The 57,455-nt window shown below is 35.6% G+C and overlaps 3 protein-coding genes across 4 annotated transcripts; 1 reads left to right on the top strand and 2 right to left on the bottom strand.

The window, feature by feature from the left end:
* Positions 1-13,373: 13,373 nt before the first annotated feature.
* On the bottom strand, positions 13,374-15,206 carry LOC126708285 (uncharacterized). The gene is made up of 2 exons (XM_050408087.1): positions 14,277-15,206; positions 13,374-14,174 (listed from the first exon to the last, which is right to left on the bottom strand). Exons 1-2 carry the CDS (start codon positions 15,204-15,206, stop codon positions 13,374-13,376), a joined length of 1,731 nt encoding a protein of 576 aa, XP_050264044.1.
* Positions 15,207-37,240: 22,034 nt separating this feature from the next.
* LOC126708284 (probable WRKY transcription factor 33) lies at positions 37,241-37,903 on the top strand. The gene has a single exon (XM_050408085.1). The coding sequence runs from the start codon at positions 37,241-37,243 to the stop codon at positions 37,901-37,903; it is 663 nt and encodes a 220-aa protein (XP_050264042.1).
* A 7,935-nt stretch (positions 37,904-45,838) lies between these two features.
* Positions 45,839-54,687, bottom strand: LOC126710012 (ent-copalyl diphosphate synthase 1). 2 transcript variants are annotated; one of them, XM_050410396.1, is made up of 15 exons: positions 54,478-54,679; positions 53,463-53,549; positions 53,007-53,098; positions 52,532-52,835; positions 52,237-52,423; positions 51,852-52,066; positions 51,580-51,700; positions 51,337-51,449; positions 50,765-50,991; positions 50,092-50,207; positions 49,059-49,157; positions 48,723-48,962; positions 46,976-47,099; positions 46,565-46,759; positions 45,839-46,194 (listed from the first exon to the last, which is right to left on the bottom strand). In XM_050410396.1, the coding sequence occupies exons 1-15, from the start codon at positions 54,602-54,604 to the stop codon at positions 45,958-45,960; spliced, it is 2,484 nt and encodes an 827-aa protein (XP_050266353.1). In that variant the 5' UTR covers positions 54,605-54,679; the 3' UTR covers positions 45,839-45,957. The 2 variants fall into 2 exon arrangements, with proteins under 2 accessions (XP_050266353.1, XP_050266352.1); XM_050410395.1 differs by lacking the exon at positions 45,839-46,194 and having other exon boundaries at positions 46,215-46,759; positions 54,478-54,687.
* Between the last annotated feature and the right edge of the window lie 2,768 nt (positions 54,688-57,455).

Genomic DNA, 57,455 nt, shown 5'->3' with positions numbered 1-57,455 from the left:
AATTTTCGGTCAGGGGCACTCGTTTTCTCTCCATCATCTCAGGTTTACCTAACTCATTCTCTTCTTTGAAATACATTGAGAATTTTATTATTGTGTTGGTAAACATAGTTGTAGATATTATAAAAATTTATCAATCATAATGTATGTTTTTTGTTAGAGTATAATTTTCATTTAATAATTTGTATTACTTATGCTTTGGTATTTTCTTGAATGAGTGTTATGTGTATTTTCTTGAATGGTATTTTAGAGGTATATTAGTTGTTTGGTGTTGTTTGATGTTACAAGAAACGTACAATAAGCTATAGAAATGGTGATAAATGTTATGTGTGTACATTGGGTTATATTGCGTGTTATGTGTGTAATGCTTATGGTAAAATTTGAGTGTTAGTATTTAATTTTTAGCATGTAATAGTACACAAATTGATGAATGTCTTTGTCATGTACCGGAGGCGGAGCCGGGGGGGGGGGGGGGGGGAGGAGAGGGGGGCAAGTGCCCCCCTTGACTTGTCCAAAAATATTCCATATGTACTACTATTAGGGAATATTTAGAATGCTTTACCCTCCTTGATGCAGAAAATAAACACAAATCAGGAAAAAAGCTTCTTGGCCATGCTGAAATAGAGGGAAAATGACAAGCTTACCTAAGTCAATGACACCGTGTAAGGAAAAAAAATAGGAAACAAGGAAAAAGTTTTGTGACAAAAGCAAAAATAATTAGAAGAATTTTCGTTAGGCACAATAACACACACCAAGAGCTTTAACTTGTTAGCTGTTAGCTTTTAATTATCATGCACTTAAGCCTAGCATAATAATAATGCATTGTAGTGTCTTTCTTATGTCAATCGATAGTCCTATATTGTACACAATTTTTTTTTTTTTGTTTTTTGGTCCTCAATTTGTTGACATTTCAGTTTTAAATTGTGGGTTTATGCTATGAACTAAAATTTTAATTAGTTTGTAAAATAAAAAGAAAGTCGAACTTTTCCTATAGTTTCAAAAACAATCAAGAAAAGATAGTGAGATGTGTATACAACTTTGCAAGTAAATTGCTATATTTTAAATATTTTTAAAATTTATTTATTTCCACAATTTATTTTATAGTATTAACTTAAATGTGTAAATATAGTTTACATAGTTTTTGTATGACACTTATAGTTGTTTTTATAATTTTTTTGAATATATATATATAATTTTTTTTTTGTTAATATTGACTTCTAAGCTTGCCCCCCCTGAATTGAAATCCTACCTTCGCCACTGTCATGTACCATCTTATGCAGCATTACATTATTTACCAACAATTGATGCACACTATTAACTTGATCAGTTGATGTTATTGTATTCAGTGTCAATGTCTGGTTCTGGCAACCCACAACTCTATAGGCCTCACGATATGTTCACTGTTATGGGTCGTTGCTGAGTATTGGAAGATGAGTTTAGCTATCCAATCAATCCAAATCTGCGAAATAGTGTTTATGTTTACAATACCATGAGACAGGAGTGGGATTGGTTATTTCGTGAACAACAAATGTTTTATGATGAGTTGACTGGTTTTAAGTTGCCAGTGCCTCGGCGACTCGCATCGCAGATGCCTAGAGACACGATTGACGAACTTCGTAAAGCATTGAACCGCATAAGAGAAGAAAATAATCGAATGAAGATACGTCTTAATCGATATCGGATCCAAGTCGAGATTCGAGAGTCAGTGGAGGGAGGGTGGTATGAGCACGCACAATTCATGCAATCACTTCTTGCTGATCCCATTTATCAGTCAGATGTGGAGATGTCAGATGAAGACTAATCATGTCGTGGTGTAATTAGACTTTGTTATTTAACTATTTTTGTTAACTATGTTTTAAATGTATGTGGGTCACTGTTGTTGCATTTGTATTATGTAAACCTTATTATTAATTGTGAGGACCATGCACATTATTCGTAATCTAGTTTATTCCCACAGAACGCATAAAAGTCAAATATTCCCACACATGATTGATGTTTTTCAATAAGCACCTAGAACATAACAATAAGCACCTACAACATAACACAGAAAACTTAAAGTAACTTACACGATGTCACCAATATGCATGCATTGCATATTGAACACTAATGCTACTAACATTATTGACTTAACCTAGACATAACACACATACCACATAGGCATTCACTCTGACAGGTAGTCCTCGTAGTTGAGGACATTGTTACGTTCCGTCGGAGTGAGTTGCCGGTTCGTGGCGGCGGCCAGCTCTTCCGCTAGCTGTAGCATGTGATACCTGGACCTACGCAGTATCATCAGATTATTCTCTTTTTTTTTTTTTTTTTTTTTTTTTTTTTTTTTTTTTTTGTCACTGCACGCTCATATTGATGCATATTTTGTCGTGATAGTGTGAGTGAGACACGATCAACAAGAGGCGCTCCGATTCGCACGAGATCATTGTGTAGAGTGTTGGACTCGTTCACACGAAAGTCCCACTCCCGCCGCAGTTCGGCATAGTATTCCCTCTCGTCGGAATCTCTCTCCCTTCTATAGTTATCTGGAAAACGAGGTAGCATCCAATTGCGCATTGACATTGGAAAATGTGACTTATGATCGGTATCTGTAGATGTTTTGTAAGGGTAGATGTAAATGGGAGTGGGACTTTATATAGGAGTTTTGCAAGGGTAGATGTAAATGGGACTAGGACTTTATATAGGAGTTTTGCAAGGGTAAATATTCACGTGGATGTGATTATATGTAAGGGTAAGTATTTACGTGAATAAAGATGATATGTCTCGACATTGTATTGTTTAGTGAGGTGTTGAGGAGCACATACTAATTGCGAACATGACTTGGCTATACAGTGGCACCTGTTGGTGCACGTGGTTCGCTGAGGCAACTGTTTGATATGGCTATAGCTTATGCTACAGTAGAAGGCAGGTGATGTGTACTGCAAAGGAGGTTGTGTGTTTATTCACGTGAAGACTATTCAGCATTCCTATGCTTCATCTGACATGACTTGACGAGACAGTGCTGAGTTGCATTAAATGTTTCATAAACTTTTCAAGGATGCTCTGCATCATTGAAAACGGTGCATTGCAAAAATCTGCATATTTGTGTATTGACGAGCGTGTAGGTGATATGACTGGATAGGGTTCACGTGAAGACTATTCAGCATTCCTATGCCTCGTCTGACATGACTTGACGAGACAGTGCCGAGCTTTATTAAATGTATCATAAACTTTTCAGGAATGCTCTGCATCCTTGAAAACGGTGCATTGCGAAAGGATGCATATCTGTGTGCGCATATGCGTGTAAGTGATATGACTGGATAGGGTTCAACAATGTGACGCACTGTTGAGCAGCACATGCAGCACTGCAAAGTGTATAAGTAGAAATGGTGGACAACTCACCCCCAAAATTAATGCATAAACTTTGAAGGGATGCTCTGTATTTTCACGTGAGTGTGGATGGGTACTTGTGGTCAGGGTTCAACAGTGCTAAGCTATCCATGGTAGCTACACTCATTGTTCCCTATGGTGGTATTTGGCAAGTGGGATTGAAGAAAGTTGATAACAACATTTGGTTTTGTAATGGTTGGCAGGATTTCGTTGAATACCATTCTATCTGTTATGTTTATTTTCTAGTTTTCAGATGTGAAGGAAAATCAAGCTTCCATGTTCTTATATTTGATAAGACTACCACTGAGATTCAATATCCACCCAATAACAACTGTAAATTGGAAGATCATCAGCTATAAATAATAGACTTATATGAAGATGATAGAAACATATCCCTTAGCTGATTTGCCCATAAAACATGAAGCCAGAAAAAAGTTTGTTACGAAAGTAACAAAAAACTTTCTTCTACATAAAGAGGAAGATAGAATGAGTGGTTGGCCTGGTTTGGATGAGTCTGTATGTAATGTATTTATATAAAGTAGGACAGTTGTAGAACTAAGATACACGAATTCGGGTATATGATACAGCAACTGATGGTGTCATATATATGAATTATTTGTATTATTGAATCATATGTGTGGTTAGTATGTGTGGTTTGGATGAGTCTGTATGTATTGGATCTATTAAATTTTCCTACAAGTAATGTGCAATAAATCTAAGTTGGGTGATGAGTGTTATGTGGGTAACATTTCAATTTACACAGAGAGAATATTGGAAACATCAACATATCTAAGCAGAGGACATTTTCCAACCAAAGCACAAGAATCATATGTAGCAACAAAGAACAACAGGGAAAGAATGAATTACCAACCTACTACACTTAGCTAATCCACTGAAAACATTGCAACATACTGACATAACAATGTAATATAGTACCAGTTTCACGGAATGCATGTTGGAAGGGAGTATTATCTTGAACAAATGTGTGTTTTTACACCTCGCCGGTGATGGTCTCAGTTGGGCCCTACTCTACTTCGGTGAGTCCTTGCTTTAGGAACCATATGGTTTTTCTGTGAAAGAGTGGTTGGTGTGTGTGGTTTGGAAGAGTCTGTATTGTAGAATGTATGAAATTTTCAGTTTAAATTTTCATATGTAGCAACAAAGAACAACAGGTAAAAAATGATAAACTGATTTCATTTAAACTTAGCGAAAACTAATGAATAGTTTCTCTTTAGTAATGCAAAAGTTGAACGTACATAATCATCATTTGTTAGACGTTAAGAACAACATTTTGTATTGCACAGAATGTGTAGACATTAACAACAACGTCTAATGTTCGTAGGTAGAAATTTCTGGAAGTCATCATTGCTTGAATCTGAGAAGTCTGAAATATCTCTTTCATCATCTAACGCAGTAATTTCATTAATAGACTTCATGGCTCGCTCTTGTGCCTTCCCCTTTAGATGCTTCCTAGCTTTTTGGATTGCGTGAAAACGGTCTAGTCGTCTTTGCATTTGATTGTTCTCTTGTTCAAGACGCGCAAGTATGTTGGCAGGTTCATCTCTAGGTAACTCGACTGAGCGTGCCTTAGGAACTCGTAACCCGTGCCATCGACAATACACCTCCAACTCACACCTCTTCTCGTATAGGGTTGACCATGGTGGTTCTGCTACGGTGAACTCTATTGCGGTTGTATCTGTACTTAGTTTTGTGGGTTTGCCGACCATGATGTGTCCGACGCTTCCAAGACTCTCGTACGTGTATATTGGCATATTAATGAAATCTCTCTTCTTTCCGACCCATTTCCCTCCATAGTGGTCTGTGTATGTCTGTAGTTGTTGATCTGCTGGAGCTTCTGATGATCCATATGTTGAAGTAGATCCAAACTTGTTTCGCATTTTACGCTTTGACATTGAGACGCTGCGACTCATAGCTTACTCAATCTACGAATTTAGTGGGAGTAGAAAGAAATTCATTATTGTGGTGCATTTATAACCTCATTTCATGGTTCAAGCATTACAATCAAAATTTAGTAGAGCTTGTCATGTCAATACAGGCTAGAAAAACACTGTATGAAGAGGGTCATAATTGTTACCATTGTCATGTGTCTAGATTCTTGTGGGGACGACACTAATTTAAATATGAAATTGGTGTCTAATTTTCCTCCATTTGTCTAAATTTAATTGGGATCAATTGTAATTACGCTACTATTATTGATAGAAGTTAGGTGAAAGTTAGCTGTGCTCCTTTTTTATTTATTTTTTTTCCCCCACACGCGTGTATTTTCAGGTTCACCTCTCCTTCTACAATAATCAAAACCCAAGATTGTTCCTCTCCTACTCAACTAACGGTGCATGGTCGCAGTTACCACACTGATTACGCCACCTTAACATACAGCTCCCCTATTTTTCAATGAATGTTATTTATGTATCTTATATAGGAAGAGGTTCTCCATCTATTCCGATTTTACTTTTCTTTACAACTTTAATGGTCCTGGTTTATGCTCTGCAAAACCAATTCCAACCATTCCTAAGGTTTGATTACTCATTTCTTTAATATGCCTAAACTTTCGTTCCTTTTTGTCAAAAAATTTTGTTGTCTAATTATATAATTTGATTGTTTTTCTATGATTGATGTTCTATGTTTATTTTCCGTTTCATAACAAGTTGTAAGGAAACTGATAATTTTAATGGTCCTGGTTTATGCTTCCTAAGGTTTGATTACTTCTTCCTTTCATCTGCCTATGCTTTCGTTCGCTGTTGTGAAAAAATTATATTGTTTAATTGTATAATTTATTTGTTTTCCTAGCATTGATGTTGCATGTTTATTTCCTATTTCATAGGAAGTTGCAAGGAAACTTAGAATTTAACTGCTCCTGGTTTATGCTATGCAGAACGAATTCCAACCATTTCTAAGGTTTGATTACTCTTTTCGTTCATCTGCCTATGGTTTCCTTCCTCTTGGTGAAGAATGTTTATTCTGTAATTATATAATTATTTTCTTTCCTATGATTTATGTTGCATGTATATTTTCTGTTTCATAACAAGTTGCGAAGAAACTGTAGTAGTGTTTGAATTGAAATTGAGAGTTCTGATAATGCATTAATATTTCCATGATGTATTTCAAAAAACTTGTTTAGAAAATGAATTTCAAAACAGATTTGGTTCAACATCTTCTTCTTCCCCTAATTGCGTAATAGTATATTTACAGTTTTATGTGTGTACATGCCCGGTAACTTATATGATAAAGGGTCTTTACACAGCTTATTGTCTCAACAAAGGTCGTCATCAATGTTTTTACACTTTATGGAAAACTCTGTTGCCAATTAACTGAGGCTTTTTAACTACTTATTTCCTTACCAAAGGCTACCTCTTTGTTATTGGTCAATTATTCCTATGCCTTATGTGACAAGTAGTTAGTTGTGATTTTCCATAGTACCTGCTTATTTTGTTAACAAAGGTCAATTTTTTCCCCTGTTTATGTTGTGATTGCAGTGTGGTTAGTATTTAACCCTAATAATGTATAACAAATTTCTTATTCTCTTGAAAAAGGTTAGCTACTTTTTTACTGATACTATTGTTATTATTATTCGTAAATTATATGACTTCTTGTTAATACGATTTTCGTTAGAGCTTTTAACATATTCGTTTTTTATGGTATTGACAAACTACCAGAACTTTGTATTTTCCCAGTTATTTAATTTTCAAGTAACTAACAAATTTGGTGAGTGGTTAGCGGTAATGTTGTGTTACTGGTTCGATAATTATGGAACAAGTATATTATTTGAGATAGTTATGGACGAAGCACGAGCTAGAAGGTCAAAAAGGCGTTTGATTTAAAAAAAAGAAAAAAAAAAAGAAAAAAAAAAAGAGGTATCCGAATTCAAGTAGAGATGTGTTGTAGAAGTGAAGTGGACCCTGGCAACCTATTTGATGGAGGCATTGTGTTCATCATTGGCCAATTTGGTGTTTGGTTTTAAGGGAATTAGGCTGCTTGAAGTGGTAATTTACGCTACTTTTTCCCTAAAGTAATTTACACTACTCTTATTTAGAGGGTATTATGTAAACAAGTTTTCCATGTAATTTACGGTATTTTTTTTTAAAATGTAATTTATGCCACTTTATTTTAGAGGGTATTATTATATTATATATTTGAGAATCAATATTATTTTACCCAATTTAACCCTCACCTAAAGTGGTTGTTATCTAAGAAATTGTTGTAAACATATTTCTTTTGTAACATAAATTATATTTATCATTTGTATAATTGTATGTGAAATTCAATTTACATTTCCTCTTTTATAGACTATTACTTTACTGCTCCATTAACAATGTTACGTGCATTTTCTCAGTTTTAAGGGTAATTGATATCTTTGAAATCTAATCTCTTTTTAAGTTTTGTTATGGGGGTGTAGTAAGTGGCTAACCATTATTGATTCCTTCACCGGTGAAATAAGTATATTTCGAATTTCAACTCTTTTTCACTTTTGTTATGGATGTGTAGTAAGTGGGATTTTTTAAAACGTGTAGTTTTCCTTATTTTCATAAACTTTTAAATAAGGATAGGGTCACACGAATTCCCCACTGTAATCTTAAAATTTTCCCTAAATATAAGGATATGGATGGAGAAGTGGAAACACAAAACAAATCAGTGATCGGAAACAGGAAACATAGGTATTAATTATGAAAAAAAATGTATATAACATTCATCGAAAAAGTATAAACGTGTATGAGTACGGCATAGGAAATGTAATCAAATACAACTATAAACTAGGCTTTTAGCACGCGCGTGCTCAGAGTCTCTTCAATTTTTTGGGTAAGGGTTAATTTACAGCATTTATTGTTATATTGGATTATTATATTTTCCAATCATAAAAAAAAAAAAAATGAAACAAATAAAAAAAACCCTAAAGGGTGTGATGAGTATTATGTGCGGTGAATCACAATGCCGTACTTTTTTTTTGTTTGGAAAATGTAGTAATCCCAAATTATGATCAATGCTTTAAATTAATCCTTATCCATAAAATTAGAACAACCTCTGTGCACGTGCGTGCTCAGAGGCTAGTATGTGCTTAATCTACTTTTATGATCTCTTTTTATTTTTTTGGTGTAGCCATTGCATAACTAATCGATAATGCATATAACGAGGTAGGTTCCTTTCTGTTATCATTTCAATGATTGTAGTTTTTCTTCAAATATGCATATCAACATTCCAGTTGAAGGAAAAAAAGAAAGAAAGCAAATGATCATTCAATATAAAAGTCATCACACATTGTGAATATGGTCATATTATCATAAAATTAAAACCATGTTTGTGGACCTTGAAGAGTACATATAATAATATACAAATACTTGAGAATCACATAAAAAACTTTCATACAATGTATGGAAGCTACAAATTAACCCTAAAGCTCCTACGCTACAATCCCTACTTCCCCTGTCTGTTATGTATTGCCAAAGGCAATCATCAAGAGTCAGACGGTGGTGGAGGTGGAAAAGCATCGCTGTACTCTGAAAAATCTGCTCTCAACGCAGCAACCTCAGCAATAAGGCCATCTAAAAGCTGTCCATGAGCTGCTTGAGTCATCATAATGGTCTCCATCATAGCACGAAGAGATAGGGGAGGAGGAACGGTGGGGTCTGCAGCTGTGCTGTGAGCATGTACCCCATCGTCACTAATGTCAGCAACGGTACCTGTAGGATCAATAGGACTCTGCTCAGCATGATCGTCTCCAGTGGTGGACTGTACTCGTGGCCTTTTTGATGACCCAACACTCGGTCCAACACTCCTCTTTTGTGCAGTCCGCTGTTTGAGAAAGGTGGCTCCTATAGGGGCTGTGATGTGGATCAACTCTAGGGAAGGAAAATTCTGTACCCCTACATAGCATAGAACCCTATAGATGAAAACTGGGAAGAATAGACCATGCTTCTTACTCTTACTCCTATGCACCCGAACAAGCGTTTCATAGAAAAGGGAAGCAAAACAAATGGACGCATCAGTGACGAGGGCATACAAAAAGAAACACCTCTCTCTAGGAATAGTATGGACATGGGAGATGGGGAAGATGTTGTGACAAGCTATCCTAAATAAGATATAATTAAGCTCGGTTAAGTAACTCGAGTTAATTCTTGGCTCAAATCCCAATGTCATTGATCTTCCGCAAAGAAGAGTCATAACATCAGAGATTTCAGGACGGTTCGAGTATGAGTATGGATAAGTAGGTGTTCTAACACAAGGTACATCAAGAGCATTGGATATATCATTCTTAGTTATGACAAAGTATCGACCTCGAATCCAAGTAGCCAAATCATTATCAGAACAAATTTCGAGATTGGCATAGAACTCTCTAATCAGTGCAACTGGAGGGGGTTGTAAACCTTTACATAGAGACAACCAGTTCCTACACTGTAGATTCCTATGGACAGCAAGTGGTAATTCATCTAGATTGATTTCTCGTTCTGGCCAAATTGTCCAATACTGAATTACATTTTCAAACCTTTGCGCCTTCGTAACCGTTTCAAACGTTGTTTCATCAAACACAATTGCGGGCTTAGATGAGGAGGTATACACTTTTTTGGCAGGCTTAGATGAGGAGGCAGACACTCTTTTGGCTTTGGTTTTAATGGTTTTAGACTTCTTAGGAGCCATAACTACGATGTACAAGTGGGAATGAAAGCACAACAGAAAACCAATATTTAGAACTGCGTTAGAGACACATAAACACAATGTACATATGCATGACAAAAAGACTGCATGATATTGATGCACAATAAGCGTCAATGAATGAATGCATTGAAATGAAAAATTTTCTGTATGTACATGAACATTGACCCATACAGTCAAGTTATTTGAGAACCATGCAAACCCACAGTGTACATGGTGCAACGGGTGTAAAACCAGTCACTACCATCCATCAATGTCTTACCATGTGGTCAATTTCAGGCAATTATACCCAATTCAACAAAACCCCAACTTCCACGAAGAACAAGATTGGCAAATGAACCAACATGCATACCAAGATGTGAAAATTTTGAATATAAACGATAGAGAACATCTCGCCAACATGCATACACAGCAACCCATGAACCAGTTCAGATCAAGGGCCAAGTAATCAATCAAAATCCCGAAATTCCCAATATGAAGACATGAACTCTAATTTTTCATTTCTCACAAATCATGCGTTCTTTGCAATTAAAGGGTAGAAAACGTGTGTACAACATCCATACAAAAAAACCCATTACCTATTTCATGTCAAAACACCAACACCCATGAAAATCCCCAAATTCCATATTAACACATGAACCCTAAATTGAATGGGCTTGTAGAAATCAGCTATGTTTATGTAATTAAAGGCTACAAATCGTATGAACAACATGCATATGTAAAAACCCATGACCCATTTCAGACCACAACACCCAAAATCATGAAAATCCCCACACTTGCATAGTTCGAAATTTCAGCTTTCACAGGGAGATTAATGCAGGATTTGAAATTAATTTCAATGGGAAGCAAGGGTAAAAGAGTCATACTAAAGTTGAAGATCGATGTTTGGAACCCGGGAAGTCGCTTACGAGCTTGAGGAATCGAGAGCAATCGACTGCTGCTACCGTGGGAGTCCAGTGCATCCACACAACATCAGCTATGCTTTTTTTTCTTTTTATGAAACAACAGTTGACACTGAACTGTGTAAATGAGGAACCAAATAACTCGATAATGTAAAAATCGTGTACCATATTACTCGCTTAACGCATAACCGAGTTACATAATTTGGACCGATCGTCCACCAATCAAGTAAGAATCGATTCTTACAGACAACTTTGGTTGGAGTGATGGATCGCAGATCTACTCACTGTCAAGGACAGCGAGTAATACAACGTACTCCATAAATAAATTATCGAGTTACTTAAAGTAACTCGCTTTCTCGGAGAGCGAGTACTTGCTGGTTATATTTTGTCAGACACCAGTTAGTACTAGATAATAGTATAATCGAGTTACATAATTTGGACCGATCATCCACCAATCAAGTAAGAATCGATTCTTACAGACAACTTTGGCTGGAGTTGTGATGGATCGCAGATCTACTCGCTTTCAAGGTCAGCGAGTAATGCAACGTACTCGATAACTAAATTATCGAGTTACTTAAAGTAACTCGCTTTCTCGGAGAGCGAGTACTTGCTGGTTATATTTTTCAAACACCAGTTAGTACTCAATAATAGTATAATCGAGTTTTATATTATGACCAATCAAAACCAATCGGACAACAGTCAGTTTTTTCAGACAATCATGGCTGGACTCATGACTTCCTCGATTGGTCGCGCAGCGATCGAATAACAATCGATTCTTACAGTCACACATTGCAACACACTCCTATGCATTTCGATGGGTCGCAGCCAGTTCGACTGATCAGTAATTCTCCAGTAATCCTCGATATTTTTGAAATCGAGTTACAGATTTAACTCGCTTAATATAAGATCGAGTAACGTCTTTTTCCAGTGTGTGTTCAGAGACGACTACATGGTACTCAAATTTTGTATTACCCAGTTATTAATGTTACTCGGTTTTAACAAAATCGAGTTTTGTAGAACAACCTTCCACTACATATTACAACTCAGCCTGCATGTTTTTTCCTGTTGCAGCTCAGTCAGTTTTTTACACCAGGTATGTTCTGTTTATTACAATGTTCATGAAGCAACAAGTGCATGGCATGCAACACACTCCTATATTGTTGCTTTTGAGATTGCCACTGCTATATAAATATGAATGCAACAAAGTTGGAGAAGTTGGAAATCATACTAAAACAGCTTAGTGAAACCCCATTGCAATAACTTCGTTTTTAACTGAATTGTTTGCTTGACCGGCTTAGTAAAACCCCCATCAGTACATAACATTAAAGGCACTAACAAAGTGCATGACTACATAAGTACAAACTTTAATATCAACTTCTAAGCAAAAAATGACCAATATCATTTGTCTTCTCATCATGGACCTGTTCAACTGGTGACGTTCAGTTGCTTCCAATTAAAGAGGTAGGGATCATCCTGGCTGCGCAACGTATGTCCGTTAGCACCCATCCACCTTGGCTACCGTACCTACTGTAAATAGTTAAAAAATGTTATGTACACTGGACTTATATAAGTTATTAACACGCAACATAGGCAGAACAGGAAAAATTTACAAGACTTACGACGAATAGTGTAACAAAAACAACTGAACAACCTTATTTGCCTATACATGCATGAACACCAGTGTTTGTTTCATGACTAGTCCAAATACTTACTATGGCAATAGAGAACAAAGACACTACTACTGAGTTCTTAACAGTGCCAATTTATATATGACAAAAGTTGTAGGAGATATATGACCTTTACCTATGATGCAGCTCCACCGCTAGTTGACTCCGCATTTCGAGTAGGACATGTTCTACGGTTGTGCCCCTCTTGGCGACACAACCCACATCTTGACTTGGGTCCATTCTCGATCCATAGGGAGGTTGGCAACTCCCTATCATTCTCGTCCATCTCATTGCGGATTTGTGTGGACTTTGGCCGACCTTTGTTCCGGATCAAGTGCGGATTGGGCATCACTACTCTAGTTTCTTCCGGATCCGGCCATGCTAATCTGTCTTTCAACGGTTGGAATACCGGTTCATAGCTATGGAACCTATGACTCACGCTATTGCAAGGATCAATAAACTGCTACGCATCGTGCTTATACTTAGCACAAATTGCTATTACGTGTGAACACGGCATCTTGTATGCTTCCCATTTTCCACATGTGCATGTCATACCCCGAAGATCAACCCTGTGCGTGTGTTGTCTGCCCCCATTACTTAGAGGATTACCCGGTGTGTCAACCTGATATAACTGTGCTTGTGTGCACATCCGTGTCACCATATGGTCCTTTGCCTTCGCTTGGTTTTTTTCGAACTTGTCCATGGCATACTTGCACCATTCTTGACTCGCTTCCAATTGCTCTAGAGCGAGATTACGACAAGCGTCAAACTAGGAGTTTAGTTTGAAGAAGGTGTACCTCACCATTGCCGTGATTGGCAAGCTGCGTGCACCTTTCAGTACTCCATTAAAACACTCCGATAGGTTGGTTGTCATTGCTCCGTATCGACGCCCTCCGTTGTGTGCAAGTGTCCACTTTTCTTTGTTTTCATTTTCCAAGTACCTGTGTGCAGCCGGTTTGACATTGCGAATTAAATCCAGTGTGGCCTGAAACTTTCTAACTTGATTCGCGCTTGTGGCCCTCCATACCATGTTCTTCAACTCCGGAATTTTCCATTTTGTGTTCACATTGCTAACTACATGGCGGAGGCAATACCGGTGATGGGCCTGGGGAGGCTGCAACCAAGTCATCCTTGTGTCATCAAAGCAAGCTTTTATACCCGAATGTCGGTCAGAGATGATGCAAAGATTTGTCCGGTTCGTAACATATCGTTTCAGGCATGCCAAGAACCATCCCCATGTCTCCTTGCTCTCACTCTCAACAACGGCAAACGCGAGTGGATAAACCTCGTTGTTAGCATTCGTTGCCATTACTATCAACAACTTCCCCTTGTACTTGCCATAGAGGTGCGTTGCATCGATGCTTATCACCGGCCTACAATACTTGAACCCTTCTATACACAGACCAAAAGCCCAAAAGGCACAGTTAAATGTGCAAGTTCCCGGCACACTACGGTGGTCGCACTTCAACTGTGTCACTGTGGTTGGATCTGCATCTTTTAACGCTGCCAGGAACCGAGGCAATTCTGCGTATGACTCATCGAAACCACCGTAGATGGTTGCAACGGCTTTCTGTTTTGCATCCCAAACCTTATAGTGAGACGCTCAATGGCCGTGCTTCGCTTGAAGAATACTACGCAGGGTTGCCACTGTTCTTGAAATGTCTTCCCGTACGTATGACTCAAGTGTGATGACAATGAACTTCGAATCCATCATCCTTCCATCATGATCCACTTGGAGTGTCGAGTAAGTGTGGGGACCCTTAGATGTTGTGATCATCCACAGCTTGTGCCTTTTGCTGTAGATAGCTCGAATTGACCACAGACATGCATCGTGTACACACGTTACAACCAGTCTCTCGGGGTCTGACTTCATGTACTTAAATTTTTTATTCAGCCCAACGGAGAACATGGTTAGCGCGTGCTGAACCGCAGCTTTATTCTTGAATAGCATCCCCTTGCTCGGTTCGTCCCCCGGTTGCCAACTCAGCAGACCTGTTTCCAGGGAAGGTGATGGGTCATTAATGTCATCCCATGTGTTTGACGTGAACCATTCGGGGTTAGGGTTCGGATTATTTTCTGGTTGTAGTTCATCTAACAATTCTGGATTCTCTACCGGTCCATCGTTATCAATGAACTCCTCATACACATCTCGAGTCTCATCCATTTCGGTTGCCTCGTCCAAGTAGGTTTGGATATCTTCATTTCGGTGAGTATATCCTTCATCCTCATGGGTATGGATAGACCCTAACACTTCGGCGTCTTCAGTATTGTCCATAGCAACCCCATTCCATGGTTGACAGTTGTAGGGCAAAGATGTCTCGGGTGTAACTGACGGGTGCACAACGGTTACATGAATTGATTCTTGCTCTCCAACTCTACTGCCATATTGCGAACCCCCGTCGACATTGAACCCAACAGTGTGGACAGTTACATACAAGTCAGAACCTATGAATTGCCCTGCCCGCTTTATCACTCCCCACATTATATTTGCATCATTGTCGCATTGTAACGGAATTGAATTGTAGAACACTTGGGTACCTACTAGTTGCTGTGGAGCCCGAAATACAATGGAGATGTCGTGGGTATCCTTGTCTAACCCCATAGTTGACATTATCTTCCGTTTAAGTTTTCTCGTGTGTATCCCACGTTTCACTTCAATAAGCGTCTACTTTTGGTTCGGACCTCGGTATGATAGCCCGTGCAAATCATTAATATATGCCTCCCCGTCGTAGTAAACATAGAAGTAATGTGGACTCATAACGGACCTAAACCACAAATAGTAATAATTGTATCATGCTGCGTAATTTTGTGAAAGCATAGGCTAACTATACATGCCCTATGTACCTAAGCAAATTGTGCTGAACATGCTAAAAATTACTATTGAATAATTATATCGTCTACTCCATCAGAGTTCATTTCGATAACGAAAATGTTTGCACAATGTGGTCAGGTTTCACGCTGGCTATTGTTCAACAAATGAGAACTCAAAAGCATTGCAAATAAGCGAGATAATTCATACCATGCAATATGGACCACATTATTATGGTCATATACCTCCCATTGAAGACCCACAACATTCAACTAATTTATGTTCTCAAAAATTGTACCACATTATTATGTTCAAATACCCCCTATTGAAGACCCACAACATTCATATTATTTGTGTTCTCAAAAATTGTCCACAACAGTATTATGTTCAGATGTCCCCATTCAAGACCCACAAAATTGAAAAAATTCGTGTTGCTCTAAGGGAGATAATTCATAAGCATTGAAATAATTCCTAGCATGCAAAAGCATTGCAAATATCAGTTATATAATTCCTAGCATGCAACATGTACCACATTATTATGTTCAGATACTTAGCATTGAAGACCCACAACATTGAAATAATTTCTGTTCTCAAAATTTGTACTACATAATTTTGTTCAGATACCCCAATTCAACACCCACAACAGCAATAAAAAAATTTGTGTTGTTGTAAAGTGTTACCAAGTAGTATTTACCTATCAACTGAGATGTTGACAGAACAAAGATGAAGTGCACTTTCTTGAATTAGCGTGCTTTGTGCAGATGGTTAATTGAAGGTGAAACCTCTCACTAGCTGTGACACAATGGTTGCAAGCGCAGACCGGTCCACCTCCAGACTTCAGAACGACAGTATCAAATATAATTGGTAAGTGGTCCCAGAAAGTTGGGCGGGTGGGGGGTGTGTTATGGTTGGACAATACTCGGCATTCATGATATCGAGTTATATATAACTCGATTATACTGAAGCCGAGTACTAGTAAAACCGTGTACGTCATGAATATAACTCGTCTCTGCATAAATCGAGTTACATATAACTCGATTCTTCAGACACCGAGTACTATTAAAACCTACAACTACCAGCAGAACGCACAGTGATTCTGAAATGGAGTTAAATAAAACTCGTCCCTGAGGAGACCGAGTATTATTTACTTCACCAAACTGGTCGTTAGGACAGTTGTTTATACTCGCCATTTCGAGAGGCGAGTTATATGTTGTACTCGATATTTGTACAATCGAGTACAGCAGGTATTCCACTTTATATAAGATGACAGCTTCCTCTCTTTGTGGATTGGAACCTTGGCAGAGGAAAACATTCAGACAGGGAGAAGAGAAGCCTCCTTAGCTTCTAGAGGTAACATGCCCACCTTTTTTTGTACTTGTCATTAAATAATTTACTACTGTACAAACCAAATGCTGATGATGCAACTGTTTGTCAGATCTTTTAACAAGAAACGTCAACGTTGCTGCAGTCCACTGGCACCTGTTGGTAGAGCAACATGGTACATTTTTATCTAATACCTCAGTTTCGAAACTTCGTAAGTTCTAACCCCAGCACAACAAATATGGTTTTAACATATAGTGTTGTTGTACGAACTCTTTTAGGGTGGCAGATACTATGTTGTTTTCGTTGGTCGTGCTCCTGGCATATACGACAATTGGGCAGAAGCAAGTAAACAAGTTCATAGATTCGCGAACGCTGAACACAAGTCATACAAGGATCGACGGGAAGCAGAATCTACATACATGGAGTTCATGCAACGTAATGGTAGGAACGTGCAGTATGGTGCTTCCCAATCGTGGACATCTCCTACCATGTCGCCATCAAGTTCTGGAATGGCATCTCAAAGCGAAGGAACTAGCTATTGCGATGGAGACGTTAGGAACAGATTGTTGAGGTATCAGTTAAATGTTGCTATTGAGGAGCGTGACCACGCAAGGAGGATTGCAACCTTGAGTACTAACATGCTAAGTGAAGTGGTAGCCCATGTTATGGGGGATGACGAAGTTCATGATTCGACACGACAAGGAAGCACGAAATGAAGGTGAAACTATGGCTCTTGCTTGTGGCATTTATGAATCTAGTAATACTAAATATATAAATATATGTGTTTTTATGACCCCTATGGCTCACGATTGCAGTACAGATGGGCTAAAGTGTTGTTGAATATATTTTTTGTTTCCCTTTTGAACGTTAATTAGGAATCTGTCTTAGCCTGTTGGCCTGTAATTGCTTGTATTGTTGTTAACATTGGGTATGTTGTTTTGGTAACTGTACTTGGCTTTGGATAGCCAATAAGTATTTTCTCTATATATTTTTTGCGTAGGAAAAACAAAAAAAAACTTGTATATAATTAAGTTGCGAATATAACGAGCAATTGGTTAGTTGTCGTAACGCTAATGTAATATACCCCGTGTCGGTTATGATTTTGCAGCATGACATTGAGCCATATTGGAACATAAAATCCAGATATGCACACCACCTAGCAATGAAACATGTATGGGCATTTGCCAAACTGTTTCATTACGTAATATGCAGTTATTCGACCTTAACATATACAAATGTACATTTCCAAATAAATTTAAACATACTTGGGAAGAAAAAGACCATTTCATTCCTTACTTCAACAGAATTGATCATTTGACTCTGCGTCAAAGAATGTTGACCATTTTTTGTAAGGACCTTTTGCAGATGAGACATGAGGATAAGGATAGACAAAGTCAAATAATATTGTAACTGATAGACTGTAACTGTTTCATGATCATGAAACTGAATTTTATTTTCTCTGTTTTATATGAGGAGAGTTTAAACTTGTACGTAGGTAAGAAACAGTGGATGACCTTTTTGAAGGTTTTTTTATTTATTGTTTTTATTTCTTAAATTTATTTGGATTTTATTTTGTTTTATTTTGTTTTGTTTTTTTTTTTTTTTTGGTAATTGTTCAAAACATCATTGTTGTGATAATTGGATTGAGATAAGAATTGTGCTACGATTATTACAAAATTTTATTTTTCTTTAAATAAAGGTAATTGATTTTTTTTTTTTCAATAACGGCAGATGTGTGTGTTCTTTTTTGGTACCACATTATTAAATTTTTTTTTTTTTATCAATTATCATGGCAGATGTATTCTCAAACAAACGTGTTTGTTTTAATGAAATTTTTTTTATAAGTGAATAAAGTAATTTGAATACCATCAGGAGAGTAATCCTATTTTGTAGGCAATGTTTTGGTGCAAGTTAGACATGTATTTTTACCTTTCATTCAATAGTCAGAACTTAAATATAGACGTTAAGGACATTCACTTAATTAATAAATGGGGACTCCAAATAAGAGAAACCCCAAAACTATTTTAATACATAATCTTAAAAAAACCTCAGGTTCAGTACAAAATGATAAAAACTCGACTAAATACTAAATTTTATAATATTTTATTTTCTGAGATTGCCCCTGACGTTCAGGGAAAGCGCTAAACAACTAATGAAAATTATGAAATACCCTTAATGTAATAAACTTATCTTTATCTCTAATTCATAAGAAATGGTTTAAACTCTTAAATTGATAAAAATTGAAAGCAAACAATGTAATGAAAAAAGTGAACTTCTATAAAAAAAAAACATATGTACCACGGTTATATTTTGAAAAAACAATAAATAAATAAAAACTATCTCGGCCTGTTCTTTGTTGTTTCAAATTCAAAACATAATAATAATAATAAAAAAATTACACTTAACACGTTTGAATTCCACTCCCACATTGTCAAATAACCTGTTATGTTGCCCATGTATGTACATTCAGAATGCAACCATAAATCAAGTAAAAAAAAATAAAATAATGACAAATGCAAATACTTCGGCAATTCTTCCACTAAAACAACTAGTAGTCCAAAATGTTCCACAGTCCATACTAAGTAAACAACAATACCATGTCAAAATTCCATAATAAATAACCAAGTATTCTCCTATTAGATGCCATTTTCAGTTCCATATGAAAAACTAAAACACATAACAGATTAAGATAATAAAAACCCAAAATGATTACATCGCATATGAAAATTATCGTTCATGGCAAAATCCAGTGCCATATCAAAAAGCCTTCAGACATCACTAAGAGACTGGATTAGAAGAGCTGTCTTCCTTGTGCTCATCGTTATTGATCTCCATGCTCTTTTTATCTTCACTGACCGCTTCCAATTGTGGCTGTACAAGGTCTACATCAAATGAATTGAATGAAACATTAAAAATGTATAAACGATATAAATCTGAAATTTAAAATGTGTGCGTAATGAAGCAATGTAAGCAATGAATCAATTAAACAAATAAGTCATTTGCATAGTAGTAAGAAAAAAAATGACTGGTAAATTTTTTGTAGTGTCTACTGTCTGCCAACAAAATCCAAAAACGATTCTAAAAAATATGCATGAATATAATTTGTATTACATTGGTATCAACCATACCATCATGCATAATTTTTCACCAGATTATTCCATTTAAATTCTCGCCAAGATTGTGCACATTCTATATGTTCTATTTTCATAACTCAAATCCTCCGTCCATATAGCAACTTCAATGCCATTTCAACTTTTCTCTACACCACCTCATCATTAATATTTAAAGTAAACATTTTTGTACTTTATGGGAAATCCAGAACCTTTTGGACATATATATTATTATTTTTTTTTAAATCATAAACTTATAACTTTGGATAGCCAACATATAAATAAAAAATGCATTACCTGTAGAAACAGGAATGCTTAGTGGCACTTCCAATTTCTTTCGACATAACTCCGAATGGCGCTTCAAATTATACTGAACAAATGCTCCGTCAGCAATAAATTTCTTTCCACACTGCTTACATTTGCATGAAGGCCGTTCTTTGCCTTTTGTCGGAAGCATCTCAAAGTCACGCCAAACAGCTGAAGTCCTCCTCTTGTAGACTTTGAGCTCAGTCTTTGCCTTCTTTGGCTCGGGAAGGTCAGACACTTCATTAAATTGGGCATCTAAGTCAGGCTGTTTTCCTTTTTTCGTCATGTCAGTGCGAATCATCTCATCACTTTCCATCTAGACCAATTTAAAGAAAAATTATTGATAACAAATTCAGTAATTGTAAGAAAAAGTAAGGACTGACAAATTAATTTAAAATCAACAAAAGGAACAAACAATCTACTATTACTACTTAACAATTAGACACAACTGATTTAATTGGCCAAATTTGGACTAAATTTAACCCACGTATACCTCACCCTGAAAAATTGTGCAAGCATAGACAAAGGCCACAGGCCCGAGCCCAGAACACTGGGACTAATACAATAAGTATGTAGACATACTAAAATTCATAATAAATTTTAGAATTGTATGACGTGGCATATTGTTCATTATGGATAATAAAAGTAATGTCAATATTAAACAACATGAGAATCAATAATAACCTACCAATTTAACATGTGTCAAAATTTGTACCTCTTTGTAACATTACTTTTGTAAGTATTGAATCATATAACTTTAGTACCCTCTAAAGACAAAAAGGGTGAAATTTTAGGTATACAATTTCTGTGTGTCTAGACTTTTTTTTTGTTTTACATCATATAATTTAACTGTTATGATCTCTTCTAAATCGATTTACTTATAAAAATTTGTAAGTATACAACCATATTATTGTGCACATTTTGTTAACATCTATTAGCATCTATTAGAATCTTGACACTAATAAAGACAACATCGTTTTAGATAATCTTACTAAAAAATGTATTTTTTAGTAACATTAATGGTAAAAATGTGTCTGACCACAAGAAAAGAAATAAATTGACATTGTTATAATTGTCGAGATTTAAAATCATAAATGACTAAAAATCAAGAGTCCAATTTAAAGGTGATTAAAAGTACATTTTAGGCACACACACACAAAAAAAAAAAAAAAAATGTATTTGGTCTACTACTCCCAATAAATTGCATTATGAGTTATTTCTAGAATCATAACTTTTGTGCCACAATTTTGATGTGATAGACTGTTATTTGCTTCCTATCACTTTCATATAAACTTCTAACTTTTTCTCCAACACTCACAATTTGTGGTAAAAATTGTAACACGCCCATTGTGTCCCTACATTTTCTCTGTGACTTTTTTCAACTCAAATTATGTTGCATGACAATAAGATAAGTTAACTGAAATGACTCATGGATATATTTGAAATGACTCATGCAAGACCCAATTATTTTGAAATCAACATACAAAATAAACGACAAAGTCTGCTATAAGTACTAAAAAATGGACATGATGATGATTAACACAGTAAACGAAATCTACAATTTAATGAAGCAATTTCATTACTAACTAAACAAAATTGTATGTACATTATGATGGACACAAACGAACGGATCTACAAATATTTTGTTTGAAGATGACAGATACAAAGAAATTTGAAAAGAAATCAGACAGAAAGACCCAATTATTTTAAAATCAACAACACAAATCTATGGACATTACGATAATGAGTAACACAGCAAATGACATCTACACTTTAATGAATCAATTTCACTTCTAACTAAACAAAACAAAAATTATAATGGAAATTCATTATGTCCAGGACATACCTTGCTGGACTAGATTCGGTGGTTCAAAGCTGAAGAAAAATAACCGGTTGGAATACCGGTTGTGAGGAGAAGATAAATCAGAGGGGTCGCCTACGGATTTGAGGGGAATAGTGACTTTGAGAGACATTTTCAGACTAGGGTTTTGGTTTTATAGTGAAGAATGAATCTGTAGTGTACTGTGTACATCAAAGAGGGGCGATTGGAGTTTTGAGGAGATAAGACGAAAATTTACAGAGAGTAATGGTTGACGACGAAAACGACGAGGCAGTCTTCAGATTCAGAATTTCAGAGAGGCGTGAGGGTTCAGTTTCTAGGGGGAAGGTACCTAGACACATAGTTATCAAATAAACCAGTATGGTACACAGGAATTTTATTACAAATTACTCGGCTAAATCATATTCGAGTAAGATACTCGATAACGATATAAGCGAGTCGTAAGTACTCGTCATCGTTAAAACCGAGTTATATGAAAACTGACCGATCACACACCAATCCAACAGCAATCGAGTTGTACAGAGAAGATTGGATGGACTGATGGGATTTCTTGGTTTTAAATTAGTACTCGCTTACAATATACTCAAGTAGTAAGTAGTATGGTACGCAGGAATTTTATTACGATTACTCGGCTACAACATATTTGAGTAACATTACTCGACAAGTTTATCAGCGAGTTATATGAAAACTGACCGATCACACACCAATCCAACAGCAATCGAGTTGTACAGAGAAGATTGGATGGACTGATGGAATTTCTTGGTTTTAAATTAGTACTCGCTTACAATATACTCGAGTAGTAAGTAGTATGGTACGCAGGAATTTTATTACCAATTACTCGGCTACAGAATATTCGAGTAATATTACTCGACAAGTTTATCAGCGAGTTATATGAAAACTGACCGATCACACACCAATCCAACAGCAATCGATTTGTACAGAGAAGTTTGGATGGACTGACGCAGATCTTGGTTTTAAATTAGTACTCGCTTCCAAGGAAATCGAGTACTAAGAAATACTCGACTACTTTTATGTCGAGTTATATAAGTTTTGATTAAGCCAGTTTTTTGTAGGAGATACCAAATTGGTAGGCTTTACCTGCTACCAAGTTCAATCAGTCCGTTGGCATATATAGTAACCAAAGAGCACGACATTTTTTTTAGGGTGGCAATTTTCGGTTGTATTATGTATGTGCAGCTAGTGGATATAATTATTACTTCCCAACTCAATGAAGCTTGGTTGTACGCTTTACCTTCACCCTTGACACTACCAAGTTCAGTCACTTGCATTCTCACAGCTTGGTGCACATACAATGTGTGACTACCGAATGGAGCTAAGACATGAATTTCGTAAGAATTGACCAAACTTTTAATTAAGCTTTAAACCCTTTCAAACCTTTTAATGAAGAGCATCTTTTTTGTAGGAGATAGCACACCATAATACTGTAAGTATTACAATCGTAATTATTATTAAGATTATGATTACAAATATGTAATAATATTGAATACTGGAATTAAATGAACAAAACAATATAAAGATAGTAGTTCATTAGGGGGGGATAAATAGACCGAACTGGAATTTTAGGACAAATATCTTCTCGATCTCTTTCCTTTTTTTTACTTCCCCTTTTGTTTGTTGCAGTTCCCGAAGACCGCTAAAATCTGTATTTTCAATATTACTTCTATACTTTATATAGTTTATATTTATATGATTTATCTATTTAGTTTTTATATATTATGCTCATTCAGCAGATTATCTTGATACGCACATTTTTTGCGTAAGGGTTAAACTTAAAAAATAAATCACGCAAACTAGTCAATGATGACCCTCCATGGATTCACCTATATAAGCCACAGTTAAAGTTGCAAAAATAAGAGCGTGAATATTGCTTGTAAATAATCCAAGTAACATGACGGGTATAGGAACAATCCTCATGGGTACTAGAGAAACAAGAACAAGAACTAGTAATTCATCAGCTAACGTTGCATTCATCTTGAACAAATCCCAACTGTCTAAATTTACACTAGAGTCTTTTGCTTATAAAAGAGACCCACATAAAAGGAAAATTTCAACAAATGTAATGTATAAATTAAACTTCTTCAGTTGTGGGATCTCCATCCATCATCACTATATTGCATTCGTCTAAAGCTGCCTTTGTTCAAATATGCAGATACATAGATACAAAAATCTAGAAATGAACTTTTCCATCGCACATGAAAATATCCACCCTTTGCAAATATAATTGGTATAATTGGTACCTAACTCGAAGCTGACTCAAATATTCATGTACGTCATAAACATGCTTAAGTAGGTTCATTTACAAAATATGTTCCAAAAGCTATGTCTAACATATCCAAAAAATCAGCTGTAAACATATATGCCCTCCAAAAATCTGCTGTCATGTATGCTCTCCAAAAATCTGTCAATCTTTTATGTCCAAAAAATGTTGTCAAAGTTTTATCCGCTAGCTGTTACATGAACAATAACACGTCGTCCAACTACTGTGCAAAAAACAAAGAAAAAAACAAATTGTGGTCAGGTTTCTTTTAATATCAATAGTAGGAACCACTGAAGCCTGCAAAATATGCCACCAAATATGAATCAATAAATAAAAAACAAAAACCAACAACTAAATGACAATATAAGTTTAAACTATACAAAAATCCTTAACGTTTACGCACACCTAAGTCATGCCATATATCCCAACTGTCTAATAATGAGGACATTTATTTTCTCTTTTTTTTTTTTTTTTTGGTTGTGAATTGTAATTATCGAAATTGAACCTCAAAAACTAAAATAAATTAAAAAGTCCAGATATTGGGCAAGGTTTTACCCCCATAAGCTCCACATCATCAACGGCTCAACGATCTTTTCGTTTCCTCACAATTGCCTTCGCCAGTCTCGTCTTACCTGAAATTCAAAGGGATCACACATTACTTGAATGCACACATTCCCTATGCTTAATTTAATTATCAGAAAATGTTTGATCTGAGTACGATCATCACTTAAAGCACACAACATCATATGCAAGTCCTGTGACATTCTATTAAGGTAAATGATAAACAGTTTACATAGCATGGAGGTGCACTGCCTAAATAATAAAATATAATGCAAACTAAGCACAAGATTGTTAATCTGAACAATCTGATGAACATGTAGCAGTTAAGAAATATGCCTTCCTAGCTATGCAAATAATTACTTTATCATTATGAAAATAGAAGACTAGGACATATAATGACATAGTAATAATTCCTTTATGAGTTTTATATGTCTTTTATAATTATGCGCAGTCTATGGATAGCTTCCATGTTTCCATAAATCATGTTATTTACCGTCGTCGGTCCCACAACCAGGGGGATGTATGTCAGTGCGGAGTGATCTTCGCAACCCATGTACCGGCACTATATTCTCACCTTGTATCTGTTCGATTTATGCAGCCGGTTCGTCAGGGTTAGGAAGTGAAGGGTCTTAGGTGGGCTCAGCTTGAACTACAGGTGGTGTCGGTCGGCCAGGGGTGGGTACAAATATACAACCACCGTCGTGGGCAGAGTCGGCAAACAATGGGGGAGACAGCCGAGTGGGTGGCGGGGACCGAGGGCCAGCTTGGGCACAGGATGTGTGTTCTGCACTATTCTCATGGCCAGGGGGGTGGGATGGCTGGGCAGCAGCGTCAGACGTGCATCGCGATGACCCGACACCATCCATGTACATGCCCCAGTCGCCCTCCAACGCCTCATCATCTGCAGAAAAACAGTTGCATTTATTAAGATAACCACAAGGGATTGAGTCATAAAATGTCTTACTATTTGCAGCCTAGATATGATTCAATGGCATTTGACCCTTTAAACTCGCTTAATTTGGGTGCATGAGACCTCTCATATACACACTCACACGCACACAACCAATCATACAAAATGAAGCCTCATGGTTGCTTTCTTTTCTGGTCCAATGTTCTTACTCTGAATTCTGATTGAATGCTTTTCCATTTGCAATGGCAGTATCATATTTTGCCCCAAGCTAGAGAAAATGGGCAAATGCCCATTCCAAAAAAACAATTTAGCATTTTGCTGTCTTTCCCAAATTAATTAGGGAAATACCCCTCTTTTTAAACTCGATTTTCTCTAAAACAAAGTTAAGCCCTATAGTGACATTTTTAAGGATCCTATAGTGACGTTTTAAGGAACTATAGTGGCATTTTATAATCCAATCTTCATGAAGTCGAGTTACATGCAATTTTTTTTCTCTTTTTGTTACCTATAACTCGACTTCATGGAAATCGGATTACAAAACGCCACTATAGGTCCTTAAAACGTCACTATAGAGCTTAACTTGATTTTCAGAAAATCGACTTTAAACAGAGGGGCATTTCCTAATTAATTTGGAAAATACGGTAAAATGCTAGATTGTTTTTTTGGAAGGGGCAAAAGCCAATTTTTTCATACAGTAATTATTTCAACTTTAACAATAACATTTAAGAAATGAAGTTGGCGTTTTAGGATGGAAAAATTTTCTAACTGAGACTGGAGAAATATTACTTCCACTATCAATTATTACAAAATGTTCATAAAAATCAGTTTTCACTATTTTTGTTTTTTTGTTTTTTCTTTATTTCAACACTCTGTATTCATTCAACTGAGAATGGAAGACAACAAAGTCCAAAAACAAAGGTAGAGCAGACCTGAAAACACATAGCAGTTACAAAGCTGATACAATAACAATAAAACATTGTTTCTAACAGAAGATTCAAAATGTGAAGTGTAACCAAGGGCCAAGTGAATACAGTGTAAACCCTATTGTAAAGTGTAAACCCAACATCAGACAAGGGCCAAATGCGTAAGCAATCGCTTGACCCGCACCTAGTGCATGTCGTTCATAGAATCCAATAACTATTGTCTAGTGTAAACCCTTCCCAATAAAACTAATACTTACGCCACCTAGACGAGTTACATATAAACCTTGTTTTGTTGGTAAAATCTAATAAAACTTTGTTTTTAATTCATTATTGGCATATTAAATTAACTATAATAATAAAATTTATAAAACAAAACCTTTGAATTACAAAGTCCAGCTTTGTTTACAAAGTCCAGCTTTGAATTTCCTCATATAATGCTAATTTTATGTTCATGGTCGCGTAGCAATATTTTTAAAAGGAATTACATTGGCATCCATAGTGGTCTGTGCTTTATACGATGAAAAAATGATTTTGCTGGACTTTTGTTTTCATACATAAGCATAATATATTAGCATTGATGTGTATATGTTAAAAGTGGATAATAGTATTGTGATTGTAAGGAATGAATGAAACAAGTTTGCATGTCTTACATTTCAATACATATATATATCGCTTGGAAGAAAAAAGTGCTTATTCCCATTGGTTAATATTTAAAGTGCTTAGTCTTAATTTTTATGATAATTGCAGAACATTGTAACGCTACTAATTATACCATAATTATGAGAAGGAAGTGAAAATTAACACTAAAAACATGTTACCAAACAATATATACTTTGCTACTATAATATGTCCTCTAAATAAATTACAACTGAAAGTAGTAGAAGTTAAAGTCAGTAAGAATTGAAGGTATTAGAGTTGGAAGTTACCCAAGACATCATCATCCTCGTGACCACCTCCACGACCTCCACTGTATGCACGACCTCCACTGCGTCCACGCCCTCTAGACCCACGATCTCCCCCACCACGGCCTGTGGCCTGTGTGCTCGCCTCAGTCACCGTGGCACGCGCATTCTCCAATGCCGCTCGGCTCATCTCTCCGACAAGATCCAGCGTCCTCTTCAGGTGGTTGTACACTGCGGAGTTTGGTTCGCATTGCAATAGTAATTCCACAGTGGACTCAACCTGCGAAATAAAGGAGTCTCGTTAAAACTTCTTTGTTTAGTTTTGTGTTGTGCAACACTAGGCCTTTAAGTCCAAAGCACTAAATCTGTTTTATCTTTTTTTTTTTTTTTAACAAATAATTTATATATATAATTTTTATTGTCCCCCAAATAGGTTGTCGTTGAAATTATATACTATTAATATTTAATGAGACTAACACGAACCAAATTTGGGGTTATGCATACCCATGAAAAAAGCATTGCGATCTATAAGATATTGAAAGAGCTAATCCTACTTGCAATTATCATTTTTACAATATTCCAAGGTATCGCACACTATTGCAATGTCTTTAAAAACTAAATGAAGAAACAAGACAAAAGACAATCTTAAGGAACCAGAGAAGGCTAACCTTCTAGTCTATGGACCTACTAACATAAGTCGTAAAAAGAATATATAATAGGTTGGAGTAAAAGTAGACATTGCAATGGAACCCAATGTTATAAAATGTGCAACAAAGTTTGCAGTATAAAGTATTTGGCTAGTTCCTTTTTTAAATATTTGTCTAGTCTTTTCAAAGAATCAGAGGTACAAACAATATCATTATTACATTTGTTTTCCTAAATAAATGTAAATTAACTAATAATGGGTTGGGCCCTAACTATGAGGAACAGGGCTGGCCATAATCCTAATCGTGTTGCAATATCATATTCTCTTTGTCTATGGACCAAACCCAAATTTATGATAATCCATAGATGTGCTAAACCCAACCCGGTTATACTAATTCAATGAGATTGCTCCACTTATATAGTGTGGCCGCTTACTTTTGTGACCATACCATGCCTCTAACAATCTCAGTTTTAGGGCAAATTTCATATGGAAAACTAAGTGGGGTGATATTACAACAACCACATCAATGAGCTCCTAGCTAGGAAAAAGCCAATGATTAATTATTAAATTCTATCATGAGTACTAATTTAAAATGCAACTTCGATTCACTGTTATTTGACCAAATTTTTCGTTGTAAATTAACATGACCAAGTAACTTACCACTACACACTCTTGGTGTGATGGTCACTCCACAAATTTACTACACTTAAATTAGGTTCATGTAGAATTTTTATCTCAAAAGAAGGGGGAAAAAAGATTAGGTTACTTTCTTCCTCTTCTCTCTCTCAAGAACATTTTTAGGAAGCCCATTATGATAAAAAAAAATCCTACAATTCTGTGTAATTCAATCAACTTTTGCAAGATATGGACTGGGTTTTCCGAGGAAAACACCAAGCTAGCTAGGGACGGTACTTTAAAGTATCCATAACTAATTGGTACTCATTACCGCATGTTCAAAAACAATTTGTCAAACCTAAAAATAAATAAATATATCCTAATGAATATGAAAATGTTCTCTAAAATGAAATGTTCTCTAAAATGAATATCAAAATATTGATCCAATGACTCCATGAATCAAAAAATTCTCATAATGCATGCAGCAACACACATATATTGTCAATCCATAAAAGAAGCATCGAATTGTTGCCTTACCATTATTTCCCAATACGCCGAGTCGCGTGTAATGTACCGTCTCGTTGTCTTTCGGTACGACTCCATGTAAGCAGCAAGGTATGTCGTGTCCCCATCCAATGCCGGTGCATCAGCAATATGTTCCTCTCTATGGGCCCATCGGTCAATGTAGACAACATGCTCTTGCACCCAATCCTTATCTAGTTTACCTTGGAGGGAGATTTTTTGGAGATGAACGGACGTATCTACAATATCCGGTGGCACTTGCTTCATCCCGAACTGACGAAAGACACGTTCGGGATGATGATCCTCTACTATCCAAAAATAGATCAATGGCACATCGGCCCTCCATATTTGTCGGCCGGCAGTGCAATATGGGGGCAACAACTCTAGGACATCGCTGTAGGGCTCCCAGACAACCTGCAGAAATGGTCAACAATAAGATGCCTGCCAACAATAAGAGAAGCTCAGAGTGCTACCAGTGTGGCAGCCACATAATAAAAGGCTATGATGCTTGAATCAGAAAATATGATCAAGGAGAGAATTACTTATTAATTATGGCTGTCACCTTATACCTATGTATGATTTGAGTTCTTTCTTAGATAGAGTTGTTATTTCATGTCATCGAAAACATTTTCTTATCTGTATACGTATTCCTTTATTGGCTCGAGCTATAACTTGCCATCAGTAATCTGTCTACAATTATAGCATGCATGCTTACTTTTTATGTATCATTGAATTTCCAATAATTTTATATTTATGGTCATGAATCATGAACTGCATGAATGTGGTTCCCCACTAATTATCTCTAAGTTTGGCAAAGATTTGTTTGTCGGATAAAGTGAAGGTGACTTGAGAAAATCCTGATATATAATTTAGACTCTCAGACATTGATTCACAATCAAAATTAAACGTAATTCTACCATCAGGAGAATTTCTTATAGTGCTGGATTTATGAGTTAACATATTATTCTTTGCACTTCAATTAGAACAAACAGTATCACTCGACGATCATATGTGGACAACGTGAAGCACGATAGAACAAACAGTATCACTTGTGACATGAAGCGGTAGAATACCTGGTCTGCCCGTATACTCGACAGTGACGCACGATACGCAACTAGCACATGTGTCGCATGCTCTGTCGTGCTCTTCGGCCCCTTCCATCTAGTAAACATATAATTTCAAACAATGCTCATTAGTTATCATGCAAATAATAGATTCCAAATAATTATCATGCAAATATTCATGCCACTGTAGTACATTTTCAGTGTACTTGGGTTGCCTATTCTTTAATAAAAAGTTCTAAAGTTATATATCAAAAAAATAAAAAATAAAAAATATCATGCTAAATTTGGAACTTTTCTTCTCTAGAATGAAAGACAGAAAAAGAGTGGCTCCTTTATTACTACAAGCATTCTTAATATCTTTTTTTTTTTTTTTCAATCTTGGATTCCCATTGGGTGCACCTATAACTTACCAGTTTAAAAAAATAAAAATAAAAACAAGTCAAAATCAATGAGCGACTTATTGTTTTGTAAGAAAGACTAATTGAAAGTCCCAGATTGAAATGAAAGGGGATACTATACTTCCTCCTCAATAAATACCTCTCCATCAAGAATTTCAAACATGAATACATTGTTTAGTTTTTGCAAGGGCCTGACATTCTTTAGTTTTTAATGTTGGGCTAGCTTATGTGTAAACCTAACATATAAGGGTTATTTATTTATATATATATATATATATATATATTAGATTGTTACTTATCAAAAAAATAATATACAAGGTTTTCTTTTGTAAGAGAATAAAAAAATTTAGTAATTAAAAAAGGGGCCAAAACTAATCAAACTGCTCAAAACCAGGAAGCGGTTTGACTGGTTTTGAGCCCTTCCAATTTTTTCCTGGCTTTTTAATGTGGACCATACCAGTCTAGGTCCCAGTTCACTGGTCTGTAGTCCACTGGCCGCTCTGGTCTGCTTTAAAAATTTAAGCTCCTTCAACTTTGCATTGTTGGATAAGTGAATATGGTGCTTTACTCAGGGAAATGACCAATTGTGGAGATGCCTTCTGAGAATTAAATATGAGCAAGATTCCCAGTGGACTATAGACGGAGTAGAATTTCCACACGGAGTGGGACTGTGGAAAGGAATAAGAGCAGGTTTTGGGAGTCCTATAAATTTATTAGATTTCAAATTGGGGATGGCATGATGGTGAGGGTATATGGCTTGATGCATGGTGTGGGAACAAGTCTTTTAATTGGTTAGTTTACGTTAGTTTATGATCCTTTCCAAATTGCAGCTAACAAACATGCTAGGGTTAGTGATTATTTGGATGTTAGGGGTAAAGTAGTGCATTAGTACCCTATCTATGTTAGGCAATTGCAGGATTGGGAATTATTGTCTCCCTGCCCTGTTTGATTTACTGTATTCTCAATGGGTTCAGCTTTGGACAGAAGACAGCATATTGGAAACTAGATAGAAATGGTGACTAACTCCATGTGAATGTATCTTCAATTTCTTGAATTTTCTTTACCCTTTTCGTTTGTAACATTTTGATTCGACAATGGAACCCCACAATCACAAAACCAACTTGTGATTAGGGAATATGGGTCGTTCACGGTGGTGGATAAAGTTGGGATTTGGATAATTTGGTTGGGGTTGGTCTGGTATTTGTCCTTCACCGGGTAGTAGAGCAATTATAGAAATTGTGGATCATTATAGAGAAATTGGAGAAATTGTCACATTGAATACTATTTTATATTATTTATTGACAAAATATAAATTCTCCAATGACATACCGTACATAATTTCATTTAGTATAATTACTTTCTAGTAAGAGTTTTAGCATGATACCAAAATTTATTTCTCAAAAGAATGTAGTCAAAAAAATTTATTTGGACTGAATTCATTCTACCAAAGTTTAAAATCTATTTGCAGTTGTCTCCTCAAATGCTGCATTAGAAGCTACAAAAGGCAGATTGAACCTATGGCATTAGTAAGCATCTCATGACCATGGACCCTTTTAGGACAAGAGGCCAGTCCCTAAGCTAATAGAGGCAATTTTGATTTGAAACAGGCCTATAGCTTCATTAACATATCAAAGTTACCATCAACCCAAAAAAAAAAAAAAATTCAAAGTTACCAGAACTTCCATTACCTTCATAACCATTTACTTGGCAATGTATGCAATTACCAATCCACATAAAATGTTTATGCTACACATCAAAAGTGATACCAAATAATTCACGAGGTCTTTAACCTTTAGACTAAACAACAATGACATATGGCAGAAAAATATTCTACCACCCAATCTAGAGACTGAGATAAAGGAATTCCAAGAATAACAATCATCGATGGAAATGCTAAGAGGATTTAAATTAATTTCTAAGCTCTTACTAACCCACCGTGATGCATATTGGTTAGCCAAGTCCTACAATTAGTGCCAAGGAGCTCTTGACTCATGTACATCTCATATATCAACTTATGTATATTCTATGATGAATGATTTTTGAAAACCAAAAAACCAATACTTCATTTCTAAACACAATTATCAAAAATACATTAGATTGAAATTTGAAGGAGGAATATTAAACCCAAACCATCTGAGAAGTGAAAACCCAAGGTTATCTATGATATCCAACCATCATTATGGGTTTCCACCACTTATTTTACTAAAAATTAGAAAGATCTAGACATAGAGAGATTCTTGACTTAGGGATTTGTTGAAAGTATATGATTTAATCTCTTCTATCTTCTTCTGTATTAGAGGTGTGATATACATGTAATATATACTTATTCGTCTTACCATATAAAAATAGTTAAGCATAGGGTAAAGTTAAGTTATGGCCCTGATTCTATTTTTTATTTTTTGATAATTTCATAGTTGGAGTGGGGGATTTGAACCCTGGATGTCTACGTCGGAAACACTAGGAGGTGCCAATTAAACTACAAGGCTCTTGGCTAGGTTATGGCCCTAATTATCTTGCAAATTCAGAACTACTACCAGGCAGAAAAGGACATTGGCCAAAACAGCTATGCTTTAGCATTGCCAATACATTTTAGCATTTCTAATATTAACTAAATGTAGTAAGATATTGGAATTTAAATTGGAATCAGACTAACCAAAATAATAATAATGCAAATATAATGATTGACATAAGGTGAAGAAATTTGTCTTTCGCAAAGTAGCATGCTTTAATCATAGAAGCAACACAGTCTTACAAATATACGTAGGCACCACAAATCATACCAAACATTTATTGAAAAAAAATAATAGTACTTGACAATTGTATCAAACTACTCAAATAACATACCGATTGGCAAGGGGACCTGCCTCCATTGGCAGTAGTGGCAACCTCATAACAGGGCATATCAATGGGAACCTCGAATACGCCCACAGCTGCACCAACATCACTGCTCCACCAATCTGCTTCGCCTTCGACTCCGATGCCTTGCATAAGTGCCTGTACAACCAGGCTAATGCCCCACTACCCCAACTGTACCTCTTCGCGTTGCTGATTGGGTTTAGGAACTGTAGAGGCAGCACCGACACCCGGTCTGCTGACTTATCCATAAACAAAATCGTCCCCAACCAATCGAGTATGTGATAGCGCGCATGTTGCTGCACTACCTCATCAGTAGCATCCGCAGCTAGGGGCCCACTAAATAGTGCATCCAGCCACGTGAATCTGAGCCTCGCCCCAGCAAGGATAGAGGTGTTCTCATGGGGATGCGGTATCGGGTCTGGTGGACGATGACCCAATAACTCAAGACACAACGTAGGCCAATCCATCTTCATAGCCCCAGTAATTGGCAACCCATCAATAGGAACCCCTAGCATCACCTCAATATCTTGTAAGGTGATGCTCATCTCTCCATGCGGTAGGTGGAATGTGTGCGTCTCCGGACGCCAACGCTCAACTAGTGCTGTGATCAACGCATGATCCACTTCCAAGTTTGGGACCTTGAATAACCCTTCAAAACCCGCCTCAGTTATGTACCGAGCAATCCGTGGGTCAAGCCCATGCTCGGGTAACTTGCAACTTCGGCGTCTGCAGTTTAGCACGCCTGGCACTACCTGCACACGAAAGAGCATTGTCTTAGGATAGTGCACACGAAATAACTATAACAATGCTACATAATAATAATATGCAAGAAACAGTAGGCTAACTAGTTAGTCCCGAACATTTTGCAAAACGTTAGTTACAATGTTAATTGCTTATTCGCTCTACCTCAATAGCAGATATGATCAAATTCAACATCAATGACATTGTTTAAAATTAGCACTAAGGTGATGGGCATCATGTTTTGAAATGAATGAACAAAGTGCCTCACTATGTCAAATGGAGTAGGGAATTAGGAATCAAGGTCGTTAGTTGTCTTATGTGTAGCCACGCGTAATTGTGTGCGCATGTTTGGAAAAAAGAATAGTAGCGGATTCAATTTTTTATTGATTACTATAGCTTCTAAACGACATGTACTGACTTTGAACATTTCTGCTCCATACAATGTTCTTGATTATTTATGCTTCATGCCATTTTCTCTTTGGATTAAATACAATTCTGCGTAAACCAAAACATTCTACCATGTCCAACGTCTATTTGCTAAGAATCAAAGAACCCTACAAAAATAAAATTAAATGATTTCGACATGTCCAAAGTTCAGTACAACTACACACCTGACCGGCTGGCGTCTCCCAAAGCAGCGTGGATCGATGAACTAGCTGTCGCGTCAACTGTGTACCAACCGTCGGTCCAGGATCCACATTTCCCACTTGCTGCATATCTAACACGCATGCAATCATGTTAGACACGTAAACACAGGCAAGTAAACACATGCAAGTAATAGTGAAGAAAAGCTTGGCTTTTGCAAGTAAACACAGGCAAGTAATTGAATGTTCTACAACAAACTCACAAAAACAAATACAGAGAGACAGAGTGAAAGAGAGATTTCACAGAAAATTGAAAACATATAATTGCTAAACTGAATTATACATCATGCATCTATATACACTGATTTTCAATCGATTTAATCATATCAAGGAAGAGTTAAAGTAAAACACTAAAATATAAACAACCTAACGTTCATGGCTACAAGGCATAAACATAAAAGACACATAGTTGCAAATTGTATAAGCAACCTAACCAACCAACCAAGTTGAGATTCAATGTCTAAATCAAACAAAGTAAACCAACAAATGAACAAAGCATAATGCAAACCAAACAATCAATTAAGCACCACAAAAAACACCATTCTAGAACACTAAAACATAGCTCTAAAATTAAAAGGTACCCAATTACCAATTACCCCTAAACAAGCCCTACCACCCATCAGTACTAGAATTTCCCTTCTTTAATCGAAGTGTAAACTTCCTTCCTTTTGCTTTTGCTTGTTCCCATACTTGACATCACACTCTAAAAGAAATTTTATTTAATAAAGCAAGAACTGAAAAGGGTTCATTGTAACTTAGTGGCTACTGAGGTGTGTTTTCAACAAAAAAAAGGGGGAGACAAACATGGAAATAGGTAAAGGTTCCATTAGAGACTCTACTGCAATGGACATCTCACTCACAAGCACAGCTTTGGAGGCAACTAATAATAGTCAAATTAATATTGAGCTTTATTAAATGGATTAAACAACTGTGAGACCTATACCATCAAATGATGGTGTGTGCATAGTTATGTGTCAAATGAACACTGAATTGATGACCATAACAGTCCAAGACCTTTGCTTTCTTCTCTTTTGGGTTTTTTTCCTTCATTTGTTTTTATGAAGTCGATTATTTTTTCTCTTAGAAGTCAATTATATTTTTATTGGTCAAGTCTTGGTCATAAATTAGGTTATTAGTAATTCATTTCTTTTCTTCAAATCAAGCAGATTTTTTAAAATCAATAGTTGGCTTTCCTAAGTCAACTAGAAATAGGGTCAAGGTAGTTAAAGGTGAAAGGCAACCTTAAGGTGCCAAGGCCTTATATGGCCCGATGTCCTAAGGTGTGAGGCGACAAGGCCTTTGGTGCAGCCAAGGCCAGCCCATTCCAGAAGACCTAGAATTTACCAAATTGTCTTCATTCTGGGAGAACTTAATTAAAAGCAATCCAACAGTGAAAAACAAAAACAAACAATCAAATAAGTGTCAAGTCAATTCAACTTTAGATTGACCAACGAAGGTCCCAAGATAACTCTTCATCATCTAAAATTCCCAAATTAAAAGGTCTTTAAAGAAAACTGCAATAAAATAACAGTACATTCAAGTTTAGACTAAGGAAGGTCCCGATAGAACTCTTCATCATCTGAAACATCCCAATAGACTAAGCCAATTACATTCCCATCACTAACTCGTACGTTTTTAATTTTTTATCATTTTTCATCTTTGACTGTTCTCATCTGATTCACCCATGGTAATGCCTTCTAATTGTTTAATCAATAGCCTCACTAAGTGGTTAAAAAAGAGCTCTCAATCTTGTGCTGTTACAAAATACTTAACAACTAACTAGTTAAAAAAAGGAAATTCAGCAACCTGTTACAAAAACTACAAAGCAGCATTTCACATTTACAAGCTTAGATGCTCCTGCATCAAAAACTGCTATCGATTTTATTGCAAAATGTTTATAGTTTACAAACAGACATGGAAATTTGTGACTCAGCTGGTTAAGTGGGGTCACATGTCAAGTGTGATGCACGTGTGCCACTTTTTTGTTAATATAACACCAACACAGACAGCAGGACATTGTAGCAAGGTTATAAAATTGGGGAGTCATTAATGAATTTTGAAAGCATGGAGGACATTGTAATCAGAGTAAAAGTTTAGGATCGAACAGTGTAATTTATCCTAACAAAAAATTTTCTTTTCACAGCTACTCAGTCCCTACACTAGCATCAATTATCAAAGATTTTCCAGGATGGAATCATCAAAGGCATCTCATTCTGGTAAGAAATACCAGGATAGTGAGCCTACCATTGTTGTTGCTAATCCTTTCAATTCCGATGATGGGTACAGATGGCGTAAATATGGGCAGAAGGTGGTTAAGGGCAATGAATATCCACGAAGCTACTACAAATGTACATGTGTGGGTTGTAATGTCAGAAAATGGGTTGAGCAATCTCCTGCCAGAGAAATGCCTAAAATTAAGTACGAAGGCAAACATAATCATGAAATGCCTAACAAGCTTGCAAAAGAAATTAGTGATTCGCAATATCTGGCCGGAAATATGAACATTCTAAGTCAATTGGAAACAAAAAGTGACTGTGAGGAGGAAGGTGTTGCAGAAACAAGAGAAGAGGTTTCTCATTTTGATAGGACATACCAGCCTACTATTGCTGTTGATAAGCCTGCCAATGATGGCTACAAGTGGCGTATATATGGGAAGAAGAAAGTTAAAGGCAGTGAATATCCACGAAGCTACTACAAATGTACATATCTGAATTGCCCTGCCAATAAAAAGGTTGAGCGTTCTCATGCAGGACATATAATTGAAATTGTCTACAAAGGCACTCATAATCATCCAAAGCCTCAACCCAGTATTAAGCGAGCAAAAGAAGGTAGTGATCTAAGTGAAAACTAAGCCAGATCTGGGTTTCAAAAGCCAGGCTGGAAATTGGACCAAGTCAAGTCAAGTGGTACCAGCTTATACAGTTCCTGAGAGAGATCAAGAATCTGCTCAAACAGCACTCACTCGGTTAACTGGATCAAGAGACAGTGAGGGGGTAGGCAATGCAGAAAAAATAGAAGAGGGGAATGGCCCAAATCCAAAGAGAAGGCATGTTCCAAGGCTATTGTGAATAAACCCCCTTTCCACCACCACCACCACCCCCCCAAAAAAAAAGCATTTTCTATTATGGCCAACAACCAAAAAAAAAAAATCTCTATAAATAAATAAATAAAAAATAGTATTGTTTTAAAGAAGTAATCGGTATTTCTTGTCAAAGAAAAAATGTTGTATATTTTGTCCACCAAGGAATAGTTCGTGAAGCCTAATATGTTGACAGTAACGCAAAAGATTGTCGCTTTCCAAAAATGTTTTCATTGTTTTTATGTGTTTGGTGCAGGTGAATCCTAGTTTTCCTGAAAATATTTTAGGTTGGGTGGGAAAACACAATTAAGAGAGGCCTAAAATGTTTTAGGCCTGGCCTTAAAACACATAAAACATTTTTAGAGAGCACAACAGAACACCTCCAACCCCCGAGTAAGTAGCCAACTCCCTCCCCCAAGCTAACCACTCCAAACCACAAGCGAAACCATTGCACGAGTCCACCAATAAAGCTCTTCCAACACAAAAGATTAGACCAGCAATCCACCAGTTTTAGCCAAGATAACCCACAGTGAACATTTTTTTTTGTAATTATTTTTGCTGTTTTTCGGTCCCAATCCATTGACCACCCCCATCCCCCCACAGCAACCAACCCACCCTGCCCCACTATCACTGCCAACCCACATGACCTCTCTCTCTCTCAAAATCTCAATTTAATTCCTACTTTTGTAATATTTTTGTGTATTTTTTCATGGCATGCTTATTGGCATAATTTATGTGAGTTAATTATATGTAATTAAGAAGAATTTATGTGATTTTTATCAATCCCTGTGGCGAAATTTGTGATATCAAAGTGGATGCTTTTGTCATGATTGATACTTGGTTGAGATTGTTGAGCACCTAGTATGGATGTTTTTTAGTGGTAGGCAGATTTTAGATTTAGTACTCATTGCTAATGAGTGCCTAGATGGAAAATTGAAGAGTTGTATCCCGGATGTGGCCTACAAGCTGGACATAGAAAGAGCATAATGTGAATTGGGATTCTCTGTTTAATCTTTTGAGCAGAATGGGTTCGGGGGATAGATGGAGGAGGTGGATTAGGCCTTGTGTCACCACTGTTCATTTCTCAACATAGGTTAATGGCTCCACCCTGTTGGGTTTAAGCACACGGGGTTTGAAACAAGGAGATCTTTTGTCACCTCTTTTGTTTCATGTAATCATGGAGGTTTCGCCCAAGATATTGAAGAAAATTGAGGAGAGTGGTTTAATACATGGATTTCATGTGAGGCTTTATCATTTTCCATCTTTGTTTCTTTATTGCAATTTTCCATCTGCATCAAAAGCCTAGTGGCAATTCATATTCCATTATTTTCCATTAATTAAATTACATATCAAACCCCATTCAAAAGCCTACACTTTATAGAGTCAAAAATTAATTCCGACACACAGAAATCAATACCCTAGGGAAATAAGTATAGTAGGCCAAACCACCAAAAAAATAAATAAATAAACAAAGCCCTAGGTCCGTCAGAAGCACCCTAGAGGATGTACTATTTCCATTCCCAAAAGCCACCACAAATCTCAATGCTCCCTAACCTAACCCAACCTATTATGAAAGGATTGGGTGACCCTAAAAGGCCACTAAGGCCACTAACTTCCCTTTTCAACCCCAAATGTAATAGATGATAATAATAATAATTCGATGTACTTAGTCAACAAACATAACCCACAGAAGCTGCTAATCTGACACAAGACAGGAGCTTGAACGGGCTTTAATACCAAATTTGATGTAGCCTTTTTAGGAATTTCAACACTAAACTAGATTCTTGATAACATATTGATTGTGTTGATGACTGTTTGGTATTTAAACAATAAAAAGAACATCAAATAAACAAAGATAAAACATTGGGCAATCACACGTAGGCTTTCCTAAGCACTCACATTTAGGTACGAGATAGCAATTGCGATTGAAAAAAGTTGGAATGTTCATTATATAGGCTACTTCTAAATCCTTTCTTACAAAGGCTAGGAATACTAATAACCAAAAAATAAAAAAAAAGTACTTAAACTTCTAAGACAATTCTAGTCTCTTAAGACAATCAATTATGCATCTGTACACAAAATGTAAGTGACTTTCAACTGATGTGGTAAGTAAGTTTATATGTTCCCATATGATATTACAAGGATAATGACATGAAAAAAAAAATTACAAACCAAAACTTAGATGTTGAATAAAAACAATATGGCACAGTTACAGCCGTAAGCAGAGTAAATGGCAGCAAAGGTTTTAGGATGTCCATGGTCTGTGTGTAGATATATGCGTGCATATCCATTATACACACATTATATCTATTATAATAATAACTAAACAGAGTGGAAGCTTGTAAAAGCCAGTAACTTTGAAACTTGTAAAACCAATAGCTTCTCAATTCAACATCATTCAGCATTGAATTAAAAAGAAATTTTCCCTAATTCAAAATCATGACATAACTTGTGACATAATTTCTGGAAAAAATAGAGATTGATTTGATACACTTTCAAACTATATGAATTACAAACCAATTTCCCCTAACAATGAACACCGTTGTCATGCTAACTGTATTTTACATGAATTTCTGCCCTAGATGTGCATCATAAAACACTTCAAAACCAAACCCAACAAAGCTAAAACAGCAACAATAATTATGAATACAAATAGACAACAATCTAACAGCGAAAAACTTAGGAAGCCACACTCAAATCAGATTACATGCAAAGGGAAAAAATTAAAATTTGAACTCAGCATTTACAAATTACCTTAATACGTTTGTAATCCTTTAACTCCGAAGACAGATTGGGTTGAGCTTCGGCTGTGGTGAGATTGAATAAGTGTGGGTATGGGTATGGGTATGGGTATGGGTATGGGTTTCGATTCAACTTCGGAAAGGGTCTACTGAACGGTTTGGTTTGGGTGCGGGTAGAAACAGGAGAATCTGACGGTGGCTACTGACGGTGGCTACTGAACAGATAGGCGGTGGCTACTGATCGGACTGAGGAAGGGAGAGAGACTGTAGACTGCAGAGGAAGGAAGACAAACAGTTTTAGAGACGTTACATTTAAAAACTGGTTCATATTCCGCATATAACTCGTTTTCCACATTGACGAGTTCCAAACAGTAATGCGGGAATATTTTATTCCCCAAAAGCCACGCTGGAACACCAGCGTGGCAAGAACCTGCCCACAACTCGGTTTCTTCATAATCGAGTTACTTAAGTAACTCGCCTTTACGGAGATCGAGTATCCAAACAAGGGCACGCCCCTATATAGTTTCAAAACAGGGACATTATGCCAAATATGTTTCCCAAAAAGGACAAAAGGCCAGAATCCTCCTGCTTTCTCTACCCAACCAAATAGGCCCAGGCATCAATTTGTTTTGGAGAGAAAGGGGCAGTGGTTAAAGTGAAGAGAGAGAAAACAAATCTTGGTTCTATTCTGTCACCTGCAAACTGCAGCAATCACAGAGGATAAAAAAAACTCTGGCGTTTCTCTCCTGCAGCCCTGCTACATCCTTAAAACGTGCAAAAATACAGGAGGACCGACCCTTGTGCAATAGTCCAAACCCTGAACACTAAGGTACACTGCAATGAGCCATCAGAATCAGAAGTCCGAGCCCATCTGATTTGATTTAATCAATAAATTTCTGCTCTCTCTCTCTCTCTCTCACAGACACTACTTTATTTCTGATATGACATCTCAGTCTTTCGATCTAATCTTCTTCCAAATTAAGATGGTTGGGCCATATGAAGAAGTGGGGTCCATGGTATGTGCATGTTCGCCGCTTGCACAACAAAGAAACATGCAATGGACAAGGCGTGTCTTCATTCTGAAAAAGAAAAATGAAAACGAATCAAAGTGACAAAGCAGTAATGGAAGTTTGGAAGGGCATTACCAAAATGGGCTAGCGGCTAGCCTACAAATAGAGTCATCCATTCTTGCTTTTGTAGTACTGCATCTGCATCTGCATCTGCATGCCACTAAGGTTAAGCTTTTATTTAAGGATTTATTAATGTCCATGATCCATCTGATCTCTGCCTTTTCCCCCATTTGAAATTCTCCTTGTCCTCTTCCCCAATTCTGTCGTTTACGTACAGAGTAAACTCACATTAATTAATTTCCACCATCCAATCGCATATATAATATTTTCTTTTTCTTTTCTTTTCTGCAACCAAACCAATTTGTTTTCCATTGATTCTAAAGGCAAACCATGCAGTACTGTTATATATACTGGACCATAAGCTCTCTCTCTCTCTCTGGGTCAATGACCCAATGGATATAGATAAGATAGGTATGCCTTTGAGTAGGGTACAACAATTGTCTTTTTCAATTTTTGCTGAATACATACAACAACATGTCAAACATGCCAGCCATATGGTGCTGAATGACTTACAATCGTCATTTAATTAGGAGGGTTTCCATGCTAGTTGAATTATTTTCAGGTGGACCTGAGCCAGTGGATTATGGATGGTCATGGACTTAAGTGCATAGTTAATTGGTAGGAATGCTACTTTTTCGTTTATGACATTACTTTTGCCATTCACCACAAACTCTTTCTCCTTTTATCACCTAATTCAAGTGATCACAAATACAATCATGTTCCTTGGACTTTTTTTTTTTTTTTTTTTTTTTAAACACCCAGCCACAGCCACAGCAAAAAGTCATTTACCCAGAGTTTGGCTTTTAAATGGTCATGCTACAAAACCATGTTCTTATTTCCTAATATATTTGGTTAGTTTTACAAAACCATGTTCTTATTCCCTACAAAACCATGTTCTTGTTCCCTAATTTACCCAAATTTTTTGTTACTTGCACTGCTAATTATATAATCTCAATCTAAATTATCAAAACGAAAAAGAGAAAACCAAAGATGTTATTTTTAATTGTAGTAAAGTAGAAAAAAAGTGATATTTCAAAAAGGTGTACAAGAACAAATAAACTAATAGAAAATGCTATTCCAAAGGAGCCCATCATTTTTGTTGTGGCCATGACTATGCTAGCTCATTCTCTTGCCTTTTGACTTATTTCTCCGCACTTATTTTCCTTTCTATGTCACAAAAGTTATGAAAATGATATTGAAAATCATTATTATTAATTTGCAAGTGGGCAAACAACTCAGCATATGTTGAGGTCCATACCATAGCGATTGACATTTGGATGAAAATGACTAACTTGTTATTTTGCTGTTTGAACGTTTTACGGTTATGATTGTCTTTCTAAATTTGGTCAAAAAAGTGAGAGATTGAATCCATTTTTTTGCGTTATGCTATTCCTAATATTGTACTTACTTCACTACAACTTGTAACCTAGTTCTTACATGTCCAGTCTCATTAATTGGCTAATTCTCAGTCAATATTCTTGTAATTAGAGTGAAGAAGTGCCATACTTCTTGATGAATTAGTCCACTGGCTTAGTCATGGTAGATCAAGGAGCTAGTCAAAACATCATAAAGAGCTCGGTGCTTTAGACAAACCTATATAGCTAGTTGTGGAATTCAAAATGGGACAATATATAATTAGTAGGGCATAAATCTCTCATATTTCAATAATGGGATATCAAATCTTTGATGATAAGGGATATGGTGAACTTCCACTTCACGTGTTTGTATGTGATACTGTCTGCCATTTTCTATTTTTCTTACATTGAGAAGGAAACCATTATACCAACAGGCTAAAAAGGGTTCATATTCTTCACGAAACAACTTTTTGTGGTTTACCATATACATCCACTAAATTTGTGCAACCACTAATCCTTTCCGTGATGGGACATTTTGAAGTTTTGGTAATAAGTCTTTTCTAGATGTTGGACTTCACAACATTGATTTTAGTTCTTTGAACTTTTGAAGTATATACTGGTCACAATAAATTTTCTTCTGAATTCTTGCTAGATTAGATGGGTATTTTGATACTATAATTAATTTTGAGTTGTTAGCTAGACACGTATTTCTACGTTATCAACCTCTACAAGTGGTTCTTCGCTCTACCTCTAGTCATGTTCCTCTATGGGTCTGTTTGAATTGAGCTTATTTTTGCTGAAACTGAAAACTGAAACTGAAAATACTGTAGCAAAATATTTTTTAAATGTGTGAATAGTACAGTGAGACCCATTTTTAATGAAAAAAGTTGCTGAAAAGTGGAATTTGTGGGTCCATGAACAGTGCACGAATCACTGTTCATAATAGGAAAGTCAACATTTGCGGTTACTATTCATGCAACAGTACATGAACAGTAGCCGCATCACTCTGAAACGCGTGAAAAAAAAAAACAAAAAAAAGAAGAAGGAAGAAGGACGCGTTTACTGCGTTCACTGTAACGTGGGTCCTATGCCCAAAACGTAAACGCTGAACGCAATAAAACGTCTAAACCAAACCGGCACTATGTTAGAAATCGAACTCAACCTCCTCCAAATTAAAATGTACCAACCCGTGGTCTCTCATGAGTACGACAATAGAACCCCCATTAAGAGCTTGTGGATCGATGTGAATATTGTTTTGGGTTTATTTAATATATGGGCTGCTATATTTTCGCTACTCCAAAAAAGATGCTCCAACTGCACAAATGTTTTTGTGAAATTGTTGCGAATATTTGTTCAAAAATTTTATGACCTTATAATAAACCATATTTTTTGTCACAATTGTTTATATAGTAAATCATGTGAGCAATAGAAAAAAAATTGTGGATTTATGTGAAAGTGATATACAGCCAATCATAACATGCCACGTAGAATAATTATGACAAAACCTATAACTTTTTATTTTTATTTTTATTTATTTTTTATTTTTATATTTAGTACTAGAATTACTCATACTTGTTGCGCCTCTAACTTTATTGAGTCTATTCTATGTTGTTAATCTCATATAAAAGTAATTTATACTAATAATTGTCCTTCAAATACTTTAATTTTGAATCCTCATATCTAAACCAAACATTTGGGTAATATTTAGAGTCCGTTTGGATACAGCTGAAAACTGAAAACTGAAACTGAAAACTGAAAAACACTGTAGCAAAATAATTTTTAAATGTGTGAATAGTATCGTGAGACCCATTTTTAATGAAAAAGTTGCTGAAAAGTGTATTTTGTGGGACCCATAAACAGTGCATAAAAACACTGTTCACACAAGAAAAGTCAAAAAGTTACGGCTTGACAAAAAAAAAAAAAAAAAAAAAAAAAAAAAATTTCTGAGACGTAAACGTGCGTCTGGGAAGCGCAAAACGCGCTTCCCAAACGCACGTCTGCGTTTCAAGTTTTTTTTTTTTTTTTTTTTTTTTCAGCGAATGAACAGTAAAAGTACTGTTTATGTACTGTGCGGGAGACAAATTTTACTGTGCATATACTGTTTGTATACTGTTCATGGGACCCACAATCACTTTATTAGAAAAAAATATTAAAAATGGGTCCCACGGTACTATTTACACATTTAAAAATTATTTTGCTACAGTATTTTTCAGTTTTCAGTTTCAGTTTTCAGTTTTCAGCTGTATCCAAACGGACCCTTAGTGTGGGATAGACTGAGTTGGATGAGACTGATGACAGAGTTGGATGCTGCAAGTGCAACCATTCGACCGGTCAACTGGCCCCCTTTTGTGTTTTGTCTCTTTCCTTTCTACTTATTTTTCATCTATTTATAATTTGATGTATTTTCTTTTTTCTTTTTGATGTAATTATTACCTTACTTCTTGTTTGTTAGGACCTTTTGGCTTTTGGACACTTTGGACATAGATCAAAATAACTTTTTTTATTTGTACAAAAAAGAAATCCCATATTGATGGAGAGAATCGAATATGCTTCATGAATAATGGCATTTATTTACACAGATAATTCAAAGTACTGTTTTTTCAAACTACTCTTTCAAATAGTACTCGAGCAATATGGAAGTTGATAGTCTCATGATCACAGTAGGCTGCATAATATAAACTGTTGGCTACTGTGAGAAACGTTTGCTTGATATCAGAATCAATATCATTTGAGGAGTTCTGCAGTACCAATTGCACAAGTTCTTGCATGTCCGATTCTATTTCTGGGGTAGTGATGTTGTCTGAACATGAAGTGTTGCTGCCCTTGACATTGTATACCTGGTAGATATAGAATTGTACTATCAGAAAGGTGAAATACGTTTATAACAATGCAATGGAAGTTGTATTGTACAATCGGTTTCTTCATGGGGTCTACCACAAACATAAATTAAAAAAAGCTGTATTGTTTTTTCATAAACATACAATACCAAACATGTAAAATTAATGTTATAAAAACTTTACCATAATCAATTTGTAAATAAACATTGAATGAAACTATTGATGATATGCTAAAATTCGATCTATTCCTTTTACAATAAATGGATATGTGGGATACTATTATAAAAAGCACATCATCAAAATGATCAAATATTCCAAAGTATACAGTCCAAGGTGTGAGTGATTGTTGTCTCACTCTCAGATCACTAACCTTGTGCTTTTGGTAAGAACAAAGTTGACAATATATTTTGTTAATGAGGTCAGATAGTGGTTTATATTGAGGATGAGACATTAGTTCCTCCGAAAACAAACGGCCAGCTGTGAGATTTATGATATGTACCAATAGCTCTGCCTCTCCTTGCTGCCTATCACCTTCAATATGCCACTTCAGGAGCCACTTTTCCCACTTTTTTTAATCACAAAAAAACAAAAACCACCATATATATAAGATTTATCATATTCACCAATATAAACGGACACTAAGTTTAATAATAATTAAATTGAATATATGTTAAAATAGATGTGGTCTTGTCAATGTGAATGGGACAAATTAAAATTATCACAGGCCATCAATAATGTATATAATTATATATAAGAGTGTATAGGTCATCAAATTTCTCACTGCTAGATGTAAATGGCGGCTAATATCTTGACCATGTGTCACAAGTGCCTCCAATGAGAGATGGTTTATGGTATCAAGTAAGGTCTCGATAAGTCCTTGACATGTCTTGTTTGTATTCGATCCCCTGCAACAAAAAATAACATGAATATCTTCCAATGATTTTAAAGTGGAATTTATTTTGAAGAATCCAAGACACCTTTATGGATTCAAATATGTGAGAATTTAAAGCTTGAGATCTAATGATCGTCTGTGTTTGGTTTAGTAAGAAATTTTATAAGTATTTCGAGAATATGAGAATTTCATGTTATACATGCAAGATAGTCTTGAATTTTTATTTTTTATTTTTTATTTTTAATTTCACTTGAAAGTTAATGCACGCTGATTATATATGCAAAATGTTCACTTTGATGATAAGGAACGTAAGAAGATTTTCAGAAATATAAGATTCGTGGAATAATTTTTTTCCCAAAATACCCTCTATACAAGATTAACTTAAAATATTTCATTTTTATCACAATAAACATATATAAATCATTTGCATGCTCATTAAATAAAGGGTGTGTTTGGATACCATTTATTTTATTGAAACTGAAAACTTATTGCTGAAAGTATGGTAAAAGTCAGTTGAAATAGTATAGTGGGACCCACGAATAGTACCAAAAAGTGCAGTAAAGCTTATGAATAATAGCAAAAATAAGATGAATAGTAAAATAATTTTAATTTTCCATCCCAATTCAAACGCACAAAATGTTTGATGAGATATAGCATTCCAATCTGGTTGGTTCTTTTGGTGTGGTTGGTTCCCTTTCTCTCCCCAAAAAAAAAAAAAAAAAAAAAAATATATATATATATATATATATAGAGAGAGAGAGAGAGAGAGAGAGAGAGAGAGAGAGATCTATTAACCCTAGGATAAAAAAAGGTTCTAAACCTGTTAGATACCCACTAATCAAGGGGCTCCCGTATTTCTACAGAAAGGAAATTTTATGGAAATCTTACTACTTGTAGGCATGTACATTTCACATTCATCATAGGGAACACTTAAAAATATTCTAAAAATGATTGAAAATCTTAAAAGATGAACCAAATTTAAAGTCACATAAAGATATGCACACACTAAGAAATGCATTTTGAACCTTTTAATTATTGTGCATGTTTTCTTTTTTACTTTATATTTATTTTTTAAATTTAAACCTTCATAGACACACTCACCCTCTTTTTTCTTCAATCTCATCGTACGAGGCACAACATATGTACAATAAATTGGTCATGTACCCGGTGGGATTATTTGTACTATTGGTGGATTTGAATTCTTAGAACTCTCATTTTGGGGGCAGCTTTAGTACTGAGCCAGCTAATTATTCTGTTGCTTGTGTAACCCAAGTGACTATATAAACTTTTCTTACATAAAGAACAACGAACTATGATGATACCATTAAGGACATGGACAAGTGTAATGATGTTCATAAAGACAATGCTTATATAACGTACAACAAACTAAAGAGAATGATAAAGACCTAGCTAGCTACCATAATCGAGAAATTAAAATGATAAATAATGTATTAGAAAAAAAAAAGAAGCAAAAGAATTAATCTGAGCAATATATGAAAGACCATTTAGATTTTATGTCGTCCATAATAGTCTCGTGATCATGGAAAAAAACAAAGAAAACAACAAATTAAGCAGCTGATTGTATTACTTATTTTATTATAAAGCTATTGAGTCTTTCAAAATTTATATTAATTACCTTCTGTTTATGCAGTCTCGTGTATTACTGTAGTTTCTGAATTCTTGTAGGAAGTCTCTTCTCATTTCCTTTTCATCAAAATAATATGTGATTGCTTCAACCAAGGCTGTGGTTTTAGTCCATGCAAGCCTTTCTATGGACCTTTTTGGCTCGAAAATACTGGATGAGGCTAGAAAATAAGCAAAGAGAAGGGTTCTTCTGCTTAATCCAAACTCTCCAAGATTACATTCTGAGTACCACCTGTGAATCATGACAAAGACCACTTTAGATTATTCAATACCATATTATAATAATAATAATAATGATTAGGTCAAATGGGAAATTTATGTTACTTACTGTTGAATACCGTCCCATTCCATCCTATGCAAGGCTTGGCAATTGTTGTAGTCTAGTTTTGCTACCTCCAGATAGGTTTCATTGTTGACTTTCGACATCCTAAGTTAAAATTAGCAATGATTAGAATTAGAATTAAAATTTAATTAAATGCAATGTCTTTGTACACATTTTTCTTTTCCATAAAATCTTGTGTCTTGTTATATATGAGACCTGCGATTTAAATTTCAATTCAGATTTTTGAATACATGAAAGGATACAATATTATATTTTATGAAAATTTTGTTAAATTATTTGTGTTTGTAGTATTACTCAATTAAACAATGAATTAATTATCTCTTATTGAAAGGTGACCATCCTACGTGCACCCTAACATGTAGACAAACATAAAGACAATTAAGAACTATAATTTTGCCAATTAGCCGTACATGTGGTTTCCTCGTTGTCTAGATGTGGGCATTATTGATTTAAGTAATATTATATTACACTTCTTTAACATAGTATAATTATACATTACGTATCATTAAAAGGAGAGTCTATAATAAATATATTCCGTCTTGTTATTTTGCTATTAAAAAATTGTAAGGTTGATTGTGACTAGTGACTTTGGTAAAAGAGAATATATAATAAATATATTCAATTTTGTTGTTTTGCTATTAAAAAATTGTAAGTTTAACAGTGATTAGTAATTAGTAATTTCGATACTATTGACCGTGATATTTTAAATTGTGAAAATTAGATTAGATTGTATAAATATATATAATGCATGCGTGTAAAAAGTAAATCAATACTATTGATCGTGATATCTTAAATTGTGAAAATTAGATTGGATTATATGAATGCATATAATGCATGCTTGTAAAAAGTACCAAACGGGGTGTTTATTTGATAAATTTTTATTATATAAGCAATTACGAAGGAAATTCGTATCATTGACCATGTCTAATTTTACAAACCTTTGCTCTAGAACATTAAGGCAGGCCTAGAGTTAAAAATAAAATGTTGAAAAAGAATGGAGAACAAAGATGGAAATAACCTGTAAAGGGTCTTGCCAATCCAAACATCATCTTCACCACCATACTGCTCTATGTAGAATCTCGTCTCTACACGAGGTAAGCTTGCATACCATGGAAGTTGTAGTGCGTAACCCACCTGTTATTGTTATAATTATTAGCCTATTTCAACTTTTAAGTTTAAAAGCCATAATTTTATTTCTAATTCATAAAAAATTTAAAAGGCGTCAATTTTATTTTTTAATATAATAAAGTGGTATTTTACATGGATTATTTTATTCCATGCACATGAGACACTCCATAAATCTCATAGAATAAAAAAATAGTTGATTGAAGAGATTTATACATTACAAACAAAATGTTGTCACGATATATTAAGAAAAAAAAAAATTGACTTGGAATAGACCATTAAAAGGACAATTATTATCTTTTAAATTTTTTAGGATGAAACTGTAAATTTATGAATTTGGGGACAAAAAATAAACTAGACCAAATTTTGGGGGGCAACCAATATATTAGAGCTTACTATTTCTACTACTATAATAATAATGAGCTCCTATTGGGTTTTCAACTGTTTTTTTGATAGTTTTAACTCTTGGCTCCTTGTGGAGCAACCATGTTGTTGTCTCTAGCGGCCTTTTGGTCATTGAGGAGCCATGTAGCCCTTTTGTTAATTAACCAAAATATATACCATACCTCACCAGGTAAGTCTTTCGTTATGATCCATTTGTCAAAGAGCTCATTAGCAACTTGTTTTTCTCTTAAGAAGTTTGATGAGAATTTCTTTGCATCCTCAAGGACCTTCTCTCCTGGAAAGAGCACCTGTGAAGCTCTGTACAGGTTATACATTCCTGTCACAGCCTGTGTTGACTGCCCGGCAAAGCAAAAGAACTCACCACCTTTCTCAAAATGCTTAAACACATCTGCCAAACCCAAACCCAAAATAAATATGGATTTTCCTAATGTGTGCCCTAAGGACACATAATAATTAATTACTTTTGGAAATATTTTTCACATAATAATTAATTACTTTTGGAAATATTTTCTCGAAAATTGAAAAAATACTGACAATTTTTTCAATTCCTGAACAAATGTTTTCAAAAATGAATGGCTTAATGTGTGTCCTAAGGGCACACATTAACCGGACCCAATAAATATATAGTATACCATATGAATAATAATAATAATAATTTTTTTTTTTTTTGAGCAAGAGACGATAATAATAATAATAAAATCTTAGTAAGAGAGATTGTGTGTCTCAAACTTACCCGCTGATACCTCATGACCATACAATCTTAGTAACCTGAATCCCATGGCAGTGTCATCAATATCACGAACCTCAGAATTTCTTGCCCAACAAATTCCTTTGTCATTCCAATATCTGAAAATTTAAATACACATTAATTAAGAGATTTTTTATTATTTATTTTATTATTATTTATTATTTATTTTTTTTTAAGTTATATTACCTAAGCTAATTTTACTATAGCTTTGGGTCATATTATGTATACCTGGAAACATAATTAATACATTCCTTCATCTCTGGCTGAAAATATCTTGAAATTCCTAGGCGTTGCAACCGATCCACAGTCCAAAGATGTTCAAACAAGTCTACCGGATACACGTTTGGTACTAAAAGCAAAATGAAGTTAGCAAAATCAGAAATGAAAACAAGCATGCAGTACTGCACACTTTTAAAAAGTGAAAGTAACAATTTGTTTTGTTTTGTTCTTTTTTGGGTAATGGTATAGATAAAAAGGCATGTACTTTATAATTAATTTACCTCCCCCATTGAACCTGTGGATCGCTTTGTTTAAATATCTGAGGCAATTTTCATCTTTAGTTTGCATGAGTGCAAAGGCAGTGGATGATGGAGAGAACAAGAATGACCCATCTTGGGACTGCAGTTTAAGAAGCTTTTCCCAGTCCAATCCTTGCATCCCCTCCAAGCTATGGAGTAGTGTTGTGGGCACTTTGTGCATAATGTCCCTTGGTATCCTATCCCACACGCACACACACACACTATAATCATTACACACAATGTAAAACATAATAACAAATGGACCTAGAAAATTTGAAAAGATTTTATAAGATATGGTATATCTTTTTCACCTATAATCTTTTTTATAATTGTGGAAAGTAGCAAACATAATCATGGCTGAAGTTACCTTGAGAGCTTTATATTTCTCTTGGCATATATCTCTTGCAAGACAGGTAAATCAGGAGGTACTACTTCAATGTTTAAACTTCTAGCTATGTCCAGAAGTGAAGGGAAAGCAACTTCAAAGCCTATTGGCATGTGCTCAGCATTCTCATACTCTAGCTTGCATATGTTTTCTTTTAAGAATGTAATTCCTATAACAATGACAAAAATAATAATAAAGATTTGTCCAGCCTAAAGCACATTCAATTAAGCATTAAAAAAGAGAGGACAATCTAAACTATAGTTTTAAATTTTAATACCTTTTTGGTACTTTTCAGGATGACTATTCCATGACTTTAGTGCAATAACACAAGCTAAGGTGTTGATTATTCGATCATAAGCAAAAAAAATTTCACTATCACCCCAAGAACCATCGTGAAGCTGATTGTTGGCAATCCACTTAAGACTGGATGGGAATTGGGGAAGACCACTTCCATGAATGTCTTCAACTAGAGCAACCCATGCCGTGTCATAAGCTGAAATGCTTATTTCTCCATTTCCCATGGAGTCCAACATTGATTTGATGGAATCGACACGTTCCTTTATGTTATTTGGTGTAGAAACCTTTAATTAGATAAAGTAAAATCACATTAAAAACCATAATTTCAAATGCCCTTATGGAACATAATAACAATACTTAAAAGGGCGTAGGGGTATATATATACATATATACATACATACATATATATATATATATATATATATTAAAGTTAGAAATTTTTATTTTCAAAGCACCTTAAGAGCTTTATTCTCCGTCTTTACGTCATCCTCCACAATTTCATGCCACTTTACGACTGAGATGCCATTTTGAAAAACATTTATGTATTCTGCGTATATAATCAATAATTATTGATTTATATTGTTAGAATAATGAGTGTAATTCTATCATTATATTCAAAGTATAAAACTGTACAAGAAACTACTTTTATATAAACAAACATATAATTGTTGTACAAGTATATATACAAAATATCATGCCGATGGACAAACAAAACTATTGATGGGCCTAGATAGAGCCCAATGGACTCGTACACTGTACACTAATATGCATGAACATATGCATTTTGGATATACATAATAAGTTAATAACTATATATATATATATATATATATATGTTTTTGTATCTTATATATGTTTGCATGCGGGTCTCTAAAATGTTTAATAATTATATTTTGTATAATTGCATGTACCTTGAGTTCGAGGTTTGGATATAGCACTGCATCCCAAGCGGAAATCAAAGTTAACTCGTTTGTCTTTAACCCCGAATGACCAGACACCTACAAAATAGGATAGCGATGCAATCAATCAAGTCCTTAGTTTCGTTATTTTAATAACTAAAATTAGTAAAATATACTTAAAAATTGCAAATATTTTAACAATAAAATAGCATGTAGCATAAAAGGAAAAAAAAAAAAAAATGTAGCCCCTCTTGGTAGTGATATATACGATGTTGCCACTAAGAACCAATTTGGTAAATTTCTCTAAAAAAGAATCGAAAAAGTTGATCCCCACCATTCTTGGGGAGGAGGGGGAGAGAAAATTTCAAGAACAAAAGGAACAAAGCAATAATTTAAAGAGAAATATATATATATATATATATATATGAATCTTTATTCTTTATACCCAAGTACAAAACTGATGAATATAATGAACTAGAACAAGCTACAGAATCCAGTTTCCTCGTATTCTATGTTTATGCAATGAAATCAAATGATGAAACTAAAGCTGCTGTATCTCTCTCATTACCAGTTTGACTGTAAATGCGTTTTGTCTTTCAAAAACCGAAATCATAATAAAAAACAGAACTTTTTTATCCACACACTCTTTTGGCACCGTTTAACTCGATCTGCTGCCAACTAATAAAACAAAACTCAAACCTTTAAAGATCCATTCAATATCTTTCTCAGTTATAGAGAAAGATTAGATCAGAATCTCTTAAAAAAAAAAAAGCGGAACAGGGTAATCATCAATTTACCATAAATAACAAATCAATACTCTAGAAACCAACTTTGTCAATAAGGTTAGTATTCCTTGCCTTATATATATATATATATATATATATACACCATAAGTATTCAAATGTTTGATATATATATGATCAATTTGAGAAAACAAACATATATATATACACACACATAGATATAGATAAATATAATCAGAATATATATGATGATGATGATGAAAAGGTAAAGAAGTAGTACTTACTCTTTAAGGACAAGAAAGGTAGTGGCAGAATGCTTGGAAGTGTAGGGGAAAGAGGGAGAAAATTTGACTGAGAGGACATGGTGTTTTTGTTTTTCTGTGGAGACGAAGTTAGTGAAACGGGAAGCATTTAAAAGAATTGGAGGGGGAAGCAAACGGACAGAATCGACTTCCCAAGAGACTCCCGCTAATAGGTGCATGGGATCAAAACATCCAAAATTATCGAATTGAGGGCAGTCCTGTCCTTTTCTTTTCTCTTCTCTCTCTCATTTTTTTTTAAAGGTACCATTTTTTATTTTTTACCCTTCAATGTGTTATATATACCACTTTTAATTCCTAAATTTTGAAAAATAATATGATGTACTACCCTAATTGACGGGTATATGTAACACCTCTCTTTTACTCAACACCATGTTATCGTCCTAGTTATTAGTTGTAGATTCCTTTCTTATTTCTTACATTTAAGAAGTTCAAATTTGATCCCATAGTGTTTGACATGATTAATTTTACAAACTTATTTTATTATTCAGCTTATTTTTGCTACTATTGAGTCAATATTATAAATAGAGAGACTAAATTATTCCATTTTGAACTTTCAATTACCAAATCCAAACTTCTTGAATTTGAAGCATATAATTTACCTCCTCCTTCCCTTTTTCTATTTTTATATTTATCTAAGCCCTTAAAAGGGTTTGAAGGGTTTTGTTAATGATTAAGTTATCGTGGCCATTGCTAGATTGAAACTTGCAGTGATATCTTCCAATCGTGGTATTATACTTATAATCTAAACCATTAATAACGATTCGATTAGATGATAATTTATTTATATGGTTGCTTAATTGTAACATAGAAATGACATAATATTGTAAGGTTTTTTTTAGTGTGTATATATATATATATATATATAAGTGAAACATAAGATTGTAAGTTGTGGTCATGGTAATCTTCATATCCTTTGTCATTTGCAATGTACAAAACATATTAGATATAATAAATTTAAGGCAAGAAGTGGTCTTCCTAGAGTGAAATGGTTCCTCGATAGGTTGAGATTTTATTATTTATTTTTTAAAGAGAAAAGACACATATGAGTTGAGAGACTTGAGTGGATGAAAACAGGATTTTATTTTTCTTAAGAAAGGATAAGGATCTCATTTTAACTGAAAAGAGATCTGATCAGCGGTCCAATCATCCGGTTCCATATTATTCAGAAGTATTTTATCATATTGTATCCTTCTTACATTTTGTTGTTGTTTAAGTGAAACAGATAGAACTTTATCCACTTGAAAATTACATGGAAGCTTAAGAAAAACAAAATAAGTGTATGGGAGAAACCCCATCTTATAGGGGGATAGCCACATGCCATCCATGCATGGCTATAGCACATGCATGTTTGGCACCAGTCATTGCAAATTACAGATGACACCAACTACACCAAAATTAGTTCAGTGTACAATCAAAATTTAATTGAGCGGTTGGGCATGGTTTTCAATTCATTATTTGCCCTTTACTTGCCACCCCTTTCACTATCACCACAACCACCATCTATTCTTCATTTAACATACATCTATTTCACCGATCTACAAGTTAATTAAAGTCGTTGCAATAATAACTTCATGAGAAGTGTTACATTCACAACATTCTTACAATATTTACACAACAAATTATGGGTGGTTAATTGTTATTGGTTCAAATTTAAATTTAGCAGATTACTTTTTTAAACCTAACAATAACAACCAGTAACAACCTGCTACTTAGGATTTATTGTAAAATGTTGTGGACATATCATTTTTCTAACTTCATAATGGTAAATTATTGCATCAATAATAATTAATTGTGTACGGCACCGAGCTCCCAAAGCCCATACTGGCCTTGGGCCCAGACCCGTCTAGGCCCCGGGCCCAAGCCCATACCGGCCTTGGGCGCAGGCCCAGCAGAAAGTTCCAGTTACCTTATGCCCTTCTTGAAACTGCCTTAGAGCAAAAACAAGTTTTGGGTATTAAGTTCCCGGGGTTGACCGGTTAATCTTTCCCGGTAGAGCGCATGAGCCATATCCGGGAAGGTCATGATATGCACGGGAACGTGAGTTGCCGAACATAATCGGTGAAAATGGAACCAAGTTCCAAGATCATAAATGCTGCACCGCCCTTTCACCTAAACAACCACTTTAACCTGATAATACTGGACCTTCAATAGCACTAACGGTGACTGTAATCATGATCTCCCCACTAACCTTGGCTATAAATAGAAGAAAGCTGGGAGAAGAAGGGGTTCAGAAAAATTGAGAGAAAATAGTCAAGGAGAGAGTATCAACTGAGAGTTGCTTTGAGTCTCTCTGCCGAGAACGACCCATTGTAGGAAATCCTTAAACCCACTACAAATAAATTGTGAGCCCAAGTGATCTAAGGCCCAGAATTCTTGTACTTGGTTCTTACAATTGGCGCCCACCGTGGGGCTCTCCTACGAAGCTGTGGTTCGAGTGAGACTCAAGCAAAGAAGATGTCTGAGGAGCGTTCAGGAGGGCACGATCCGAGCAATTCCACAGGATTTTCTCGGGGATCGACGTGGAGGGAGAGAAGGCAGAAGCGGCTGGAGGATAGGGAGCATCCAAGAGGAGAGGAAAGGTCCGGATTGGGAGAAGGATCGGCCCAGACACACCGGACGATTTCAAACGTCTCAGCACATCGGCAACATGATGATAGAGACCGGGAGCTGGAGCGGTTGCGCAGATTGGTAATGGACTTGGAGCTGGAAGCAAGGGGTCGGCGCCACGAAAGGAACCACAACCCCCAACCCAGGAGGAACCGTGGCGAGGAAGGTTCCAGCCGATCTGTTACACAACAACACCGAGACCGATCACGTTCTCAAGAGTCACGTCGTCACTCCCGGGAGACGCGTCGTAGACAGGACCATTCCCGGTCGCATGGATATGATAACCAAGGGTCAGAGTCGCCAGAGGAGCGGCGGCACCACAACGCCGCGAT

Source organism: Quercus robur, chromosome 12 (assembly GCF_932294415.1).
Source record: "Quercus robur chromosome 12, dhQueRobu3.1, whole genome shotgun sequence".
NCBI lineage: Eukaryota > Viridiplantae > Streptophyta > Magnoliopsida > Fagales > Fagaceae > Quercus > Quercus robur.
Note: the sequence above shows the minus strand (reverse complement) of the source record. Positions and strands in the feature narration are given on the sequence as shown.

Coding starts and splice junctions, on each gene's coding strand:
- LOC126708285 (XM_050408087.1), bottom strand. CDS start 15,206: ATGGGGTTAGACAAGGATACCCACGACATCTCCATTGTATTTCGGGCT. Junction 14,175..14,276: donor TCATCACACTTGAGTCATAC/GTACGGGAAGAC, acceptor GATGCAAAACAG/AAAGCCGTTGCAACCATCTA.
- LOC126708284 (XM_050408085.1), top strand. CDS start 37,241: ATGGAATCATCAAAGGCATCTCATTCTGGTAAGAAATACCAGGATAGT.
- LOC126710012 (XM_050410395.1), bottom strand. CDS start 54,604: ATGCTTCCCGTTTCACTAACTTCGTCTCCACAGAAAAACAAAAACACC. Junction 50,992..51,336: donor TGGTCATGAGGTATCAGCGG/GTAAGTTTGAGA, acceptor TGGGTTTGGCAG/ATGTGTTTAAGCATTTTGAG. Junction 50,208..50,764: donor CGAAAGACTTACCTGGTGAG/GTATGGTATATA, acceptor TAACAATAACAG/GTGGGTTACGCACTACAACT.